The sequence below is a fragment of the Nicotiana tomentosiformis genome, chromosome 1 (assembly GCF_000390325.3).
Source record: "Nicotiana tomentosiformis chromosome 1, ASM39032v3, whole genome shotgun sequence".
In the NCBI taxonomy this organism is placed as follows: Eukaryota; Viridiplantae; Streptophyta; class Magnoliopsida; order Solanales; family Solanaceae; genus Nicotiana; species Nicotiana tomentosiformis.
The window spans coordinates 41,450,629-41,522,717 of NC_090812.1; the positions used below are offsets into that span (position 1 = coordinate 41,450,629).

Genomic DNA, 72,089 nt, shown 5'->3' on the forward strand with positions numbered 1-72,089 from the left:
GAGTGAATGATTCGAACTCGAAGTAATGTATCCCATAGGCATAATGGTCGAGTGAGTGCTTGCTCGAGCTCGAAATAAAAGTATCCTGTAGGCTTAGTAGTCGAGTGAATGATTCGAACTTGAAGTAATATAGCCCGTAGGCGTAATGGTCGAGTGAGTGCTTACTCGAACTCGAAATAAAAGTAGACCGTAAGCTTAGTAGTCAAGTGAATGATTCGAACTCAAAGTAATATAGCCCGTAGGCATAATGGTCGAGTGAGTGCTTGCTCGAACTCGAAATAAAAGTAGCCCGTAGGCTTAGTAGTCAAGTGAATGATTCGAACTCGAAGTAATGTAGCCCGTAGGCATAATGGTCGAGTGAATGCTTGGTCGAACGCGAAATAAAAGTAGCCCGTAGGCTTAGTAGTCGAGTGAATGATTCGAACTCGAAGTAATGTAGCCCATAGGCATAATGGTCGAGTGAGTGCTTGCTTGAACTCGATCCTGTTTGCATAATAAATCTTGGATATAAGATATCGGTAAAGAAGAGAGTTTTCTTTGCAAGTCATTATACATGTGTTCATGTTTTGCGTCAGGGCTCAGGCCAATTACATGAGCATGGTTCGTTTTGACCATTTGGCTCTTACAATGTTTCCTGTCGAGACACTGTTTGTCATCAAATAATGAAGTAACTTCCTTTGCATCGTACTTGATAATTGTCGTTGATATGTTTGATGACGATGGTATGCTCCCAAGTATTCGAGGTTGATTGTAAGGAGGCCTCGAATACTGTTGAATTGTTCCGAGTTAGCACGATTAATGGTTGCCTCATTAAAAACCTTACCGAAAAACCCATTTAGGACAAAACCGGTCTAAGGGAAAAAAGAGTGCAACGCGTGCTTTCAGACCTAAGGCTTTGTGTTGAATAATCCATCTATGTTCCTGATCGAGTTCATTAATCCTCATCTTTGGTCGAACACTTGTATTGGTTAGTTTGAAATATAATTGAACAGTAGGGGGGGTTGTACCTTAGCAGTAGTATCATTTTAGCCGTTTATCACACCGAGCTCGTAGGATTTCCATTATAGGGCCGGTATCGATTTTTGATCGGTCTCTGTTCTCGGTTGGCAACCCTTTTAATAATGGACCCAAAACCCAACTGATTGTTTTTGATTCTTATTTTGGATTGATACCGATTATGCGTATCGGCCCAAGTAATAACTGGGTATTCAATCAGGTTATGCTTCAGCCGTCGTGAAGCCGTCGAGCTTCGTTCGTTTAGTCCTTGAGTGAAAACTTGAACAACCCAATCGTCCGTGACTGGAGGTAGATCCATTTGTTCCATTTAGAAAAAAGATACGAATTCTCTTAGCATCTCGTTATCCTTTTGTCTTACCTTGAATAGGTCCGACTTTCTGGTCTCGACCTTTATGGCCCCAGCATGTACTTTTACGAAAGAATCTGCAAGCAAAGCAAAAAAACTATAGAGTTAGACGGTAAATTATGATATCATATCATTGCTCCCTTTGCCAGGGTTTCACCGAATTTTTTCAATAATACAGATTCGATCTCATCGTTCTCTAGATCATTCCCTTTGATGGCACATGTGTAAGAGGTGACATATTCGTTGGGATCGGTTGTTCTATTATATTTAGGAATATCATTGATTGTTCCCTTTCACGAATTTGTTTGAATCCAATCCTTTTATCATTGGTGGAGATCCCGGGATCTGATCGACCCTGGAGTTATATGTTTCTACTTTTTTATCGTTGACTTCGACTCGTTTTGTGAGTTCCTCGAGCAATTTAGCAATTTCGGGAGCAGTCCCCGATTCTTGCTCATTTGACTTCACTATGGCTGGCTCCGTTCTATGGGTGATTTCTAGAGATGGATTGGGCTCCGGCCTGCTTTGTAGTTAGGTTTGGCTCTACAACTGAGCTATTGCTGTCTATTGAGCTTGCAACATTTCGAAAATCATACGCAAGCTGACGCTGTTTTCCTCGACGTTATGGGTATCTCGAGCTGCAGATCGAGTGCCTCCATGAATGCTATTTTCGGGTTCAGAATGTAGGTTCGCCTCAATGGCCACATGCGAATTGATATCTATTGGTGCTTCGATTCGGGCTCCAAGGGCGTCGACAAATGGTCTTTCGGTGCCGGGTGTCAAGTTATTATTCTCATCTTGAAGATCAGTTTCTTGTCGATCGGCGTGGCCATTTGACTGGTAGTTAGTCGTTGCTATTCCGAAATCCAAGATATTTTTGGAAACAAGCGCAAAACACAACAGTGTATTTTTGCAGATTCGTATCAAATAACCACTGTTATCCTTAGCCCCACGGTGGGCGCCAAACTGTTTATCCGAAAAATTGGATAGAGTTAAATTTGTATATGGTTCTAAGGATACGTGATATAACTTGGTACAAATTATAGAGTGAAATAGAAATATATATATATATTCTTTGACAGGTGGAATGAAATATAAGGCAGAGAAAAAGGAAATATCGATGAACAAGGCAAAGTAAATGAGCCCAAAAGTGTTAATCTTTCTGAAGTTATCTTTTTTACCATCTGTCCTTTATGCTTACAAGGATTCCCCCTTTATAGTAGATAGATCCTACTTTATCGATATAAAAAATATATAGTGGAGAACCCATGATGAATTATCTTTTCCTTGATTCCTGCCAAGATTCTTTCCCCTAGTGCGGTTGCAACGGCTTTTGTCTGTAAGCTCGATACCGGCTCGAGCTCGGTATTGGATCGAGCCCTCGACCTTGGATCGAGCTCGACTCTGACTTGGAGTCTCGATATTCGGGGTGAGTGTTGGTCGGTCTATGCATCTTCGATAATCTCCGCTTTGCCTCGTAGTTCGATTTGGATATGAGCTCAATAATGATACCGAGCTTGTCGTTGATTGGTCTTAGAGCTCGAAGCTCGACGCCCTTACTTCGGACCTCGACCAGTTGTCACGCAGATACCCTTTGATCGAAGTATTATCACCTCGACCAGTCTGTACGACCGACTTAATCGATTTTGACCGTACACAATAATATTTTGAGAATATATATAATTAGACCACCTATGAGAAGGGAATATGTAGAAAAATAGATTAGTAATAATGAGTCAGAAAACAAACTAAAATTTGATATAATTTTAATAAGTTTTTACACATAAATTTATATTCCGCGACGAAAGTATTGAGTTTAGATGAACCGACGAGCATACTATACATCTGCCTATGTGAGTAAGAGTTTAATAATTGGGATAATGAGTTCTGAATATATCAAATGTTAAAAAAAGAACTTGAAAGAAAGGGCAGAAGAGAAAACTACAATATTTGTAAGTTGCCATTGTTTCAATTTGTACACGCATTGATGTACGTACGGGTAGAAATGAAAAGACAATGGGGAAGGGAGGGTCCAGATATTAGCAAATTTCTAGCGGTTTGTCCAGACAGATAAGGCCGCAAAATAGGTGGACAATTTGGGGGTTGATAGAGAATCCGACCAAACTATCACATCATTTCTTACCAATTGACTAACATTTCTCGCTCCCAATCATCAAATGCCAAAACAAGCAACCAAGCCACCGTTCTTGACACTAAAAATCTCTACTGAACTACTAGTAAAAACAATCTTCCATTGAATCGGTTCTACCACAAGTCTTACAATTCAAATTTCTATAACTCCTCGGTATTTCAAGCAAGAATGATGCGATGCGGAAAGTTTTACTTTTTTTACATCTATGCTGGTGTAATCGAGACACCTTCATTCCTGATTTCGATGCAAAACCTTTGATTTGGGCACTATGTATACCTTCTAGTTCTTTTATATAGTAACCATTTAGTCCATACTTCATTGAATAATCATGCAAAGGCTAAAAATTGAAACATATTAAACCCCCATTTTCAGAACTTTTCCTCTATGTGATAACGATGTAAAGGCGACAATAGAATAGGTGCAATGTATGAACTAGATATTTCGGGTGCAAGAAGTACTACTATTATTTTGGTATTTGGATCTATCAACGTCAAATTAGGGATGAAGACCAGCAGTTAACAAACGTTTATTATAATTTCATTTAAAAAATAATTCACATGAGATGTAAATAATGTTGCTTTACATTCAATTGGGATTCAAGAAATTGTTCTACAATAGTTGCAATTTTTTTTCCCTTTTCTGCATTTTAGATGCAGAATTCGTCACACCAATTAGTATTTAAAAAAAAATAAAAAAATTGTGTTGATTGGTGGACTGACAAGACTTAATAAGAAATAGAGCGGGGGGAAGTTTGAAAAGGACAAAATGAAAGAAAGTAAAATGTGGGCGGAAGATGGAGAATGGAGAAAGAAATAAGAGAGAGAGAGAATCAAGGGGGTTGTCTGTGTGGGCTTTTGATACAATCCCAGGTTAGGCGGATCTCCTGAGTCCTGCCCTTCCCATTCAGATTCTCATTCACTTCCCTTCCCTTCCCTTCCTTTCTTTCTTCTTTACACATAATAATAATAATAATTTCTGTTTGATTTCCTCTTCCGCTCTTTCATCCTCTGTGTAATCTGTTTCCGTTTCTCTACAAAATCTTCCTCAATCTGTATATAACTCAGCAATAGCACGCGCACACTCTATTTGTAAGACTTGGTACTCTCTCTCTCTCTTTCTGACTCTTGACTCTGACTACCCCTCTCATTTTCATTCTCTTTTTTTATCGTTTTCTCGCCGCAGATCCCTTCATCTTCTCTTTCTTTTGTCTTCTTTGTTCTTTTTCCCCTCTCTTCTCCCTCTGTAACGTCGACTTCCCTTTTCGATCTGGACCGTCCGATGCTTCGACCTTTCTCCCTTTGACTGACTTCAACTCTTCTAATTTTTGCTGGTGGGGACTTGGTGGCACTGAGCTTCTACCATGGGCCAGTGTTACGGCAAGACCATCCCCACCGTTCGGGACTCTGATGGAACAACCATCACCTCCGTCGCCGGCGACGCCGATCACCCGTTACCGGCCACTCCGGTCAACAACGTTCCCTCAGTCAAAAACACACCTGCTCGATCCTCTGCTAACAGTCCTTGGCCAAGCCCTTACCCTCACGGTGTAGTAGCAGGTGTGACTCCTTCTCCCGCCAGGTCCACGCCTAGAAGGTTCTTCAAACGACCTTTTCCTCCGCCGTCTCCGGCCAAGCACATTAAGGCATCGCTCGCCAGGCGATTTGGCCATGCGAAGCCCCCGACGGAGGGGCCAATTCCCGAGGATGGTACAACTGAGCCTGATCAGTCGCTTGATAAGAATTTTGGATACAACAAGAACTTCGGCGCTAAGTATGAATTGGGGAAAGAAATCGGCCGGGGGCATTTTGGTCATACCTGTCACGCCAAGGGCAAGAAAGGAGACCTTAAGGACCTCCCTCTTGCTGTCAAAATCATCTCCAAAGCTAAGGTAGCTTCTCCTTTTTTTGTTTGTTTTTGTTTTTGTCTTTTTTTTCCTCTTGAAAGCATTGGACTTGTCAGTTATGTCCAAGGAGACTGCTCCATTGTTTTTCTAATCATTTAGCTGCGCTCGGCTATTTTGAGCATACAAGATAACAAATTTGCAATAGGCAAACTCTTAGCAGCAAATTATCTAATTGTTACCTTTTCCTTTTGGATTTCTGTGTTTAGAGGGTAAAGTTCGAATTTTTTAAAGATGGATGAAACATGTAAAGGCCTAAAAGATCCATCAAACCTGTTGAAATCTGCAAATGGCAAATCTTCCAAATGTCGTTCTATATTTGGTTTCTAGTTTCAGATATTCTAAAAGCATTTATACTCTTCCTTGTGGACTACTCCTAAATGTATGAGGTTACGTGTTATGAAGGAAGGTGTTACAGAGAAACAGATGTGGAAATGATGAAGAAGATGGAGCATGTTCAATACTGATTTCATGTGGGGTTTTCGTTTTCACTGAAAACAATTGCCATCATCCGTTTGAGGAAATGCACCCTTGTAAATTCTGTGATCCACTGCTAAGCTCATTCTTCGGCTAAAGACCAAAGAATTATACTGTGTATGATCTGTTTAATCCAACCAAATCAGAACTGAGATCACTCTTTGGTTAAAGAATTTTTCATTTTCACTGAAAATTGAAGAATCTTACTGTGTATGTTTTGTTAATCAAACCTAAACAAAATTATATGGTTGGTTGGAGTTTCCTCCGAATGGCATATACTTTGTATACTCAGGACAGGCGTAAACTGATTTTAGTATCCAGAATCAGCAAGGTTTTGTGGTACAACCTGGAAATTGGAAAACAAAAATAAACGTTTTTCGAGAAATTGAAACTGAAAAAAGGTTTTGCAGTATTCATTTGGCCCTGGGATTCATATTAACTTTAGCTTGCTTGTGAATAAGGTCTTGTTTTGGGGTTGATCAAAGGTTAACCTGTAATAGTTTTCATTTGAAATGGTATTTCAAGTGAATCTAAAGATTAGTTGTTCTTTTTCCATTTTGGAAGCTCATATATTGCTGCTTTTCTTCATATTCGGTAGCCTAACATGAACTTTCCATTTTGGGCATATAATACATGCGCAGGCTATACTGATTTGAGCTGAAATATGCTCATAGGTTTTCACATCCTTGAATTTGGTATGGATTATTGGAGTATTTCTGTATCATCTAACACATGGAATGCGCGTTGCTTTGGTTTGTAAAGAAGAGCAGTGTATATGACAAGCTTCATTGAATCTTCTCTAAAATGAAATACTAACTCTGGGAGCTTAAGACCTGAAGGATATGCTTAAAATGTGTGAATTTCTCGCTAAAAGTCATCCCATCTTTCTAAGATTGTGTGCATCATGTTGAATTTCAAAGAAGGCAACTCCTTGTTAATGCTACTTCAAGTCGCGAGACCAGCGTCGCCCAAATGACATTATGCGTGTGAAGTTTGTGACATGTTTATGTCCTAAGAAGATGTTGGTGGAAACAATGATGTCGGGGTGGTCAAAACTATACTTACACATACCTTAATCTTGCAATCAAAAATATGGTTGAATGATTAGATTATCATATAGGTTCGAAGGAGCTTCCCAATTTCAGCTGTCAAAAGACTTAACAATTATGGAATTTATACCTTAAATTTTTGATGAATGAACAAAAATCGTTATTCTCTTTGGAGCGGTGAGGAGGGTAAATGTTGACTTATCGTAGAGATTTATATTAGCTCAATGTCTCTTTGGTGATGGTGGTGTTCGGGCAAGCTTTGCACCTCAACTATTCCACCGGTACTTACTGCCTCCCACCAGCACAAGTACCGGGTAACTTTTCCTACTAAGTTTAGGCAGATGGAAAGAAATCATCTAGTGTTATTTGTCTTTACGCGGATTTGACCCCTGGTCTCCAAGGTTTTCACCCCCTTCATTAACCACTAGGCCACATTTATCTTAGCTCAATATTGGTCAACACATCTTACGATTATTGTGCTGATGGTATGCTAGTGATTTTGAATGCCAAGTGGTCTTTTTAATACTCCCTTCATTTCAAAAACTACGAATGGTCTTGGAGTACAAGGATCGAACCTTCTAATTTGTATTTCAATTCAGAATTCAGACTCCCTCACATAAAATTTAGATATTTGTAATGCCATTAAAAAGATACTGTAATTAGATCTTTTTGCAATTGAAACTTTTTTGAGATATATATGAAAAGTTGTAGTCAAAGAAAAAGTCATTTGACTTCCCAAATAGTAAGTGTCATAGAAAGTGGATCAGAAGGAGCAAGTGCTTTAGAACACTTGAAGCGATTGCTCAAATATTATGCTCTATGTTTTGCCAGCTATATGCTAGGGAAAGAATGCTGACAAGGCATCTAGATAGAACTCATTCGTTTCTTTTTGTATTTCAAGTAACTCAACTCTATTAGATATAACATGTCTAGCAACTTGTTTTCAAACTTATTATGACTTGCAATAACCATTTTAGTTGAAACGGGTTTGTTGTTGTCGATGTTGCTTGAGGGAATAACTATCAGTATTTCAAGAACCTTTTTATGCATAGATAAATTTAATCCAGTCTGCAGCTTTACATTTTGGCAATCCTATCGTTGATTCATGGTGAAGTAAACATCATGTTTAATTTTTTCTATTTTCTCCCTTTAAATGCTAGACTAGGTGCAGAGTTTTATTCGCTTCCTTAAATATTCGTTGCATTTATGAATAAGAAGGTTTAGATTGGGAAATTTTTACAGATGGAATGCATCTAACCGTTGTGTTGAAGACTATTATCACGGGTTAAATCATAAAGATCGCAAATTATAGGTCGTGGATTACTGTAATTTATTAATCTAGTGAGGATGTAAATTAATGTGTATGTACACAATTTATGATGTTAAATTCGTGTATTACATGCATGTACTATTTACCTTTTTGCTGCATTTTCTACCTAGATCTACTCCTGTATTCACTGAATTATGTATCAAGTTTTCTTATCTATCATTTTAACGCGGCTGGCCTTTTTTTTTTTCTTGAAAAAGTTTAACGCAGCTGGTCTTGTTCTCTTTTTTGTTGGTATGTACACTATAATGGAATATAAAGTAAAGTTCGAAGTGGAGCATTCAATTTTGTTTTTTTGAATGGGTATGATGTCATTATTTGGTAAAAGACCTTGACTGTATTATCTTACGTGAATCATAAATGAACAAGATTTTAAAAATCTGTAGCTTGACTGTATTAACTTACGTGAAACATAAATTAACAAGATTTTAAAAATCTGTATGTTTCTTTTATGGTCTGAGTCTATCAGTTCTGATTCTCTTACTTCAGGATTTTGAGGGAAAGAACTCTTTTGCTTAGTTTCATTAGAACTCTAGTGGTTGATACCCAGTCATCATCACAGAATGCTGCTTGTTACCCAATGTTTATTGATTTGCTGAATGATGTTCAAATTTTATGTCCAGATGACAACAGCAATATCCATCGAAGATGTGCGCAGAGAAGTGAAGATTTTAAAGGCTCTTTCATGCCATAAACATCTTGTCAAATTTCACGATGCTTGTGAGGACGCAAATAATGTGTACATAGTAATGGAGTATGTACTTCATCTTCCATTAATGTATTGTTTTTCTTTTAACTTCTCATACACAGATTTCAGTAACCAATGCCAAGTCTGGAATTTTTCAAGATCGTCAGTATTTTGATTTAGTAATGAGCAGATAGTATTCTCCTCCCACTAGGAGAGCTTTGTGCCTTATGGTCGTTTTAACTTTTGAGTATGCAGATTGTGTGAAGGAGGGGAATTACTTGACAGAATATTGTCAAGGTAAATGAAATGCTTTACGTAAACTAAGTAATCTTATTTGGGTGCTTGTAGTTTGTATTTCAATGTTCTATATTTCTATTGCAGAGGTGGTAAATATTCAGAGGATGATGCCAAACTTATTGTTGTCCAAATTCTAAGTGTAGTTGCATTTTGTCATCTCCAAGGTGTGGTCCATCGTGACTTGAAGCCTGAGGTTTGTAGGCATTCTATCTGTGCAGACTAGTTGCTTTCTGTTTCCTTGTGGTATTGTGGTTAACCATGCCTTTTCTATTGCTGGCATCACAGAATTTCCTTTTCACCTCCAGAAATGAAGATGCTGACATGAAGCTTATCGATTTTGGGCTTTCTGACTTTATTAGACCAGGTAACTTTCTTAGAATCTGTATAAGTTACTGTACCGCCAGTCCGGAGCAGTCAGCTAGTTTAACACACAGTCTGTCCGTTAGAAGAATTCTGTTCCGTGTGTCACTTTAGCAATGGATTGCTGTTAGATGTGACTTATGCATGAAATTTCAACGTGCTAGCAGGAGTGAGACTGGACCCATAGTTGCCTCCATGCCCTCTGTATCAATTAGGTTTCTGTATTCTGTGTGTCTGGTGATTTAAACTAGTCTACTAGTAAAGTATACCATTGAAGTCAGTAAGAACTTGAGTACTTAACCTTAAGAAGTACTAGACTTGCTCCACGATATGATTGTCAAGTACCCCCGGGCAATGTCTTTTATGCTTGCTTCTGGACCTAATTAGGCTTCTTTAGAGCCATCCCAAACTGTTCTTATGAGCAGGATTCTGTTACTTTTTAAATTAGTTTTTCCTTCTCACATGAATGTGAGCTGGAAGGTGTGACACCATGAAGATTGAAGGTGTTACAAGTGGAGGTACACTTGAATTCATTTGGATAGAAGTAGTTGCGACGGACCAACAATCTCTTGGAATCGGTGTGGATTTGGTGGAGAACTGAACACAATGGAATTAGAGAATCCCCATAGATGATACCAACTAGTTGGAGTTAAGCTTTAGTTGTTACTGATGCAATTAGATTTGGTCTGGGTTTGACAAACGCATTTTTAGATTCGTTAGAGATTGTATGACAGCATAAGGGTAGTTGTGAGAACTAGAGAATTCGTAGTTTTAGGGGACTCATCATTTTTAGACAAATCGTTAAGTTGTAGATTGGAACAAGCTCCAAATTGCAGATGTATATAGGGGATTCAAACAGCCAACTGCAAGTAGTTTGGTATTGAGGCATATTTGTTGTAGTAGTTCTATACTTCTATCTCACATTAAGTTATTAGTGACGAGCTAGTAGTTCATTCTTTGGTATACATGGAGTAAAGCACCTTTAAGGTTTGTATTTGAATGTTTCATTGGCTTCATGATTCCTCGCAGTCACTTATTTCCATAACGACCGTTTGATTACCCACAAACTCTATGCTCCTACTATTGATATGTGGCCAATCTAGAAGTTTTGTTGGCGTGTATTATTTTCAAAGAACACTTAGATCAACTCAAGAGTTTATTTTTCTTTGACCTATTCCACATTTGCTGTTTCGCAGATGAAAGACTTAATGATATTGTGGGAAGTGCATATTATGTGGCACCAGAAGTCCTCCACAGATCTTACAGCTTGGAAGCAGATATCTGGAGTATTGGGGTGATTACCTACATTTTGTTATGTGGAAGCAGACCATTCTGGGCAAGGACAGAATCTGGAATTTTTCGTGCAGTATTGAGAGCTGACCCTAACTTTGAAGACTTGCCTTGGCCTTCTGTGTCCCCTGAGGCCAAGGACTTTGTAAAGAGGCTTTTAAATAAGGACTATCGTAAGAGGATGACTGCTGCTCAGGCTTTGAGTAAGTAATTAACCCCTTCCATAAATTCATTGGTCGATTCTCAGCCTGTTGTTTTTTCGTATGAGTTTCAAAAAATTAATGATGGGTTAGCTTGACTGAACTGAATTGTTGGAGCACAGTACAATGTGTTTAGAGGCGACCATTGTCCATATAGGGGATTGGATGAGATATTCTTATTCTCATCACACTATGTTCCCAGTTTATGGGGTACTTTTTAATTTCAATTCATGGGATGGTCATGATATATGGTGAAAAACGTCTCGTCAGGTGTACTTGCTGTGTGCTTTAAGCTTTTTCAAATTGGAGGTGTGGGTGGGAGTGGTGTTATTGTTGCTAAACATTTGTTATTTTTAGCTGAACCATATTCTATATTAACTTTTATTGGGTGTTTGATATGTCCATGCACACAGTTGTTAAAATATATAAAGTAATACATATTTTTCCAATTTCAGCGCATCCATGGTTGCGCAGCGAAAGCCATCCTATTCCTTTGGATATATTGGTCTATAAGTTGGTGAAGTCATATCTGCATGCTACACCTCTCAAACGTGCAGCACTAAAGGTATGGTGTTTTCTTTTTCTTTGTTTTTCCTTTTCCTCAGTTGACAATTATAATAGGGGATGAAAAACATCTATATTGTGCAAGCACATCTTCTAACTGAACTATATTCTCGTACTTAGAATATTTTGGCATTCATCTGATTTACATCCAGAATTATTGTTGAAGACCCTATGGCATGCCAAATAGTTTATAGAAGGTAACTAGGGCAGTTGGGTTTCGGAGACTAATTTACTATAAGTACTAAAACTTTTGGTAGTCCAGAAGAGAGCAAACTGATGGCTGATTGTTCTCGGTATCAAGCAACTAGGAAGAGGTAAAAAGAAAATAATTGAGTTGGAGAAGCAAATGGAAACTGGAAAACAAATACGTATTTAAAAATTTCTTAAAACAAATATTGAGTATGTAAATATGATCAATGCAGTTGGCAGGATATGTCAAATTCTACACAATCAACTTTTGGCTCTCATTCTAACTTTGCTATCTTTCCACCTCCAAGTCTAGATTTGGAATGCTTACTGGCATATATTTCAACACCATTCTGCTTTAAGTATCAAACTTTCCTCCTTGTATAGGCTCCTGCATTGTACGCCTCAGCTGGATAGTGAGTGCAGAGTCCTCCTGTCACCATATAATATATTACTAACGAGCCATTTCCTTGCTTTTGCTTTGGAGCTTTTCTTATTAACAATAATTTAGAAAATGGAAGACTCCATTGTAGCAATGTGGAAAGTCGATTAATAGAGAGTTCTCTTAGCGCCTTGCCCCTGAGAAAATGGTTATCTGGCATTGATTGTTTATTGTTATATATATATCGGATAAAAATGTCATTTACTTCTCACCTTAAATTAGTCTCATGATTTACCCTGTTATATTGGTCATCTTTTTGGTGATTGATACGGAATGTCTTTTATTTCATGAAATTCTTTGTTATGGTGCTGTTTTCATGGATGGGTTGCTCTTCTGATATGCAAATTTAACTTGGATCAAAATATGATCAGAATCTAGTCACGTAACAATATGCAGCAACAACAACAACAACAACCCAGTATAATTTCACTAGTAGGGTCTGGGGAGGATAGTTTGTACGCACCTTACCTCTACCCTGGGGTAGAGAGACTGTTTCCGATAGACCTTCGGCTCCCTCCCTCCAAGAACTCCCCACCTTGCTCTTGGGGTGACTCGAACTCACAACCTCTTGGTTGGAAGTGGAGGGTGCTTACCACTAGAGCAACCCACTCTTGTCAAAACGTAACAATATGCTAAGTTTTAAATGTTTTTGTGGCTGTATGTGTTCAGGCTCTTTCTAAAGCTTTAACGGAAGATGAACTGGTTTACCTTAGAGCGCAATTCATGCTTATGGAACCTAGCAAAGATGGACGTGTTTCTCTTGAAAACTTCAAAATGGTTAGTATCTTGACAACTTCTCTCCCTGTCTTTCTTAAAATAAATTAATACTCAATGATTTATGAGACTGAACTGTTCAAACATAATAACAGAGATGTCAGATTTCTCTTTAGCTATCTCTCTGTCAGTTGTGAAATCAGAAGTTACAAGCAGAATGTTTTGAAACTGCAGGCTCTTATAGGAAATGCTACTGATGCTATGAAGGAGTCAAGGGTGCCAGATATTCTGAATGCGGTGAGATGCATTTGATCTTTATAATTAGTTTTTAAACAATTTTTCACTGGTAGATAGCTGGTTAAGTTTCAGTGGAGAAATATGTAGCCTGCTTCCATCTCCGAATAATTTAGCAAGTGTAGCCAGCTATTTTACCACTGAAGGCTAGCTTCCATGCATATATTTTCTTGGACATTTGGGAGATCTGCTTGTGGACGTACATGGAGATCTGTCTTCTGACCTATCCAAAATGATTTTTCTTTTGAAAGGCTCAAATATGTAATTAGCATTTATGTCTTCAATCATTTTGATCATTGTGTGAAGCCTATTATCCTTTTACGTTTCAGATGGCAACACTGTCATATAGGAAGCTGGACTTTGAAGAATTTTGTGCTGCTGCAATCAGCACATATCAGTTGGAGGCCCTTGAGGGATGGGAGCAGATTGCATCAGTGGCATTTGAACATTTTGAGCGAGAGGGGAATCGGCCTATTTCAGTGGAGGAATTGGCTAGGGTATCTTTCTATTACTATAGCTGTTAAGTACTCTTCAATATTCAAAAAATTCTTGTTTGAGGAAATTCTGAGTTTGTTTTCACAACGATGCAGGAGTTGAATGTAGGCCCAACTGCTCATTCCATTCTCAGAGATTGGATAAGAAGTGATGGAAAACTTAGTTTACTTGGATATACCAAATTTTTGCATGGTGTGACTCTTCGTAGTGCACATATGAGACATCATTAGCATGTGTTTTTCTCCATTTCTTAACCTACTCATTTGGTTAGTGTTTGACAAAATGATAGAGATCAACTATTGATTCCAAAGAAAAAAAAAAGGTGTTGATGATATGAAAGAGATTTTTTCCTTCTTTCTTTCTATTTTCCTTTACAAGTGGGATTTTGGTGGCAGGCGAGATTTATACATATACGAGTTTAATAGAGTAGAGTGGCAAATTACTTGGAAGTTCTTGAGTGGCAGGAATTTGTTCATTGAGTTGTGTGTAGGTCAGGGATTTCTTTTATTTGAATTCAGTTCTTACTTGCACAGAAAATTTTAGAAACTAAGTTTGTCGTTGAGGGTTGTACTTTCATCGAGGCGTAGAGACTTCCAAAGTGCAGTAGCATATTTAATAGTTGTGCAAATGAGAATGGGATTTTACACAAATGCCGACCATATTTATTGTTTACTTTTTCTAGCTATATATAGATGCATTGATTATATACAACCATACACATATAATACATAAATTATACATATATTATATCTCCACTGGTTATTTTTAGTTTAAGTAGTGGTATAGCCGGCTATTAGGGATAATTCTTCAGATGGGGATATTGATGTTGAGTTTCTGACTTCCTGTTTCCTGTAATTTACTCTTCTTTATTCTTTCTAGTGATTAGTACAAAATAGAAATACTGTAGTCTGGTCCAAAATGTGAAAAACCAACTGATGAAGCCCCATAGAGTTATAGTAAGCGTTTGGACATAAAAATTATAATTTTTATAAAAAAGTAATATTTGGAGTTAAGTTAAAAAATGGTATTTGGAATTTAAAATTATGTTTTGATATGATTTCACTTGAAAAAATATTCAGTTGGAAAAAGTTTTTCTGAAGTTTTGAAAAAGTATTTTTTTGAAAAATTCATTTTTGATTTTTTTTTTTCAAAAATTTGAAAAATTTCATGGAGAAACTGGATCATAATCTCTCCAACATTTGGATTATATAATATTGTATACCAAGTGATTGTCAAATGCGGAGTCACCACCTAGATCATCTTGTACGTCGTCTGTACAATTAATGAACTTACGCGAGTCCGAATAAGAATTAGTTGGAACGCGAATTCCAAACAAAAAGGATAATTCTTTCTAATACTATCAACTATTGAAATAATATCTTTATATAGTTGTTATTTCTATTCTATAAAATATTTGGAGCTCTCTTTTCTACTATTCTTAGTATATGCCAATTTAGAATATATATGCTATAAGCCTGTAGGTACATATGTTCCGCTTTTACTTCTTCAAGTATGACAAAAGAATTATTTCGAATCTTTTGTACATATGTTGTACATTTATATACTTCGCACTTTGTTCTTTGTTTTTGTTCATAATATTTGAGCTAAGTTAATTTCTATGTTATTTTTGCATTTTTGTGATTTAAGCTAATTTTAATAATTTATAAAATATAAAAAATTAAAGTTTCAATGTACCCTTCTCTACCAATTCCGTCATTCTCATAACAAGTGTTACTTTACAATAAACTGTGGACATATCGTCCACATCTACAGCATAACAATCCCTAATATTCCACCACCCTTAATTAAATTTCAGTCTTGGGAATAGAAAAATCAAAATAAAGACTAAAACAATCAGAGTCGGTGCAAATTCACGTTAATCAGAGTCGCACCAGGTTAAAAACTAAAACAATCCCTAAAGAAACCGGTATTATCATGATTATTAAGAATGTATATTCTACAAGCAACATTTAAATGATGATGTGGGCTGCAAATTTAACAGAAAGAGAACAAGAATACAGAAAATAAAACGATAACAAATTCAGTACCATTACTTTAAGCTAACCCAATGACAAAGCATTGGAAACAAACAGAAGCATTTTTAGTCATTATCATTAACCATCTCCTATCCCTATCCATTCCTGGCCTCGATCTCTACCATTCTAAGAATCTAAAAAAAAAACAAAAAAAAAACTGAGAATTATAGATTCTCAAGCCCTAAAGCAGGGAACATAAAGATGGTGATGTTGGTGGTGTTTATCAATTTCTCCCTGAACGCAGCGGAAGTGTTCAACATGGCACGGAATAGTAATATTTCCCTTGTGATCAAAACCATAAACTTCCTCTGCCTCTTTGAGTAACTGAATGAAAAGTGGATGATTGAAGTAGGAAACAGGGACTACAAATCTTTGTTGCTCTTCTTCTGCTTGCCCTACTTTTATAGCCAGATACCCTTTGGGCAGTACATCTTTTTTCCCCTGTTTTTTCCCTTGATGATGATGAATAAGGAGGTGAGAAAAGTGCAGATGTTTGTTAAGAAGACTCAGACTCCTCTCTCCACCACCCATTTATTAGTTAATCCTAGAAAAGAAAGAAGAAAGAGGCTTTTAATTTTACTATTTAATGGAAGGAAGGAGGGCTAGAGATTAGAAAGGATGGCCTGTTTGAAAAGGGTTAAAGAAGAATATCGGAGAGACCTTGGGAAGTTAGTCATGGCTGAATTTGGAACATATAGGAAGATAGAGAAGAACAGAAGAATAATGTGGAATAAAAAGGTTTGATAGAGATTCCTAGACCTATTGCAAAACTCGTATACGGTTATACGGGCCCATCCGTTGAGGTGTATGTATTTGATTTGGTATAACGCTTTAATAAAACTAAAAGAAAATATAAAATTTTAAGTAATATTTGCGTGCGCTTCGAATCATAACCGGATCTTTACGCAAATAGTTTCATCGTTTACTTTTTTTTTTTAGTTATATACATAAATTATATATTAATTATATATAAGATATATATATATATATATATATATATATATATATATAAAATATATAAATTATGCATATATTATACTTTCGCCGGTTATTTTTAGTTTAAGTAGTTGTGTGGACTGCTATTTGAGTTAATTCTTCTTATTTTTTTCTTAAACATTAAGAACATGTTTGGTCATAGATTTTGACAGCTTGTTTTAAAAAAAAAAAAATTAAAAATTATATTTTTCATGAAATATGATCAATTTTTGAAAATAAATTTGAATTTGGTTTTTCAAGTTTCCAAAAATTGCCCTAGGTGAAAATTTTCTTTCAGCTAACAAAATTTTAACTTTTTTTTCCAAATAAAATACATGTTCAAACACAACTTTAACTTTCAATAATTATTTTTCAACACATCTTCAAAAACTTATCTTTTAAATTTCAAGTAAATCTATGTCCAAATACCTAGCTAAATATGTAACTCTATTGTCATTTTAGTTTTATTTAACCTTATTCTATACATAAAAAGACTTTTAATTTTTAATTTTCTAACTCTTAATGCTATATTTTCACAGCCGCATAGTATCACTATCACATATGTAGAATTCTAAATTTTAGTAGTCTATATTTCTCTTCTTAAAACTCTACACCGGATCAAGCATCACTACATAAGTCGAAAATGGAGTATATAAACTATAACTAAATATTCCCCAGATATTGATATTCTTCATTTGTTCCGTTAGAGCTACAATGCCGTCTGAGACTCGTGGAAGGACAACTTATTAGTGAAGTCAAAAGTCCTAAGAAAGATAGATACGTGGCAGAAGGTGAGACACGTGGGAAAACAAAGGTCTTCCCCCTCTCCTGAGATGAGATACTACCTATAATTTAGGTATCAAATTTCCACCATATATTGAGAATCTTATCAATTCTCTGGAATTTTATTGCTACCAATCAGAGGATTACACTTCCTAAATTGGAGCCCATGAATTTGAAAAAGACCTGACCATATTTGATTAGAAAATCTTGGTAATGAATGGTTATCACAATATATGAAGCAAGAAATTAAATAAGATCCCATGGTATATATAAATCGGACCTTATTTGGAAAAATCGCTTTTCTAATTAGGGATGCAATTCAGACTCATATTACCGGATGATACGCTGTATAGAGTGTTTACTGTATTTAGGGCCTGATTAATTGAACTTAAAAAAAATTCCTTATTTTAAGATGACTTTTTTTCATATGAAGTTTCAAAAGAAATGCTACTTCTTGAGTGTGTTTGTGTTATCGGAAAAATCGGATAACGTTAGATTTGTGTATGGTTCTAAGGATATGCGATACAATTCGATATAAATCGCGTAGAGAAATGGAAATATGTGTATTGTTGACTGTAAGAATGAAAATAATAAGCAAAAAGAATGAATAAGTAAAACAAGCACAAGGGGATAACTATCAATATAAGAAGTGATCTTTTTTTCCGGCCTCCCCTAACTTACAAGGATTCCCCCTTTATAGAAGAGGGTCATTACAAAAAACAATAAAATAAAACATATAGTGGAAGGCCGATGATGACTTGTCTCTTCCTTGATTCCCGCCAAGATTCTCTATCTTGGTATGGTTGCAACGGCTCTTGTCTGTGAGCTCGATACTAGCCCGAACTCGTTACTGGGTCGGGCCCCTTCGGTCTTGGATCGAGTTCGACCTTCGAGATGGGCGTCGCGCATTTCCGACCTTGAAGCAGTGCCTTGCGGATCGATTCAGTCACGGGCTCGATAGGATTATCGAGCCGCCTCCTCGAGCGACCTTCGGGCTCGAGGTTCGTTAGTACCGACCTCAGAGCTCACTCCCAAAATCTCATTCCGACTTCTTAACACTCGAACTCGATCGAACGTAGGCCGAAATCTATTTCGACCGTATACAGATAGTCCCCTCATTTCTCGGAAAAGGATGTGGCGAGAAACGATATGATTTCCCAGCAGCTCGATCAAATATACACTAGTGTTTTTATCGATCCCGACCATGACATATGTAGTGCTCGATCATCATATGCGTCTTCATAGTCCCCGACTTTATCGAGGATACCCGAATTTTTTCTTCCCCTGTGGGAATTGCTAGTTACCTTCGGTCTTTGGTGACTGGAGAAGATCATCAGTGATGAATGCGGAGGGGGTTCCTGTCTTTTCAACGAGGCCCAACATGCTTTGAATCGGGTAACTTCTGATGGCGTTTTCACCGCTTCTTTTACACAGAGTTGTAGGTAATTCTAATGTTTCTCCTTTTGTTTGCAGGCTTCGATGTTGCATCACGAGGCTTTTCTCCGAATCAGGGAGGAGCATGATGCCGAGGTTCGGAGCCTCACTGAGAAGAGTGACTCGTACAAGCTTCTTAGTGAAAAAAAACTTCAAGTAGATTTGACAGCGGTTCGGGAAGAGCATGAGGATATATTTGAGCAGGTATTCCGAATGTTCCATGATAGTGAAGATGAAAAAGAGATAACCACTAACGATCCGATTCTACAGGTTCGGCAGAGGATCGAGCAGATTGGACGGCTTAATTCACTGGTAGATGCGCTGCTGGCCGAGGCAGAAGAATTTAAAAGGTGTATGGATAACCTTGCTTCGAAAAAAGGAAGCCGTCGAAGCTCAGTTGGAGCACTCCGATGCCTAACTTCGATCTGCGAAAGAAAATGCTTTGGGTCTGATCGAAAATATGAAAGAGCTTCAGCATTTGTTAGATTTGGCCACTTTAGATAAAGCAGATTTTGCCAAAGAACTCGAAGTGGCCAGATCTGAAGTGGTCGAGGCCAACAAAAGAGCCGATGCCAAAGTGGCTCAGTTCAGGATCGATGTCGAAGTTAATCAAGCCAAAGCAGCGGGCATGGTCGAACATGCAAAGTGGCAGGCTCGGAGAGAGGCTCTCGAAGGGGTCAAAGCTCAGGGATTCGATATTAGGGCCGAGATTGAAGTTGCCAGGGCGGAGGAGAACAGAGCTCGGAGGTTGACCTTTCCTGAGGAGGACTCCGATGACTCGGGGGAGTCTGAAGACGAGGACGATACCGAGAATACAGCCTCCGATGAAGATTGAGTCATTTAGGGCCTTAGGTCGATCGCTGCGTTCTTGTGATACCGCTTTCGGTTTTTGTATAAAGAACTTCCTTTTGGAAGAGTAGCCGCCTATGTACAAAAATTTTGTAAATACAAATCTTTCTTCTTTTTTGAAGAGAAATGGCCTTTCAAACTAAATAGTTAGTTTGAATTTAAATCTCTGTTGCATTCGGGCCTCGTGGGTAGTCCCCTTTGCTTTATCAGGCTCGAGCGTCCTTCAGCTTAATTAGTCAAGTGTTTGTTTTAATTCGAAGAAATGAGTAGTTTTGCTCGAAATAATGTAGCCCGTAGGCGTAATAGTCGAGCGAGTGATTGCTCGAACTCGAAATAAAGGTAGCCCGTAGGCTTAGCAGTCGAGTGAATGATTAGAACTTGATGCAATATAGCCCGCAGGCGTAATAGTCAAAGTAGCCCATAGGCTTAATAGTCGAGTGAGTGATTGCTCGAACTCGAAATAAAGGTAGCCCGTAGGTTTGGCAGTCGAGTGAATGATTCGAACTCGATGCAATGTAGCCCGTAGGCTTAATGGTCGAGTGAGTGATTGCTCGAACACGAAATAAAGGTAGCCCGTAGGCTTGGCAGTCGAGCGAATGATTCGAACTCGATGCAATGTAACCCGTAGGCTTAATGGTCGAGTGAGTGATTGCTCTAACTAGAAATAAAGGTAGCCCGTAGGCTTGGTAGTCGAGCGAATGATTCGAACTCGATGCAATGTAGCCCGTAGGCGTAATAGTCAAAGTAGCCTGTAGGTTTAATGGTCGAGTGAGTGATTGCTCGAACTCGAAATAAAGGTAGCCCGTAGGCTTGACAGTCGAGCGAATGATTCGAACTCGATGCAATGTAGCCCGTAGGCTTAATGGTCGAGTGAGTGATTGCTCGAACTCGAAATAAAGGTAGCTCGTAGGCTTGGCAGTCGAGCGAATGATTCGAACTCGATGCAATGTAGCCAGTAGGCTTAATGGTCGAGTGAGTGATTGCTCGAACTCAAAATAAAGGTAGCCCGTAGGCTTGACAGTCGAGCGAATGATTCGAACTCGATGCAATGTAGCCCGTAGGCGCAATAGTCAAAGTAGCCTGTAGGTTTAATGGTCGAGTGAGTGATTGCTCGAACTCGAAATAAAGGTAGCCCGTAGGCTTGACAGTCGAGCGAATGATTCGAACTCGATGCAATGTAGCATGTAGGCTTAATGGTCGAGTGAGTGATTGCTCGAACTCGAAATAAAGGCAGCCCGTAGGCTTGGCAGTCGAGCGAATGATTCGAACTCGATGCAATGTAGCCCGTAGGTGTAATGGTCGAGTGAGTGATTGCTCGAACTTGAAATAAAAGTAGCCCGTAGGCTTGGCAGTCGAGCGAATGATTCAAACTCGATCCTGTTTGCATAATAAATCTTGAGCATAGAATATCGGTAAAGAAGAGAGCTTTCTTTGCAGGTCATTAGACATGGGTTCATGTTTTGCGTCAGGGCTCAGGCCAACTATATAAGCATGGTTCGTTTTGACCGTTTGGCCCTTATAACGTTTCTCGTTGAGACACTGTTTGTCATGAAATAACGAAGTAACTTCCTTTGCTATATGGATGGTATCGATCTCTGGTCGACTTTTGCTTTTTCGTAATGGACCTAGAAGTCAACTGGTCATCTTCAACTCTTATTTTGGATTGATATCGATTGTGCACATCAGTCCAAGTAATAGCTGGGTACTCGATCAGATTTTGCTTCAGCCGCCGCGAAGCCCTCGAGCTCCACTCATTTAGACTTTGAGTGAAAGCTTGAACAACCCAATCGTCTGTGACTGGTGGCAGATCCATTCGTTCCATTTAAAAGCGAGCTATGAACTCCCTTAGCATCTCGTTATCCTTTTGTATTACCTTGAACAGGTCCGACTTTCTGGTTTCGACCTTTATGGCTTCGGCATGAGCTTTTACGAAGCAAACTGCAAGCATAACAAAAGAATCAGTGGAGTTAGATGGTAAATTATGATACCATATCATTGCCCCCTTTGATAGGGTTTCACCGATTTTTTTTAATAATACAGATTCGATCTCATCATCTTCCAAATCATTGCCCTTGATGGCACACGTGTAAGAAGTGACGTGCTCGTTGGGGTCGGTCGTTCCATTATATTTGGGTATTTCGGGCATACGGAATTTTTTGGGATTGGTTTTGGGGATGCACTCGAGGGAAAAGGCTTTTGAATGAATTTTTTCGAATCTAGCCCTTTTATCATTGGTGGAGCCCCCGAGATCTGGTCGACCCTGGAATTATATGTTTCTACCTTTTTATCGTTGGTTTCGACTCGTTTTGTGAGTTCCTCGAGCAATTTAGTAATTTCGGGAGTAGTCCCCGATTCTTGCTCATTTGGCTTCTCTATGGCTGGTTCTGTTATGTGGGTGACTTCTCGAAGCGAATTGGGCTCCGTCCTGCTTTGTACATGAGTTTGGCTCTGCAACTGAGCTATCGCTATTTGCTGGGCTTGTAAAATCTCGAAGATCATCCGTAAGCTGACTCCGATCTCCTCCACGTTATCGAGTACCGCCCTGAATGCTTCTTTCCGGTTCGGAATGCTGATTCGCCTCTAGAGCTATTTGTGAATTGACATCCAATGATACTTCGGCTCGAATTTCGGGTGCTTCAATTCGAGCCTCGGCGCCTTCATCGAGTGGCCTTCCGGCCCCGAGTGCCAAGTTGTTGGTTTCATCTTGAAGGCCGTCTTCGTGGTCGATAAGTGAAGCCATTGCTGATTTGAAGTTGCAAACTGGCGTGTACTTTAGGTTTATATCAAACGATCACTGTTACCCTTAGCCCCACGGTGGGCGCCAAACTGTTTACCGGAAAAATCGGATAACGTTAGATTTGTGTATGGTTCTAAGGATATGTGATACAATTCAATATAAATCGCGTAGAGAAATGGAAATATGTGTATTGTTGACTGTAAGAATGAAAATAATAAGCAAAAAGAATGAATAAGTAAAACAAGCACAAGGGGATAACTATCAATATAAGAAGTGATCTTTTTTTCCGGCCTCCCCTAACTTACAAAGATTCCCCCTTTTATAGAAGAGGGTCATTACAAAAAACAATAAAATAAATCATATAGTGGAAGACCCATGATGACTTGTCTCTTCCTTGATTCCCGCCAAGATTCGCTATCTTGGTGTGGTTGCAACGACTCTTGTCTGTGAGCTCAATACTAGTCCGAACTCGTTACTGGGTCGGGCCCTTCGGTCTTGGATCGAGTTCGACCTTCGAGATGGGCGTCGCGCATTTTCGACCTCGAAGCAGTGCCTTGCGGATCGATTCGGTCACGGGCTCGATAGGATTATCGAGCCGCCTCCTCGAGCGACCTTCGGGCTCGAGGTTCGTTAGTACCGACCTAAGAGCTCACTCCCCAAATCTCATTCCGACTTCTTAATACTCGAACTCGATCGAACGTAGGCCGAAATCTATTTCGACCGTATACACATATTTGATTAGAAAATCTTGGTAATGAATGGTTATCACAATATATGAAGCAAGAAATTAAATAAGATCCCATGGTATATATAAATCGGAGCTTATTTGGAAAAATCGCTTTTCTACTTAGGGATGCAATTCAGACTCATATTACCGGATGATACGCTGTATAGAGTGTTTACTGTATTTAGGGCCTGATTAATTGAACTTAAAAACAATTCCTTATTTTAAGATGACTTTTTTTCATATGAAGTTTCAAAAGAAATGCTACTTCTTGAGTGTGTTTAACCAAATTATTTGAGAATGTCTATTTCAGTATCAAGGGAACAGTTCGTATTTAGTCGATCTCTTTGCAAAGTGATTAATTTTGTGTGTCACATTAAGAAAAAGAACATGTAAAAATGCACTTTACAATTAGCATCATTTAAATTAATAAATAACTTTAAATATTTTTTGTGAGAGATTTTAGTTATGTATCTAATTAGAGACGGGGTAAGAATTGAGAGATTTTGAAAGACATGTTTAAATTAAGGAGTAATAGTTTGGTTCAAAATTCTTTTTATAAGGTTGTCCCGAAAGAAATTATAGTCTTGTTTCCTCTCAAAACAGCAGGAAAATTGTTTCAGCACACAGTCACTTGGTATTTTTTTTTTCCCCAACAACCTTGACCAAGTAACTCAGTTTTTCTAAATAAGTACTTTTTCTTTGAAAAGTATGAAGTTTTATTTTCTAAGAAAGCTGATTAAACAGGCTATTAACGCTCTGGATGTAAGATACAGTCAAACCTTTCTATAACAGTTTTATTTGTTTCGAATATTTTTGGCTGCTATAATAAAGTATTGTTATAGAGGACATATATTATAACATAATATAATATTCGATTTCGAGAATAACTCGACTTTTATAGTGAATAACTATTATAGAGGGATAAAAATCTGACCGTATATATGAAAATGCTATATAAACAGCTCTACAATCTTGGCCACTCACTACCCAAAGTATCAAGAATTCACCAATTATGAACATTACTACTATATAGAAGAGCCTTGGAAGCAGCTGGGGGTCGTCATGCCAGCTTGCCGACCAAAGGATAATTTAGTCATTTTAGTTAAACTATTTCACATTATTTGCTTGTTCCGTGGGCTTTAATCTTTATTGTGGACCACAAATGTAACGACCCAGCCAGTCGTTACGAGTATTGTAACCCCGATCCCCTAAATTATATTTTCTCTATGCTATATTTGTGGTTATATAACTTGTGTGGATGTTTGGTTTGGAGCCCCGAGGGCTCGGGTAAGTTTCAGATGGGTTTGGATTGTACCGCGCTCTTATTTGATGTTTCGGTGTCGTTTCTTTTGGCATAAAGGGTACCACATGCAGACATCTAATTTTGACCCTCCCCAAAACCTTATACCTTTTTAGTTCTTGGATATTTCTTTAGTTCTAATTTTGTTATTTAGTGTTAGTTTTATTCTAATTTAGATGTACACAATATAAGAAATTAGCACGTAGTATCTTGCTTTTCTCTGAAATTTAGTTTTTTACTATTTTAATATGTACATATTATTTACTTTTTCCTTTAACAAAATTTGTGACCTCATGTCATTTTCACAAAATAAAAAAAAATCAGAGAGTAGAGAGATAGAGGACGGAGAAAGAGAACACAAACCTTTCGGACATCTCTCTTCTTTCAATTTCACGCCTCATCTTCAATCCATAGTCTATCGTCCTAACTCAAATTCTTTCATCTTAATATCTAAACCCAACACTCAACTTGTAACAAAACCACCGAAACAACATCACGTGATGACCTTGAGCCTCTATTTGTATCTCAAAATTTCCTCTGGTTCGAGGTTCTATTTGGTCAAGGTTTCGATCCAATCTCTGCTGTAAAGATCTATTTCTGGTCAAGCTATTCTTGGTCTTCTCATTAATCTGATATTGAAGTGTTGCTGCAAAATATTCGAGCCACTGGAGCTGGATAATCGAGGAAAAGACGTAATAGTGGATTGAATTAACGCAAGTCGAGGTAAGTGACTTGTTTAATCTTGTGTGGGAGAAATTTCCCTTAGGATTTATATTGTTAAGATAATTGTGATGTATTGAAAGTCGTGCACGCGAGGTGACGAGTGTGTACAAGGGCTAAATGTGAAAATTTCTAACTTTAAATTGTGTAGATCTCTGTCACATATTAATTAAATTATTCTATCATGTTATATTCATCATCGTTATTCTATTTTCATATGTCCTACTTGGCTCACCTTTTCCTACTAATTGCTTTACTTATTTAGTTGAAGTTTTGTTCCCTTTTATTTTGTGCTCATTATTTGAAGGTTGAATTCCTTAATTGAGTTGTTAAATTATGGGAATATCGATTATTGAAATTGGTATAAAAATATAAAAGCCGTAAATCATATTGAAATAAAAGTGTTAAATTATTAAATATTATTTTGTTGAGTTGTTCACTCTCGAATATTTTGTTCAGATTTTTGTATACATTGTGATTGAGCTGTGAGCTCCTTATTGTGAAAAATATTGTTATTGTTGATTTATTTGGCAAGTCGAAATATTTGGGCACTTGAGGTGCGAATTGTGATATTGATACACATGTGGTGGTATAAGGTCTGGGTGTTGAAACGCATGCGGTGAGATAAGGTGGGTTTGATATCCGTGGCTAGTAGGGGAACTACTAGAAGCCATGCAGTGTGATAAGGTGGGCTAAAACGAGGGATGCTATTTCGGAAAAAAATAATTTTTAAAACTAAATGTTAAGGCTCCCGCGGTGATATAATAAAAGATTGTGAAATTATTTATGATCTGGGACTACGATGCGGTACATCGGGAGTGACCCTGCTGATATTCCTCATTTGGGGTACTTGTCTTTGTTTGTTTTGTTTCCCTTAATATATAAATTCATCTTCCACTAACAAAAGATTACATGTCACTCTTGCATCGCCAAATAAAAAAAAAGTGATTCCTTAAAATACAATTAGCAATATTCAAATGTGACCACAACGCCATTATACTATGTTATGGATGCTTTGCTTTACACAACTTTAAAATATTGAGATATGGAGTGATAAAAAGGGGAAAAGACAAGGAATAAAAAAAACAGGCATAAACGAACAACTTTTTCAACATTAGCAGCGCATAATGGGCAGTTTAATAAAAAATCAAATAACTGGTCTTCTTAGTGGACATACTTTTAACTAAACATATAATTTTTCCACCTAAAAAAAACTATCAACCACCACTCCAATAGCATAAGACAATTAGAGAATACAATACTCTTTCCTCTAACAAATACACACAAGCACATATGTAGAACATACCAGTATGTGACCGCCAACTTTGTGGTACGGGCATAAACACACCGCCTCACTACCAAAACACCACTAGATACCTTTTATTATTATTATTATTATTATTATTATTATTATTATTATTATTATTATTATTATTATTATTATTATTATTATTATTATTATTATACATTGTTAAATCTTTTGCCATGTTCCTTATTATTTATTTCCAGTAGGGCCCTGACTTGACCTCGTCACTACTCTACCGAGGTTAGGCTTGGCACTTCCTAGGTACTATTGTGGTGTACTCATGCTATGCTTCTGCATATCTTTTTGTGCAGATCCAGGTACTTCCTACCAGATCAGGTATTAGTGAGTTAGCAGTACGCGGAGACTTCAAGGTATAAATGCCAGCGTCCGCAGACCTCGGAGTCCCTCTCTATCTTTATTATGTTGTTTCCCTTATCTTCATTAGACTCTGATAATAGAGATATTCAGAATAAATTCTTAGAGCTTGTGACTTGTATTTTCGCCGGGTTTTGGGAAAATTCTATATGTACTAAGTTATTGAGTTTTAATAGTATTTATGATTATTATTATTATTTCGCATGTTGATAGAGCCTTCACGACATCCTACGGAGAAAAAATTTGGGTCGTGACAAGTTGGTATCAGAGCATTAGGTTCATAGGTGTTATGAGTCACAAGCAGGTTTAGTAGAGTCTCGCGGATTGGTATGGAGACGTCTGTACTTATCTTCAGGAGGCTATGGAACTGTTAGGAAGCTTCATTTCTTTGGTCCCGTATCGTGCGAATTTATTGAACTCAAAATTCTAAATTTATATCTTTCTATTCTCTCACAGATGGTGAGGACACTCATAACTAGATCAGATGATCAGACTCCCGCACCTTATGTTAGAGCCGCGAGAGGCCGGGGCAGAGGCCTAGGACGACCACGTGGTGCAGCCAGAACATCTACACGAGCTGCTGCAGAGGAGCCACCAGTAGCTCCAGTTGGAGAGCAGGCACCTGAGATGCCTATTACTACCCCTGCACTTCAGGAGACTCTTGCCCAGTTTTTGAGCATGTTTGGCACTCTAACTCAGGCAGGGTTGATTCCACTTGCTCCTGCCACATCTCAGGCCGGGGGAGGAGCACAGACTCCCGCCGCCCGTACCCCAGAGCCATGAGTCCAGGTTGACCATGTTCCAGGGGTCACACCAGTGCAACCGGTTGTCCCGGTACAACCCGAGATTAGAGGAGCAGTTTCTGAGGGGGAGCAGCTCAGGCTCGATAGGTACAAGAGGTACCACCCTCCTACTTTCAGCGAATTGGCATCAGAGGATGCCCAAGGTTTTCTTGAGGAGTGCCAATGTATCCTTCGTACCATGGGTATTGTGGAGTCTGGTGGGGTTTCTTTCACTGCGTTCCAGCTTAGGGGAGCGGCTTATTAGTGGTGGCGTGCATATGAGTTGGGTAGTCCGGATGAGGCAGCGTCACTCACTTAGACTCAGTTCTCGGATATGTTCTTGAGGGGGTATGTTCCCTAGAGTCTCACAGATGCATGGCGCGCAAAGTTTGAGCAGTTGCGCCAAGGCTATATCACAATATCAAAGTATGTAGTCCGGTTCAGTGATTTATTCAGGCATGCACCAGCCTTAGTTGCTACTGTCAGAAAGTGTGTTCGTCGATTTATTGAGGGTCTCAACCCTAGTATCAAATTTAGCATGGCCCGAGATATGGAGATTGGCATCGTATACCAACAGGTAGTGGAGATCGCTAGGATATTGGAGGGTATGCGGACCCAGGAGAGAGAAGAGATGGAGGCTAAGAGGCCTTGAGATTCTGGCACATTTAACAATTTTTGTGCCCCAACTGCAGCTCATCATGGTAGAGGCTATGTGAGTTGTCCTATTCACTTAGCACTTCCAGCTTCCAGTGGTATTTCGGATACTCCCAAACCTCAGGTTCCCTATTATGCACCGCCATTGTCTACTGTACCTCTTGCACAGGGTGCTTTTAGCGGTCAGTCAAGCCGATCAGGCCCGAGCTAGTCTCAACAGCCACTTCTTCCGAGGGCTTGTTTTGAGTGTGGTGACACTCATCATAGAATGAGGGATTTCCCCAGACTTAGGAGGGGTGCACCTCCATAGCTTACTCAGTCCCCACGTATTCCACAGGGCCCTCAGGCTTCTCAGGCCATGGTTACCGCACCAGTTTTCACTCCAGTTGCACAGGCAGCTCGAGGTGGAGGCCGGGCAGGTAGAGGTCACCCTAGAGGGGGAGGCCAGGCCAAATATTATGCTCTTTCAGCTAGGACTGAGGTAGTTGCATCTGATTCAGTTATCACAGGTATTATTTCGGTTTGTCATAGAGAGGCTTCAACTTTGTTTGATCCAGGTTCCACCTATTCCTATGTGTCATCTTGTTTTGCTCCATATTTAGGGGTATTCTATGATTCTCTAAGTTCTCCCAGACATGTGTCTACACCCATGGGAGATTCCGTTATTGTTGGTCATGTGTATCGGTCATGTTTAATTGTTATTAATGGTTTTCAGACTAGAGCCGAACTCTTGCTGATTAGTATGGTAGATTTTGATATTATTTTGGGCATGGACTGGTTGTAGCCCTATCATGCTATTCACGATTATCACACTAAAAATGTGATGCTAGCTATGCCATGATTACTACGGATATAGTGAAGGGGTGCTTTAAATTATGTTCCTAGTAGGGTTATTTCTTTTTTAAAGGCTCAACGTATGGTTGAAAAAGGGTGTGATTCTTATCTAGCCTTCGTGTGAGATGTTAGTGTTGATACTCCTACTGTTGACTCTATTCCGGTAGTGCGAGACTTTTCAGATGTATTTCCTGCACATCTGCCGGGTATGCCACCCGACAGGGATATTGACTTTGGCATTGATTTGTTACCGGGCGCTCAGCCCATTTTTATTCCACCATATCGTATGGCCCCAGCAGAATTAAAGGTATTAAAAGAGCAGTTACAGAAGTTGCTTGATAAAGGTTTTGTTCGGCCTAGTGTATCGCCTTGAGGTGCTCCAGTCTTGTTTGTAAAGAAGAAATATGGTTCCATGCGCATGTGTATTGATTATCGGTAGTTAAATAAGGTTACAGTGAAAAACAGGTACCCATTGCCTCACATTGATGCCCTATTTGATCAACTACATGGTGCCATAGTGTTCTCGAAAATTGATTTGCGGTCAGGATATCATCAGAAGATTCGGGAGCCAGATATTCCAAAGACAGCTTTCAGGACTCGGTATGGTCATTACGAGTTCTTTGTAATGTCATTTGGGCTTACCAACGATCCAACATTATTTATGTACTTGATGAACATTGTATTTCAGCCTTATCTTGACTCATTCGTCATTGTATTTATTGACGACATTCTGGTGTACTCCCAGAGCCGGAAGGATCATGAGCATCACCTGAGGACTATACTTCATACTTTGAGGGAAAAGAGGTTGTATGCAAAATTTCCAAAGTGCGAATTCTGGCTTGATTCCGTGGGATTTTTGGGTCATGTAGTATCGAGTAAGGGGACCCAAGTAGATTCGAAGAAAATTAAAGTAGTGTAGAATTGGCCCAGACCATCATTACCTACTGAGATCCGGAGTTTCCTTGGTTTGGCAGGTTACTATCGCCGATTTGATGAAGGTTTCTCGTCTATTGCTGCACCTATGACCAGATTGACTTAGAAGAGTACTCCGTTTAGGTGGACCAAGGAATGTTAGAAGAGCTTTCAAATGCTCAAGACAACTTTGACTACAACCCAGTATTGGTGTTGCCTACAGGTTCAGGGTCTTATACTGTATACTGTGATGTGTCGCGTTTCGGTCACGGCGCAGTGTTAATGCAAGACGGTAGGGTTATTGCCTATGCGTCTAGACAGTTAAAGGTACATGAGAAGAATTATCTGGTCCACGACCTCGAGTTAGCAGTTATTGTTCATGCCTTGATGATTTGGCGGCATTATTTGTACGGTGTCCATTGTGAGGTCTTTACCGACCATCAGATCCTACAACATCTGTTCAAACAGAAAGATCTTAATTTGGGACAGCGGAGGTGGTTAGAGTTACTTAAGGATTATGATATCACCATCTTGTATTATCCAGGGAAGGCCAATGTGGTGGCCGATGTCTTGAGTCGAAAGGCGGGGAGTTTGGGCAGTTTAGCATATCTACCGGTAGCAGAGAGGCCATTAACAATAGAGGTTCGGGCCTTAGCCAGCCAGTTTGTTCGATTGGATGTCTCGGAGCCCAGTCGAGTTCTGGCATGTGTGGTTTTTCAGTCTTCTTTATATGATCGTATCAGAGAGCGTCAGTATGACGACCCCTATTTGCTTGTCCTCAAAGACACAGTTCAGCATGGTGATGCCAAAGAGGTCTCTATTGTGGATGACGGTGTGTTGCGAATGTAGGACCCGTTATGTGTGCCCAATGTAGATGGTTTGCGTGAGTTGATTCTCCAAGAAGCCCACAGTTCATGGTATTCCATTCATCCAGGTGTGATGACCCAAAAATGTCATCTTTAATTTAAACATTCATTTATGTGTTTATGAAGATGTTGGGAGCTTACATGCTATGAGTTATGTATCACATGAATAGTTGATGTTAATGTCGTTCATTTTCTAGAAATATATTGCTTATGAGGCCATTGTTAGTATTGTTTTCATGTTATGTTACGTTGATTGGATTATGTATGTGTTGTTAGGATTGGTTTCTAGGATTCTCTGGCAGGTGGATAGGCCCAGTTACAAAGGAAACTCTAGTGAAATTTTTGGAAATTTTGGGAGTTAGTAAAAATTCGAGAAATTAAAATGGGGAAAAGAAGAGATAAGTTATGTTATGTGTTTGGGGGCGGACTCTACTTCTCATTCGAGGACTATTAACATGATGGACACCTACTGGATATAATAATAAGTGTACGAGGTATATTATAAGTGATATGGGGTCTAACGAAAATCCTAAGTCTAAGCCAAATTGGAAAATTTCATAATAGACTAAAGTTCCAAATAAGTACGCACAAGACCGAACTTTGGATGCTTATATATACATATATATAAGAAGTTATATGATGTACTACCTATTAAATGAAAGATCTTCGAGTCTAGTTTCTAACTCTTTAAACTGTTCGTCATTTAGATATGTATAAAGAGAGTTATGGCTATTTTACTGGACGTGTGTCATATGCGCGCCCAGATGCGCGGCCGCGCATATTTGAGACTTTCTGCCTCAGGTGCGCGGCCACTTGCCCAGCTGTGCGGCTGCGCACGTAGGAGCTCATTTAATACTCCCAAGGCCGGGTAGGGAGAGGGTTTAGATCATTTTTGAGGTAAAACCTGATTTTTTTAGAGAGAAGTGAGAGTGTTCTAGAGAGATGAAGAAGCTCAAGTGTCTTATTCATCAAATCTTGCTCAAGCCTTGAAATCCAACAAGAAATCCCTCCAGTTCTTCATCTAAGAGGTAAGGTTTCATACCCTAGTTTTTTAATTTCGGTTTAGGAGAGAAGATGGTTGATTAGGAGTATAATTCTTTGGTGTAAGAGTATTGTTTATATATGCTTATACCAATAAGGTTTGTGGGAAGATTTTTGAGTTCAAATGGGTAAAGATTGGGTTGAAAATGGTAGAAATCTTCAAAGACTTTAATTTATGATTTGAAGGTTCATTTGACATTGGAATTTAATAATTTTTGTATATTTGGACTCGTCTCGAAACGAGTGTTCGGATTTCGTAATTTTTTCGAGATTCGAGACGTGGACCCCAATGATATTTTTTAGATGAATTTTGAATTTTAACCCGGAAAAATTAGTAAATTCATATGGAATTAATTTCTACGATTTGTATTGAGTATATTGAATTATTTATGATTAGATTTGAGGATTTCGGATACGAATTCGCGAGGCAAGGGTTTATTGGATTCTTGAATTTGGTTGCAAAGCGAGGTAAGTGTCGTGGTTAACCTTGACTTGATGGAATAGAACCCTTGAATTATTTGCTATGTGAATTTCATGTGTAGCGATGTATAGGCATGGTGACGAGTGCCTATACTTTGTCAAATTAATTATTTGCTTAATTATTTTAACATCTTAAATTGTTTAGGACACAAATTAATTATTATAATAATTATTTCTCTCATATTCCTTGTCAAATATCAATTCTTGAATTCCTGCAATAATTGCTACATGCTTATTTGATTTATGTGACTTAATTGCTACTTGACATTTAGCATAATGAATATTAAATTGCGTATTTTCTCCCTGATTTTTATAATTAATTGTTACTTATCATCACTTATTTCTAAATAGATTATAATTAATGTATGCCTTGATGCTTAATAGTTTCTCATTGAACGTAGTATTTATTAGAGTATTTTTATTACATTTAAGAGTTGTTAAAATATATTGGGGGAGCGGATTGCACGCCGCAACTAATTTATTAAAAGTTAATATTGGGGGATCGGGTTGCACGCCGCAATGGAAATGGAAATAATTATATTGCGGGAGCGGGTTGCACGCCGCAATAGATTCATTAAAATTTTATATTGGGGGATCGAGTTGCACGCCGCAACGAATTTATTCTAAGTTTATATTGTTGGAGCGGGTTGCACGCCGCAATGGAAAAAAGTTGAGGGATTGTGACTGCTGCGTTGACTTCAATTATTGATATTATTTACCGGTCTTACTACTATTCCCGTTATTATTATTATTATTATTATTATTATTATTATTATTATTATTATTATTATTATTATTATTATTATTATTATTATTATTATTATTATTATTATTATTATTATTATTATTGTGTACATGTTAATGTAAGCGACTTGCCTTAGCCTCGTCACTACTTCGTCGAGGTTAGGCTCGGCACTTACCAGTACATGGGATCGGTTGTATTGATACTACACTCTGCACTTCTTTTGCAGATTTCAAAGTTGGTCCTAGCAGTGTACCATAGCTTTGCTCGGATTTCAGCTACCTAGAGGAGACTTGAGGTATAACTGCACAGTGTCCGCAGTTTCGAAGTCCGTGTCTACTTTATTTTAGTTATGTGTTTCCTTTTAGACAACTCTATTTTATTCAGACCCTTATTTGTATTAATCTAGAAGCTCGTACACTTGTGACTCCAGTTCTGGAATGGTATTTAGACACCGCTATTATTATGAATTATTCACTTGATTTCAGATTTTATTTTCGCATTTGTTTCTTTGTTATTAATTTAAAATAGTTTTGAAATGGCTAATATTATTCTAACGTTGGCTTGCCTAGCAAGTGAAATGTTAGGCGCCATCACGGTCCCGAAGGTGGGAATTTCGGATCGTGACAAGTTGGTATCAGAGCACTAGGTTACTTAGGTCTCACGAGTCACGAGCAAGCTTAGTAAAGTCTGAAGGATCGGTTCAGAGACGTCTGTACTTATCTTCCAGAGGCTACAGAGTTTTGGAATAATTCTGCTTCTTTCATTAGTTATCATGCGGCATTGATTTAGCTTGAAACATATATCTCATATTCCTTTGTATCCACTCGTGTATGACATTGTGCACTCGGTATCAGTTATGCGTTGACGGTTCGTGATGCCGCAGATGGACTACGAGGGAGCCAGAGATGCTCGAACATTGCCTCAACGTGTGGTTCCGACTGAAGATGCTGACGTATTGAGAGATCACCCAGTGAATCATGTGGGGGGCGCAATGTACCTTGGCATCTGGTTGATTTATACGAGATGTGAAGGTTAATATTGTGGATCATCGGACGTTGTGACCTATGACTTCGCGCCGAGTGAGGGAGTCCACTATCAATGGATGGATTGCAGGGTCATGTGTTATATCAGTTTTGTCCTGAAATATATATATGTGGTACTGAAAGGTTCCTCAAAATTTACACATGTTTAAGGCCTGAGATTTTGTAGAGGATAAGGTTGGTACTTACGGTATGTCCGCCTCCTTAATAATCTTATACTTCAGTACCAAAGGAGTTAGAGAAACAACTTTAAATTTACAGAAGGTCTACTCAGCATGGACGTCACAGTTGCGGATTTTGGGGTGCTTCGGAGGAAGTACAGTGATTGACAAGATTCTGGACTATGTGGTTTGTGCCAAGATTTGTCTGTATGGAGCTCTACTTTTGTAATCGTCGTGTATAAATAGGGGTAAGGGTTACCCTAAAGAAGAATCGAAGAGTATGTTAAGAAATGGGTCAGCTCAACAGTGTTGAGTCAGCATAACAAAAGAAGAAATTGGCCTTGGGAGAGATAATTCTCCACCGGTGTTCGTGGCAAGCCTATGAAGAGGGCAGACCAGCCAATGCAACACCGCCCACTTGTCTCAGTTCTCAAAAATGCTTTTGAAAGAGTTTGTTTCCCGGACTCTCTATGATACGTGGCGTATAGGGTTTGAACGGTTGCGTCAGGTCACCATGACGGTGTCAGAATATGCCATCAGGTTCAATAAGTTAGCCCGACATACTCCTACTTTGCTTCCTACAGCTAGGGAGCGAGTCCACAAACTCATTCAAGGACTCAATTATGATCGTAAAATTTTGTACGACTAGGGAGCTACAGGCTGATACTTCATTTCCACTAGTGGTAGAAAATGCCAAGATATTAGAACGTGTTCGAGGTGAGGAAAAGAAAACTAAGGAGACCAAGAGGTCTCGAAGTTCTGGAGGATTCAGTGAATTCTTCTCTGCAAGTATAAATCATTATGGCGGAGGCTCGAGTAGTCGGCCAGCCCAGTTCGCACATCGGATTACTCGGGGTGCTCCTGTAAGTTCTTTTAATGCACCACTCACATAAGTTTTCTACAATGGTTATTCCAGTTATCTGGCACATACTCAGTATGAGCAGCCAAACTCGCAAAGGGGTTGTTATGAATATGGTGATACTAGGCACATCATGAGAAAATTGTCCTAGACTTGGGAGAGACTTATTTCATCAAAGCACTCAGGCTACGTGCCCATTGTAGTTACTACACTACTCATACGACCAGTTAGGGGTGGAGGACAGGTGGGTAGAAGGCGTCCTAGAGGTGGAGGCCCAGCCATTGATATATTTGTTTTATGATATGGCGGAGGTCGCTACATCAGATGGTGTTGTTACAGGTACGACCTCGATTTAATATAAAGGAATAATTTCCTTAACTTGATTCGGTTTTCAGTATCGAGACGAGTCCTCCTATTGTGCTCCACTTATGAGTGAGCTTCATAATTCTATAATCTACTTATGTGTTTACTCCTGTTGGGAGATTCTATGGAGATAACTACGCCTATCATTCCGTGTTGGTCACTAATAAGAGCTGTGAGGCTAAAGGTGGATTTCTATTACTCATTTCAGTAAGTTTTGATGTAATTTTTGGATAATTAATTACAAATTGTGAATTATATGCCCTACCAGTGTGGGGTTCATTATGTGTTGTGATTTTGTGTAACCAAAATTATTTAAAAGGAGAAAATGAAAATTTTCAATTGGCATGGTGTGCCCATTACTTGTGATTCAGAACTGAGGACGAGATCCTCGCATTTTAATATAAATTGATATGTTTAAACCGGGCTACGAGCTGCGGTGGAAGTTATATAAGGACGAGATCCTTGTGATAAAAAAATTTTGTGTTTAAATTCTCCCTTGTGAAATTAAATTTGTACTATAGTACTAATAGGGAGTCATGCCTGTTAGGCTTATTTAAAAAAATTTGTATGAAATTCTCTGTGCATACTTGCCAAATTCGTGTTGTAATATTGAGTTTTAACCTACGAGGTAGATGCCCGCCCAAGTGGCGTTAAATGTGACTCGTTAATTCGGGTAAATTATTACGAGGTCTTCATGCCTCGCATCTCGTTATCAGTATTGTAAAGGTTTGAAACGAGATTTTTGTTAACATGAAGTTAATTGACGATTCTGTAATTGATTATGAACAACTATTAAGACTAGATTGACCCGGAAGGGTGCTCTGTTAAGGTGGACCGAAGAGTGTGAGGAGAGCTTTCAAAATCTTAGGACCGCTTTGACTACAACTCCAGTATTGGTATTACCCACAAATTTAGGATCTTACACGGTGTATAGTGATGCATCTCATATTGGACTTGGTGCAGTATTAATTAAGATGGCAGAGTGATTTGCTTATGCATCACAGCAGTTGAAAGTCCATGAGAAGAATTATCCGGTTCATGACTGAGAATTGGCTGCCATTGATCATGCGCTGAAGATTTTGAGACACTACCTCTATGGCGTGTCATGTGAAGTATTCACAGATCATCGTAGTCTATAGTATCTATTCAGACAAAAAGATCTTAATTTGAGGTAGAGAAGATGGTTAGAGCTATTGAAAGACTATGATATCACCATTTTGTATCACCCCGAAAAGGCCAATGTGGTGGCCGATGCTTTGAGTAGAACGGCTGTGAGTATGGGCAACCTTGCGTATATTCCGATTGGTGAGAGGCCGTTAGCTGCAGATGTTCAGACTTTGGCCAATCAATTCATGAGGTTAGATGTTTCAGAACCCAGTCGGGTTCTAGCCTGCACAGTCGCTCGGTCTACGTTATATGAGCATATGAGAGAGCGACAATATGATGATCCTCATTTGCTTGTACTCAAGGACATGGTGTGACACGGTGGTTCCAAACATGTTGATGTGGGAGATGATGGAGTTCTGCGGATGCATGGTCGTATTTGTGTTCCTAATGTGGATGGGCTTTGTGAATTAATTCTTGAAGAGGCCCACAGTCCCGGGAATTCTATTCATGTGGGTGTCTCTAAAATGTATCAAGATTTGCGGCAACATTATTGGTGGAGGAGAATGACAGAGGATATAGTTGCATATATAGCTCGGTGTCTGAATTGTCAGCAAGTTAAGTACGAGCATTAGAGACCGGGTGGTTTGCGTCAGAAGTTTGAAATTTCTGAGTGGAAGTGGGAGTGTATCACTATGGATTTTGTTGTTGGACTCCCACGAACTCAGAGAAATTTTGATGCACTATGGGTCATCGTGGATAGGTTGACCAAGTCAGCACATTTCATTCCAGTAGCAGTTACCTAATCTTCAGAGTGGTTAGTGGAGATTTACATCCGCGAGATTGTCCGCCTTCACGGTGTGCCCGTGTCTATTATTTTAGATTGAGGTACACAGTTCACCTCACACTTTTGTAGGGTTATACAATGTGAGTTAGGCATGCGGGTTGAATTAAGTATAGCATTTCATCCACAGACAGACAGACAGTCAGAGTGCACTATTCAGATATTGGAATATATGCTTCGCGCTTGTGTTATAAACTTTAGAGGTTCTTGGGATCAGTTCTTGACACTTGCAGAGTTTGCCTTTAATAACAGCTACCAATCTAGCATTCGGATGGCTCCATATGAAGAATTATACGGGAGGCGATGTCGTTCGCCAGTTGGCTGGTTTGAACCGGGAGAGGCTCGGTTGTTGGGTGCTAATTTGGTACAGGATGCCTTGGATAAGGTCAAGATTATTCAGGATCGACTTTGCACAGCTCGGTGTAGGCAAAAGAGTTATGCCGACCGTAAAGTTCGTGGCGTTGCATTCATGGCAGGAGAAAGAGCATTGCTCCGGGTTTCATCTATGAAAGGTGTAGTGAGATTCGGAAAGAAGGGCAAGTTGAGCCCTAGGTATATCGAACCCTTTGAAATTCTTGAAAGGGTGGGTGAAGTAGCCTACATGCTTGCGCTACCACCTAGTTTATCAGCAGTTCATCAGTGTTTCATGTATCCATGCTTCAGAAATATCATGATGATCTGTCTCATGTGTTAGACTACAACTCAGTTCAATTAGACAAAGATTTGACTTATGAGGAGGAGCCGGTAGCTATTCTAGCTCAAAAGGTCCGTCAATTGAGGTCTAAGAGTTATCCTTTAGTTCGTGTATAATGGAGAGGTCAACCGATTGAGGCAGCTACCTGGGAGTCCGAGTCGGACATACGGAGCAAATATCCACATTTTTTCGCCAGCTCAGGTACTTCTCTAATTCCGTTCGAGGACAAATGTTGTTTTAGAGGTGGAGAATGTGATGACCCAAAAATATCATATTTAATAAAAACATTCATTTCTGTGTTTATGAAGATGTTGGGAGCTTACCTGCTATGAGTTATGTATCACATGAATAGTTGATGTTAATGTCGTTCATTTTCTAGAAATATATTGCTTATGAGGCCATTGATAGTATTATTTTCATGTTATGTTACGTTGTTTGGATTATGTATGTGTTGTTAGGATTGGTTTCTGGGATTCTCTGGTAGGTGGATAGGCCCAGTTACAAAGGAAACTCTGGCGAAATTTTTGGAAATTTTGGGAGTTAGTAAAAATTCGGGAAATTGAAATGGGAAAAAGAAGAGATAAGTTATGTTATGTATTTGGGGGCGGACTCTATTTCTCATTCGAGGACTATTAACATGATGGATACCTATTGGATATGATAATAAGTGTACGAGACATATTATAAGTGATATGGGGTCTAAGGAAAATCCTAAGTCTAAGCCAAGTTGGAAAATTTACTAAAGTTCCAAATGAGTACGCACAAGATCAAACTTTGGATGAGTATATCTATATACATATATTGAGTTATGTGATGGAAAGCCTATCAAATGAAATATCTTCGAGTCTAGTTTCTAACTCTTCAAACTGTTCGTCATTTGGATATGTATACAGAAAGTTATGGCCATTTTACTGGACATGTGTTATATGCGCGCCCAGATGCGCGGCCGCGCATATTTGAGACTTTCTGCCTCAGTTGCGCGGCCGCACACATAGGAGTTCATTTAATACCCCCAAGGCTGGGTAGGGAGATAGGTTAAGTCATTTTTGAGATAAAACTTGATATTTTTAGAGAGAAGTTAGAGTGTTCTAGAGAGAGGAAGAAGCTCAAGTGTCTTGTTCATCAAATCTTGCTCAAGCCTTGAAATCCAACAAGAAATCTCTCAAGTTCTTTATCTAAGAGGTAAGGTTTCATGCCCTAGTTTTTCAATTTCGGATTTGGAGTGAAGATGGTTGATTAGGAGTATGATTCTTGAGTGTAAGAGTATTATTTATATATGCTTATACCAATAAGGTTTGTGGGAAGATTTTTGAGTTCAAATGGGTAAAGATTGGGTTGAAAATGGTAGAAATTTTCAAAGACTTTAATTTAAGATTTGAAGGTCCATTTGACATCGGAATTTGATATTTTTTATATGTTTGGACTCGTCTCGAAACCGGTGTTCGAATTTTGTAAGTTTTTTTTGAGATTCGAGATGTGGGCCCCACTGAAGATTTTTTATATGAATTTCGAATTGTAATCTGAAAAATTAGTAAATTCATATGGAATTAATTCCTACGATTTGTATTGAGTATATTGAATTGTTTATGACTAGATTTGAGGATTCCGAACACGAATTCGTGAGGCAAGGGTTTATTGGATTCTTGAATTTGGTTGCAAAGCGAGGTAAGTGTCGTGGTTAATCTTGACTTGAGGGAATATAACCCTTGAATTATTTGCTATGTGAATTTCATGTGTAACGATGTATAGGCAAGGTGACGAGTGCCTATACTTTGTCAAATTAATTGTTTGCTTAATTATTTTAACATCTTAAATTGTTTAGGACACAAATTAATTGTTATAATAATTATTTCTCTCATATTTATCAAATATCAATTCTTAAATTTCTGCAATAATTGCTATATGCTTATTTGATTTATGTGACTTAATTGCTACTTGACATTTAGCATACTGAATATTAAATTGCCTATTTCTCCTTGATTTCCATAATTAATTGTTACTTGTCATCACTTATTTCTAAATAGATTATAATTAATATATGCCTTGATGCTTAATAGTTTCTCATTGAACGTGGTATTTATTAGAGTATTTTTATTAAATTTAAGAGTTGTTAAAATATATTGGGGGAGCGGGTTGCACGCCGCAACAGATTTATTAAAAGTTTATATTGGGGGATCAGGTTGCATGCCGCAACGGAAATGAAAATAATTATATTGGGGGAGCGGGTTGCACGCCACAACAGATTTATTAAAAGTTTATATTGGGGGACCAGGTTGCACGCCGCAACGGATTTATTCTAAGTTTATATTGTTGGAGCGGGTTGCACACCGCAATGGAAAAAAGTTGAGGGATTGTGACTGTTGAGTTGGCTTCAATTATTGATATTATTTACCTGTCTTACTACTATTCCCATTATTATTATTATTATTATTATTATTATTATTATTATTATTATTATTATTATTATTATTATTATTATTATTATTATTATTATTATTATTATTATTATTATTATTATTATTATTGTGTACATGTTAATTTAAGCAACATGCCTTAGCCTCGTCACTACTTTGTCGAGATTAGGCTCGGCACTTACCAGTACATGGGGTCGGTTGTACTGATATTACACTTTGCACTTCTTGTGTAGATTTCGGAGTTGGTCCCAGCAGCGTACCATTGATTTGCTCGGATTTCAGCTACCCAGAGAAGACTTGACGTATAACTGCACAGTGTCCGCAGTTCCGAAGTCCCCGTCTACTTTATTTTAGTTGTGTGTTTCCTTTCAGACAACTCCATTTTATTCAGACCCTTATTTGTATTATTCTAGATGCTCATGCACTTGTAGCTCTAGTTTTGGGATGGTATTTAGACACCGCTATTATTATGGATTATTCACTTGATTTCATATTTTATTTCCGCATTTGTTTCTTTGTTATTAATTAATTTAAAATAGTTTTAAAATAGCTAATATCATCCTAACATTGGCTTACCTAGCAAGTGAAATGTTAGGCGCCATCACGGTCCTGAAGGTGGGAATTTTGGGTCGTGACACCAGGCACCGCGAAGATGTATTAGGACTTAAAGCATCAATACTAGTGGAGGAGAATAAAGAAGGACATAGTGGAGTGTGTAACTCGTTGTCTAAATTGTCAACAGGTGAAGTATGAGCACCAACGTCTAGCTAGATTGCTTCAGAAGTTAGAGATTCCAGAGTGTAAATGGGAGCAGATTACTATGGATTTTGTTGTTGGGCTTCCCCGGACGCAGAAAAAGTTCGATGCAGTTTGGGTAACTGTTGATAGGTTGACCAAGTCTGCTCATTTCATTCCAGTGATCACTACTTATTCTTTTGAGCAGTTGGCTCGAGTTTATATCCGCGAGATTATCAGGCTTCATAGCGTGCCGGTATCTATCATCTCTGACCGGGGTACGCAATTTACATCACAGTTTTGGAGGACTATACAACATGAGTTAGGCATACGGGTTGAGATAAGTACAACATTTCACCCTCAGAAGGATGGACAGTCTGAGCGCACTATTCAAATATTGGAGGATATGCTTTGTGCTTGTGTTATGTATTTCAGAGGTTCTTGGGATCAGCTTTTGCCGCTAGTAGAGTTTGCATATAACAACAACTACCAATCGAGCATTCATATGACTCTGTATGAGAGTTTGTATGGGAGACAGTGTCGGTCTCCGGTAGGTTAGTTTGAGTCGGGAGAGGCTAGGATATTGGGTATTGACTTAGTTCAGGATGCTTTGGAAAAGGTTAAATTGATTCAGGATTGACTTCGTACAGCCCAATCAAGACAGAAGAGTTACGCGAATCGGAAGGTTCGTGATGTGGTATTCATGGTTTGGGAGCGGGTCTTACTCTGGGTTTCGCCCATAAAGGGTGTTATGAGGTTTAGGAAGAAGGGCAAGCTAAGCCCTATGTATATCGAACCTTTTGAGATACTTGAAAGGATTGGTGAGGTGGCTTACAAGCTTGCATTGCCACCTAGCCTAGCTACAGTTCATCCGGTATTCCATGTTTCTATGCTCTGGAAGTATCACAGTGATTCGTCTTATGTGTTAGATTTTAGATCAGTCCAGTTGGACAAGGATTTATCTTAGGTTGAGGAGCCGGTAGCAATTTTGGACATGCAGGTTCAAAAGCTGAGATCAAAGAAGAATGCTTCAGTAAAGGTCTGATGGAGGGGTCAACCGGTCGAGGAGGCGACTTGGGAGACCGAGCATGATATGCGCATCCATTATCAACATCTTTTCACCACTTCAGGTATGTCTCTATACTCGTTCGAGGACGAACGTTTGTTTAAGAGGGGGAGAATGTAACGACCCGGCCAGTCGCTATGAGTATTTTAACCCTGATCCCCTAAATTATTTTTTCTCTATGCTATATTGCTGTTATGTAACTTGTGTGGATGTTTGGTTTGGAGCCCCGAGGGCACGGGTAAGTTTTGGATGGGTTTGGATTGTACCAAGCTCATATTTGATGTTTCAGCATCGTTTCTTTTGGCATAAAGGGTACCACATGTAGACATCTAATTTTGACTATCCCTGAAACCTTATACCTTTGTGGTGCTTGGATATTTCTTTAGTTCTAATATTGTTATTTAGTTTTAGTTTTATTCTAATTTAGATGTACACAGTATAAGCAATTAGCACGTAGTATCTTGCTTTTCTCTGAAATTTAGTCTTTTACTATTTTAATATGTACATATTATTTACTTTTTCCTTTAACAAAATTTGTGACCTAACGTCATTTTCACAAAAAAAAAAAAATCATAGAGTAGAGAGATAGAGGACGGAGGAAGAGAACACAAACCTTTCGGTCTCTTCTTTCAATTTCACGCCTCATCTTCAATCCACAATCCATCGTCCTAACTCAAATTTTGTCAACTTAATATCTAAACCCAACACTCATCCTGTAGCAAAATCACCGAAACAACATCACGTGATAACCTTGAGCCTCTATTTGTATCTCAAAATTTCCTCTGGTTCGAGGTTCTATTTGGTCAAGGTTTCGATCCAATCTCTGCTGTAAAGATCTATTTCTGGTCAAGCTGTTCTTGGTCTTCTCATTGATCTGATATTGAAGTGTTGCTGCAAAATATTCGAGCCACTAGGAGTTAGATAATCGAGTAAAAGGTGTAATATTGGATTGAATTAACACAAGTCGAGGTAAGTGACTTGTCTAACCTTGTGTGGGGGAAATTTCCCTTAGGATTGGTATTGTTATGATAATTGTGATGTATTGAAAGCCGTGTACGTGAGGTGACGAGTATGTACAAGGGCTAAATGTGAAAATTTCTGACTTTAAATTGTGTAGATCTCTGTCACATATTAATTAAATTATTCTATCATGTTATATTCATCATTTTTATTCTATTTTCATATGTCCTACTTGGCTCACCTTTTCCTGCTAATTGCTTTACTTGTTTAGTTGAAGTTTTGTTCCCTTTTATTTTGTGCTCATTATTTGAAGGTTGAATTCCTTGATTGAGTTGTTAAATTATGGGAATATCGATTATTGAAATTGGTATTAAAATATAAAAGTCGTAAATCATATTGAAATAAAAGTGTTAAATTATTAAATATTATTCTGTTGAGTTGTTCACTCTCGAATATTTTGTTGAGATTTTCGTATACATTGTGATTGAGCTGTGAGCTCCTTATTGCGAAAAATATTATTATTGTTGATTTATTTGGCAAGTCAAAATATTTGGGCACTTGATATGCAAATTGTGATATTGATACGCATACGGTGGTATACGACCTGAGTGTTGAAACGCATGCGGTAAGATAAGGTGGGTTTGATATGCGTGGCTAGTAGGGTAACTATTAGAAGCCATGCGGTGTGATAAGGTGAGCTAAAACATGGGATGCTATTTCGAAAAAAAATTGTCATGACCCAAAATCCATTAAAGGTCGTGATGGCGCCGGACACCGCTGTCAGGCAAGCTAAAAATAAATACTTAATTTGGTTCTCATTTTAATATTTTTGAAATCATATTTCCTTCAATTAAATAGTAAAATATGAAATTTAGAGAGTAAATAATAATATTTTTAACAATTTCAATACAGGACAACCCATAATCACCCCAAAACCCGATGTCACAAGTGCATGAGCCTCAACTAGGAATGTAAAATAAAATACAACATTTGTCCAGAATATAAATTTGGACAGGAGAAATATAAATACTCTGAAGGAGACTCTGTTGGTTGTGGATGGTAGTATAGAATGCAGCTCACCTAAGTCCTAGCCATAACCGCGCCTTTGCGCCCACAAGGTCACTAGACATATATGCACCTGCACAAAAATGTACAGCAAGTGTAGTATGAGTACGTAAATTAATGCGTACCTAGTAAGTATCCCGCCTAACCTCGAAAAAGTAGTGACGAGGGGTCGACTTTGACACTTACTAAGGGCTAACAATAAAATACTGATATTATAATTAAGCGTGGATTGTATAGAACGACCTTAAACTCAATAACATGAAGTAAGTAAACAATTCTTTTGTTAATAGGAACTTTCCAAATTTATTTTCGTCATTTAAAATTTTTATATCTCAGGCCAGTGAAAGCAATATCAATTTTTATCAATTCCAAAGATATATCATGCGCAAATCATACCGAGGTCGTACAGCCCGATCCAACATAAATATTTAAATTGTGCACTGTCGAGGGTCGAACAACGCAAACCATAGATACATCTATCTGCTACTGAGGCGTTCGGCCCGCTCCTCAAAAGAGAAAACACATTAAATAACCAATTCAAGATTTATTAAGGGAAAAATATTCCAAGAATTTCAAATTCTCATTTAACGGTCAAGTAAATGAATTTTAACCTTTTTACAATTCCTTTATCGAGTTTCTAAATGTTTTAAACAATTAAATTAACAAGTAGGGCGCAAACATCGCAAGTACAACATGATATGGGTCCTAGACTACCCGGACATAAGCATAATAGTAGCTATGCACGGACTCTCGTCACCTTATGTGTACATAGCCCCCACAAATAGAAACACATAATGATTTGATTTACCTATGGGGTTAGTTGTCTCTTACAAGGTTAGAAAGGAGACTTACCTCGCTCCGAAATTCCAATAGGCTCCAAAGCCTTTCCAACAACTCAACCAATGCTCTTCGCTCGAAAACTAGTCAATAAAGGTGAAAATCCATAAATATATACTCTAATACTCATAATAATTCAATTTACAACAATTTCTAACTCCGCTCGAAAAGTCTATAAAAATCACCCTTAGGCCCACGTGCCCGGATTTCGAAATTTTTTAAAGATAAACTTTACCCATAATACCACGAACTCGAATATATAATTTATTCTAAATTTCAAGTCCAATTTCGTGGTCAAAATTCAAAAATACCAATTTCTAGGTTTTTTTTAAAAATCCCAAATTTCCACAAATTTTCAAGTCTAAATCCTTATATAATCCAAGTATTTACTTGCAATAGGTGGGAATCACTTACCTTGACATAGATGACGAAAATCTCCCTTCCAAGAGCTCCAAAAATCGCCCAACCAAATGAAAAAAAGAAGAAGGAAAATGGCCAAATCCCGTCTTTTAAAAACCTCATTGCCGAGGCAACCCTTCTTCGCGAACGCGGCACATCCCTCGATTTCGCGAGGCTCAATAACCTCACGTCCATGAATTCTTTCTTCGCGTTCGTGACACTCTAATCGCGTTCGCGAAGGCCAGCTGCCCATACCCCTCGCGTTCGCGTTCGCGTTCCCTTCTACGCGTTTGCGTAGGCCAAATGGCCTTAGGCCCATCTCCCCCTTTCTTTTTCGTGTTTGCGTCGCCTTGGCCGCGTTCGCAAAGGCTTGCCCAGCTACTGCCTCACGTTCACATCCACTGCGTCGCGTTCGCGATGGCCAAATCCCCGCAACCTCAAAGTTCCTCTTCGCGAACGCGGGACTCCCTTCGCGTTCGCGAAGAAGGAAACCAGATACCAGCAACACCAGTTCCAAAACAGCTCAAATTGATATGAAACCACCCTGAAACACACCCGAGGTCCTCGGGACCCCGTCCAATCACACCAACCAGTCCCATAACATAGCAAGGACCTGCTCGAGGCCTCAAATCACGTCAAACATCACCAAAATCATGAATCACACCATAATTCAAGGTTAATGAACTTTAGAACTTCAAACTTCTTCATTCGATGCCGAAACTTAACAAATCACGTCCGATTGGTCTCAAAATTAGCATGCAAGACATAATTGACATTACGTACCTACTCCAACTTTCGAAATCGGAATCTGACCTCGATATCAAAAAGTCCACTCCCGGTCAAACTTTCCAAAAACCTTCAAATTTCTATTTTTCGCCAAATGACTCAGAAATGACCTACGGACCTCTAAATCCACTTCTGGACGCGTTCCTAAGTCCAGAATCACCATACGAAGCTATTCCCAGGCTCGGAATCCCAATCCGACATCGATAACATTAAAATGCACTTCAACCCAAATTTATGAAATCCTTCCAAAATGCCAACTTTCCACAATAGGCGCCGAAACGCTCCCGACTCATTCAAAACCTGATCTGGACATACGCCCAAGTACAAAATTATCATACGAACCTATTGGAACCTTCAAATCCCAATTCTGAGGTCATTTACTCAAAATCTCACCTTAGAAATTTCTTCCAACTTAAAGCTTCCGAAATGAGAAGTTTCTTTCTAAATCAACTTCGGATTTTCCGAAATTCAATTCTGACCACACGTACAAGTCATAATTCCTGAAGTGAAACTACTCAAGGCCTCAAATCACCGAACGACACGCTAGAGCTCAAAACGACCGGTTGGGTCGTTACATTCTCTCCCACTTAAATATACGTTCGTCCTCGAACGTGCTAAGAATTGCTCTAGAGTTGTCCGAAATCATTGTTTAATACCTCATACACTTACTCGTGCTACCACAACCTAGTTGAGAACATTAGCTCGAGCAAACCTGAAAATCCTCCCTTTTATCTAGTCAAATAAGCCTTAGAGCCAAATTCCAATATCTGAAATCCTCTACCAGGTCTGTTTCCAACAAATGAACACAGTATCCATCACTACACGATGCACCAATACATGATTGCATACCTGTACTGAATTCATACCATGCACTGTGTAACTCACATGACCATAATAACATCCTCTGACAACGATAGTCAAAATCCCATGAATTTGATGCCCACACTTACCTCACGAAGCATATAAGTCCCGTTTCAAATTTCACAATACTGCCACAACAGAAAGGATGTGTAGAAATTCATAACCAACTTCTGAGTCGATAAATCATTGAGTCCCTCCTCCTGACAAGGACCATTACCCCATTATGAACCAAATAACGATATTTGCTTTTTAATATACCTCATATAATCTGATCGCACTGATCCCAGGTCCAATTATCTCGTCTCACCAGGTATAAGTTATTCTGGCAATAAGCCACCACAAACACTACCAAAGGTCTCATATGATTCCACCATGTGCCAACAATCCACAAACACGTATGTGATACATAAGGAAAAATAAACTCCGGAAAGAACTGCTCAACCCACGTGACTAATTAAACAACCAAAAAGATGTTATGCTGAAACCACCGGAATGACGGGGCCTCTTATCTGATACCGGCCCTCGCTCCTGAGCACGAACCAACTCGATATGTCTGGCAATATCAACGGCCGTCTGGAAGGAAATATCACTCTCTGTCTCCTTGGCCATCTGAAGTGTAAGTGATCCCATCAATAAATCTCCTCACTCGCTATTTCTTATTAGGAAGAAAGATAATGGCATGGCGAGCTAAGTCCACAAATTGAGTCTCGTACTGGGTGACAGTCATACCACCCTGCTGAAGTCGCTCAAACTGCCTGCAATACACCTCTCTCAAGGTGACTGGGATGAACTTCTCCAAAAATAGATGTGAGAACTAATCCCAGGTAAGTGCAGGTGACCCAGCTGGTCTAGTCAACATATAATCCCTCCATCATCTCCGAGCGGAACCAGTTGTCTGAAATACGAAAAAATCGACCCCATCGGTCTCAACTATATCCATGTTCCGCAGCATCTCATGGCAACGGTCCAGAAAATGATGTGGGTCCTCAGAAGATGCGCCACTGAAATGAACAGGAAAGAGTTTGGTGAACTTATCCAACCTCAACATAGCCTCAGAAGATAAAGCGGGCCTATCACCAGCCTGTACCACAACAACCGGCTGAACTACCCCAACTGGCGGGGCTGGTGGAGTCTGAAACTGGGGAACCACATGATCCGGGGTGTGAGTAGCGGGAGTCTATGCTCCTCCCGCAGCCCGAGGATGGCTGGTGCCAGCAGAAAGGTACCGGTCTGGGCCACACTCTCCATAAGGCCCAGCAAACGGACTAGAGCGTCCTTAAGCACTGAGTGGCTATGAACCCCTTCAGGACTTGAGCTGGTCCAACAGGTACAGTCTGAGCTGGAACCTCCTCATCAAAATCTACCCGAGGCTCCACTGCCAGTGTTGTTGCTCGAGCTCTAGGCTGAGCTCTGCCTCGGCCTCTAGCGTGACCTCGGCCTCGACTTTTGCCCTTAGTTGTAGCTGCCACAGGGGGCTCTGGCTCATGTACGATAGTAGATGCAGTGCGTGTTCACTCCATATGCGAGAGAACAAGAATAGAAGGGTTCAATCAACAATGATAGAATAAAAATCGCACGACAGAGTAAGGAAGAAGTGACATTTTTCCTAAACTCCATAGCCTATGAAAGATAAGTACAGACGTCTCCATACCAATCCTCCAGACTCTACTAAGCTTGCTCGTGACTCGTCCGACCTAGGCAACCTAGTTCTATGATACCAACTTGGCACGACCGAAGTCAACTTAAATGAGTTTTAAGGCACAGTTTTGCATTTTTGTCAAGTTTTCACATAAAAATCTTTCGGGAAAAAGACACGGACCACTCACGCAAATGGAGGAAGGCTAAACGGAGCTAATCGAGATTTTGAAACACAGAATTTAATGTTAAAATTGTAAATGACCTATCGGGTCATCACAAGATCGAGGAGAAAAGGTGCTCGGCGGGAAGAGGAGTGTCATCTTAGTTAGTCGAACTCTCGGGAATCTCCTAAAAACTTTAAATCTCAGTTCCAAGAAATCATATCTTCTACCAAGATATTTACCGAGAAAGCAAAAGCCCTTTAACAACTAATCAATTCATTTTTCCGCTTTCTATCGCATCATGTAAGACAACTAAATTCACCTCGAGGTGCAGCGGGACTGACGTCTCTTCTGCATTTAACCTAAGACTGGAGTTGAACTCGCGGTGGAAGGAAAGAAGCATGTAAGCCCGTAACTAAAGTCAAAAAGCAGCTGACTTAGACCACTTACGGGGAACACCAGAAAAAGGCCTTTTCGCGGCTCGTCTCGCCGTGATCTTCTCTTGAATTCTCAAAAAAAAAATTGTCGCTCCATCCCCGCAGGGACAGAGAACCCGCCGTTGTCTCTACTGGGGCTTCGCTTTTCGATCGCTCTTGACTCTAGCAATTGCGCTCCCTAGACCACTACCATGTACCTTGGGAATTGTTTTAGGGTTCATACATGTATTGATCCAGTCGCATTCTGTGAATGGAGGGATTGACACAAATCTGATCTGAAGTAATGTGTTGTCGCAAATCGGCATTTCTAATTCGTGAATTTATAATGATCGACGTGTTCTGCATCAAATCTTAAATAATGCACACACGTAAAAAGGCTTACCCCGCAGGTTGACTCTTCCAATCCAACTCTATCGAATTGTTAACGATAATTGAATTAACACTTTTTACTTGATTGAGTTTGCCAATTAGAGTATTCTTTTACTTATACAGTTTTTCTTAGCACTTTTAATTCTAAATATAAGTTGAAACAAATAATATTGTAGTTACTACTTTGTTTCAAGAGTCATTCAAAATTAAGGAAGAAATTAAATAGTTACTTATCAGAGTAGCTTGCAAAATGTCTACAAAGGCACTTAAAGAATTAAAAAAAAAATTGTTCTAAGCTAACATTGTAAGAAGATTTAAGTGGGGTTGAATTAAAGACACGAAACAACTAGTAACTACAATTTAAGATGTGTAAATATTTTTAGCTATAACTAATTTAACCAAATAATTTAACGATTCTATCAATAGTGCACAATTATATTATATATATATATATATATATATATATATATATATATATATATATATATATATATATATATATATATATATATTGATAGATAGATTATAGGGCCTAACTATTTTGGGGGCCTAAGGCCATCTCCAGCCGGCCCTGTATTCAGGTATTCTAAAAACACAAAGGCCAAGGAATTTCTCGGGTCTTTTATTTTAACTCGTTATCATTCACAAGGAAAAAAAATGAACAAAAGCTAACTTGATTTTGGTCTTACTATATATAGAGAGAAAGGAAAAGAATCGTCAACAATGCTTTGGTTGTTAAAAGAGAACTGCTTGAAAGTTAAAGCATAACCATTCAGGACGAAAATTTTGGACCCCGAATACAATGGAAGAGCATGGTGGATCTAAGACAATCAAACGGCGATGCAGCCGCTTATTAATCAATTTTGTATTCGTATTAAATATGGATCGGATCGAATAATTTATCCGTTTATATATTATCCTTTTCGAGCCGACCGTCCGTTTGCCACACCTACATATTGGCATCCTCTGCTCTAATTATGCTGGTTCACACCGCATAGGGGTAATTAATGAAGAATGCACTTTTTACTCTGAATTTTTTTTCTACTTCTAACTAAGGAGGAAAGAATCTCGCTCATCCCACCATATCATTTGGTGGTAAAAGAATACAGGTTAAAAGAGAATGATAAAGAAAGGCATCTTTTGAGCGTTCAGTGCATTAGTTACAAGGGGAATTTTCAGAACACTCCAAGCAGGAAGAAATATTTACATTCGGAGACCCATTAATGCGCATTCAAAAGATAATTTCAATCGGTGTGCAAAAATATTTAAACAACAGAGATTATTTTAGTTAACTCTGTTAAAGCTGAATGACTTTTATGTGACCAAAAAAAAAAATTTGTAAGATAAACTTTGAGTTAGATGACTTTTTTATTACAAAAAAAAAAAAAGTAATTTTTTTGTTATAAACTTTAGGTTGAATGACCACCGGTAAATTAAACTTGACATTTGATTCATTGAAGGACGTTACTTCAACAATATACTTCACATGATGATCAAAATGACATAAATTGTACTTACTGTATTCAATTAGTCCTAGCTCTGAAATTGTGAGGGTAACTTGCACAAAATATTTAAAGAAACGCAATTTGCGAGGGGAAGAGCAAGTCAAACTAAAGCTTTTCAGGGGAAAAGAGAGTTCCAACAGACAAATAGGAGGCTGAGGGGGTTCGAAAGTTTTTGAGTTTCAAATAGGTACTTTGGTACTTTCTGCTTTTCAATTTATGTGAACTTGTTTTTTTTTTAGTTCGTGTCAAAAAAAATGACTCATTGACTTATTTGAAAATAATTTACCTTTATACAATCATTTATACTCATACAAAATATATGTGCCTCATTTTACACCATAATTTCAAAAAAAAAAATTCTTTTTAAACTCCGTACATAATCAAATAGGTTCAATAAAACATATCTTTAGTTTAATATCAGTAATATTCAAAACTCAAATTAAGGCTTATAAAAAGAAAAGGAGTGAATAATAGTAGCAGTATGTTTTTATATCGTAAGTTGGTTCCGAAGTAACGAGTCATATAAGGAAATAGTCAACGAGGCAGTAACATTATTTTATTAATAATTGAGTGGGACTAACAGAGAATTTATCAAAACCATGCAAACTTTTGTATGTTTGTTTGTGGAAAATGAGGAAAGCAAAAGCAAAAGCAAACGCCAACGTACAGCCTCCACTTTATTGATTTGCTAAGTCAAAAAGATTCCATCTCCACAAACAGTATTCCGTATCAATCACTGTTCTTACGATTTCTTAACACTGCCATTATTAGTTTTCCAAGGTGAACATTATAAATGACTTCACAGGTTGAGTTTTGCATAGACAAGATGAATGACCATTTTACTGTAAAGATATAAAGATCCCAATTCTTTCTTTCTTTCTTTCACTAAATCCAGGTCCACAGAATAGTAGAATCTACCACCACAAACTTGAAATTACTGCGTTTCTCTATTTCGCAAAATCTAACTTATTGGAGTATATAAAATGAAATTGAAATATAGATAAAGTCTAGAGATCATACGCAATACCCTCTTTTTTCAATAACTATATACTTGCTGTGGGTTTCTCATGACGTTCAACATTAAATTAAACACATACATGAGAAAAATTATTAATATCTGACAACTATTTTTGATCTCATAATTTTAAAAGCTTTTTGCTAACTTTTCTTCTAATATAGGTTTGTCAATGATGCTCAACATTAAACACATTATTTGTAGGAAAAATTATTAATATTCTCACAACTAACAAAATTTTCAACCTATTATTGTTGTGTATTCACTTTCAGGACCAAAGGTATCCATTATCCATGCAAAAACGGATCCATGATTTATTAATTTGATATATATATATATATATATATATATATATATATATATATATATATATATATATATATTAGATTGGAATAAACCTGTCGCGAGCTACATCCGCTCCTGGGTCTATATGTTCTCTCTAGCAGGAGACATGTGGTGTCAAATATGGTGGGGGAAAGGTAAAAAAGTTTAGGTGTTCCTCTTTTTCTGTGTTTTCCGTGAAGATAGAATGGGCAAAAGCATTGAATTCTCAACAGGCAACTTTGTTTTTATCTTTTGTTTTTTCCCTAATAAGCAAGAGGAAGTAAGTTCACAAAACCTACATTCACGTGTAAGACATCACATCTCATTTAGCTCCAAGAGGTCAACATATATTTTCTTTTCTCTTTTGAAGTGTATCTATCTAACCCTCAATATCTTTAATATGCTGTTTTTCCAGTCATTTTTTTTAAATCGTAGTATTTATGAAGGAATTAACCTTTCATGCATGAACTGAGATTCAACGTCAAAAAAGAGTTTAGATTGATGCTGGATATGTATCAGTAATGAGCTCCAGTTACTTGTTAAAGCCAAGACACTTCAAACCAAAAGTAATCTTCAAAATGCACCATCTATTTATAATATCCCATTACAGCAAAAGACTCCTTTCTGTTTCCATCTTCTGGTAAACTCAGCCTGTTAGTCATTTGAAGATTATACCTGGATAAAAACATATTAAAGTCTGGTTTTCTTAATTTTAAATATGTGAAAAAGATCTTTGGAAAACACGGTCTAATTTTGAGCTATATATACGAAATTGATCTCTGTGATTGAAGTTATATACCCTATAATATAGAACATATCCACACAAGTAACAAGAATATACAAACTTTGAAATATTATTTTCAAGCACTAGCTAGAACGAAATCCATCACACCTAGCTTCCAATATCGACATGTCTCAAGTTCACAACGTGCGTTCGATCATCTTTTACTAACATATCTTTTTTTTTTTTCTTTCGTCTTCTTTTACTCAAGTATCTACTTATCAAATTTATTTGTAAAAAAAAGGTTACAATAACAAAATTAACTTGCACGATAGTAGGAGTTACTATAAAACCATGCTTCAAAAACTGTGCATCTTAAAAATTAAGCTGTACACTACTCATCTTTTATAACTGTGCTACATTTTTTCAAAGTTGTATATAGGCTACCCAGTTGCAAAATATGTGTCTGGACTGTACTTATGTATCAGACAGAAATGCAATGGATACAAATATTAGTTTCAGCCTAATATGAATGTATTAACTCATATATATAGAAAGAATAAAGCTCGATTTTTAGCAAAGGTACGTTCTTGACAAGATAAACCCCAATCTATGAAAAACACCTGCTAATTAAGAAAGAGAGAGACAAGTATTTGTGGAGAAAATAAAAAAGGGAGAAAGGAATTCGGAGAAAATTGAAAGGCAGAATCCAGATCTGAATGTTTGCAGAAAGAGATACTACCAAAAAAGCCATCATCATGACCACAATCATAAGACCATGACTATTTACTGACAATTGAAACACACAAAGCATGGCCAAAAAGGGGCTGTAATGATGAAACTTTTTTCAGGTTGGGATTTGAAACAAAAATGCAAAACCTAAATTAAAAGTCAAGATGTTTCATCATTACACCAAAAAAAGGATTGATTTACAACGGACAAACAAAAGCTTCAAAAATTCAACGGAAACAAATAAAACAAAACAATACTTAGGAGATGAGACTTACCCCTGAATACACAACAATATTAGAAATCGCGAAAATTAGGGTCTAGTCTGAATGTCTGATGAGTGAGCAAGGATTACGGTAGCAATCTTTGAGGGGAATGAAGCCTGGTCCGACGACACCAAAATCATGATTCAATATTATAGATCTATATTAATATGCAGATCTATTAAAAATAGAAAGAATTTGATCAAGATTGAAGAATCCTCGAGCCAAACAACATTCCCCACAATAGAAAAGCTTCCTTTTTCCTTTGATAATAATCTCCTTAGATTTGTTGTGTTTGTGATACTTATCTCTCTCAAAATTTGTGGTACTTTACCCCTCCAAAAGTCTCGCCTTTCTTTAAGGGAGATAGGAGAGAAATATGAAAGGGACAGAGAGTGTGAGTGAGTGATGATGAAGAAAATGATTTGTTCTGGGGAGACTATAACAAAGGGGTAAAAATAGAGTTGAAGAGGCCAACTTTAAAAAGGACAAAAGCTAGGGGCAGAGTCTGACCTTACCAGCTGGGGTTTCTTAAATGACCTAACCATTTACTCACTAAATGTTTGTTTATTTTGAATTCTAAAAATTCCTTCTTTACAAATATCTTCACTTCTAAGCTTGCGTTTGATTAATACTTTATAATCATTTCACCATCGTAATAATGCTAACAGAGTGAACGGACGGTGCAGCTTGTCAATTATAGATATCAACTGCTACAAAAATGAATACTAAATGATTAATAATTGTATCTAGATGTGTACATAAGTCGGGTTGATTAGGATTTTTTAATTATCAAACCAAATCAATGGTGTCGGGTTTTTAAATTTGTAAACCAAACCAACAAAGTCGGGTTTTCAATCTCGAATTTTTCTCGGATTTTTCGGGGGGTTTCGGGTTTTCGTTTTTTTTTCCGATAAAACCTTCATAGCATAAAATATGTAACTTGTGCTCCAAATATTTCTTAAGTCCTAGTAAAATACAACTATATAATGTATTTTCTAAAAAACTAACACAATAATATGAGACAAGTCATAGCAATATACTGAAATATTCAATAACAAAGATAAAATAATAAAATTATATAAAATAAATATTGCTAATTAATAAGCCATAATAAAAATTAACAAAATCTAAAAATACTATATAGGTCATGCTAAAATAAGTATAGCTAATGAGTACTAATATTAATTACATAACTAAACACTAAAGAAAAAGATAAACTAAGTTATGCACTTTCATTATAAACCAATATAAAACTAAAATAATTATCCAACACTATTGTCATTCATAGTATTGAATTGAATTTCTTTTGTTAGCATTAGTATTGATTTAAACTTTGTTTGAGTTACTACATTTATGAGCTATAAAATTTATGTATCATTCAAGAATGTTAAGTCTAAACTTGAAATAATACGTTAAAAGATAAAACTGTGAAAAAGTTTAAGAAATATTTATAAATTACATTACAATAAATATTTATATGTATAAATATTTTTAAAAATTATATAAATGTAATATCGGGTTGATTTGGTTTGGTTTCAGTTTGACTTTTTTTAATTAAAACCAAACCAAACCAATTATAGTCGAGTTTTATTTTTCAATACTAAACTAAATCATATTGAGTTTTTTTTTTTTATTTGACTCGGATTATCGATTTGATTCGATTTAACAATTTTTTTGGTACGCCCCTAATTGTGTCACCTTTCTGAACCCTACAGTAAAACCCGGTTCTTCTATCAAAGTAGCACATGAATCCAAGAAGGCATGTAAACTAGCTAGCTATATGTAGCTGATTTTGCTTGGTCAACAAAGACTAAACTAAAAGACCTCGTGTTTAGAGGAAGCTAAGAGATGACAACTATACTAACGCTCGTTTGATAAGGGTATATAACAATCGTGTTGAATAAGGTGTATTAATAATGCATGAGTTAGTAATGCAAGCACTAATTATGCAGAGATTATTTTTATTCATTTGGTACAACGTATTACTATAAATTAAAATGTATTGCATAATTTTAAAAAAAATTAGTTGTTTATAAAATGCCCTTCATATTCTTTAGCTCTAAGGGATTTTAAGGAAAATTTTGTCTCTAACCATGCTAATGCATGCATTAATATCCTTGGTATTGCTAATATTATGGTTTGCTATCTATTAGTTATACATAGGATAGTATCAAATAGGTTGTGTAAGCAGAGGCGGACCCAGAATTTGAGCGCAACGGGGGCATCGTTATCTTTGACATAGATATGTCAGCTAATAACGATAAAATTTGGTGCACTAACTCCTTGAAAACTTAATGAATATGAGTCAGTGACCAAAAGGATGTTCAAAAATATAAAAAAACTTAATCAAATAAGATCAAGATTAAATATCTATTAAGCAATCCAAGCAGAGTCTCAGTCACTATCGTTGAATCGATAGTTGTTCGCTACTTGCTGAAGTGATCCTTGAAAGCAAAAGGATTTTTAGAGTTTTTAATTACTGTTTTGGGGAAATTTTTGATGAATTACTTAATTTTATACATGTCAAGAAAGTGATAATGCAAACAGAACTGGTGTTGGGCCTCGAACCCAAGTCTTCCGGTGAAGGAGGACATAATGCAACTTATTAAACCAACGGAGCAGTTCAACTTTTCTGTTTGAGGGGCACATTAAAATTATTTGAGGGATTCTTAATGTATATACAAATATATATACATGGTTTTTGTCGAGGCTAACGGATCCTGGTGACCCCTCTTATCTCCATGTAGGTCCGCCTCTGTGTGTAAGTAATAATATAGGATGAAAAAGTGCACCAACAAAAAATTAATAATAACAAAAATTAATACATGCATTATTTTCTGGAAGACATCTTAACAAACGACCCTTAATATGTTCGATAATGATGAGAGAGTGAGAAAGAAAGAAAGGGAAAAAGGTACAGGCAGAAATTAATGAGGCCACACAGTTAAGTCAGAAGAGTAGTTGAGTTGTTGAGATACCCGATAATGGAGAAAATATTAGTATAACATTAAACTTCATATGTTTATTATGAGTTGTCGTGTTGTTAGTTCTCCTTATATGACCATGGGTTTATATCACATAACAGTGTGATTGCATCTACTATATAAGACAATTATTATATACTTAAATCGGTTTGAGATAAATTTCAGAACACATACATTTTTATATTATTAAAACTTGTGTTACAAAGAGGAGTATTGAGTGTGGAGAAGTGATTTAAGGACAACACAACTAGGTAGAATCTTAAATTCTCCAAAGCATATGAGCTTTTGAATTTAAACGACTCCAAAAGAAAATGAAAAGGAAACTATTTGACTAGAGAAAACACAAAGGAAAACGGAACATGGACCCTCGTTTGGCGCGTCCTTTTTGCATAGGCGAAGAAACCGAGGAGGAGGACCGACAGATTGGGTCAGGGCTCCATCTCTTTCTCTCTGTCTCTTTCTCTCCTTTACTCTCATTTTCTCACTCTTCACAAATTGAATGCATTTTTCCATTTATTATTGTATTTATAAATGCGTACTCATTTGTTTCAATTTAGATGAATTAGTTTGATTCGTTACGGAATTAAAGAAAACAAAAAAAATTAATTTTGAAATTTGAGATTTTAAAATCTTAAGGGGTAAAGATTTTGTAAGACCATGACATTTGTGTGATTATAAAAGCTTCTCATTAAGGATAAAATGAGTAAAATGAAGAATTTAAAGTTAAATTATTTCTAATTGTAGAAATATATCATTCTTTTTTAAAAGACTAATAAGAAAAATGTGTCATCTAATTTAAAACAAAGGGAACATATTTTGGAATCTGATTAAGATTTTGAAGTTTGCCTGATGCTTCTTATATTCCTCCCGTGTTTTCGACGGACTTTTGGTAGTAAATATGTATTCACTAAGTTTACTTTATGCTGCTTAAAATATATTGAAGCGACAAATATGTGTACGAAAAATACATTTTGTATTTATTAGTTTGTTATAAATTTTAAATACTGGATAAATTTTTACCGACCCGTCTTCCTACTCCTTTTGCAAAGCCAACGCATAAGTGCGCACTCATATATTCTCCTTCTCAACCCTATTACTATCACAATTCGTAGGCGCAGATCCTTATATCTCTACATTTCATAGAGTTGCTTCATCACTTTTAAGAACTCTTTTTCTTTGAATCTTTTTTCCTTCAAAAGCAGATATCACTTGGCATAAATAGTAGATTGCAGAATCCTACAATTATCTATAAATACAGAAGGAAAGCCATCAGTAGGAATTGCATGTTTGTATAACTTACTTATTAGTACTTCAGTTCAACTCATAAAATTCAATAACGAGAATAGCGAGTACGCACAACAGACTCATTGTTTACCGGAAAAATTGGATAACGTTAGATTTGTGAATGGTTCTAAGAATATGCAATACAATTTGATATAAATCGCATGGAGAAATGGAAATATGTGTATTGTTGACTATAAGAACGAAAATAATAAGCAAAAAGAATGAATAAGTAAAACAAGCACAAGGGGATTACTATCAATATCTAGAGGAAGTGATCTTTTTTTTATCTTCCCTCCTAGCTTACAAGGATTCTACCTTTTATAGAAGAGGGTCATTACCAAAAAACAATAAAATAAAACATGTAGTGGAAGACCCATGATGACTTGTCTCTTCCTTAATTCCCGCCAAGATTCTCTTTGTTGGTGTGGTTGCAACGGCTCTTGTCTGTGAGCTCGATACTAGCTCGAACTAGTTACTGGGTCGGGCCCTTCGATCTTGGATCGAGTTCGACCTTCGAGATGGGTATCGCGCATTTTCGACCTCGAAGCAGTGCCTTGCGGATCGATTCGGTCACGGGCTCGATAGAATTATCGAGCTGCCTCCTCGAGCGACCTTCGGGCTCGAGGTTCGTTAGTACCGACCTCAGAACTCACTCCCAAAATCTCATTCCGACTTCTTAACACTCGAACTCGATCGAACGTAGGAAGGTCGAAATCTATTTCGACCGTATATAGATAGTCCCCTCGTTTCTCGAAAAAGGATGTGGCGAGAAACGATATGATTTCCCAGCAGCTCGATCAGATATACACTGATGTTTTTATCGATCCCGACTATGACGTATGTAATGCTCGATCATCTTATGTGTCTTTATAATCCCCGACTTTATCGAGGATACTCGAATTTTTTCTTCCCCGGTGGGAATTGTTAGTTACCTTCGGTCTTTGGTGACCGGAGAAGATCAATCAGTGATGAATGCGGAGGGGCTTCCTGTCTTTTCAACGAGGCCCAACATGCTTTGAATCGGATAACTTCTGATGGCGTTTTCGCCGCTTCTGTACAAAACATTTTGTAAATACAAATCTTTCTTCTTCTTTTTGAAGAAAAATGGCCTTTCAAACTAAATAGACAGTTTGAATTTAAATCTCTGTTGCCTTCGGGCCTCGTGGGTAGTCCCATTTGCTTTATCGGGCCCGGGCATCCTTCAGCTTAAATAGTCAAGTGTTTGTTTTAATTCGAAGAAATGAGCAGTTTTGCTCGAAATAATGTAGCCCGTAGGCGTAATAGTCAAGGAGTGATGGCTCGAACTCAAAATAAAGGTAGCCCGTAGATTTAGTAGTCGAGTGAATGATTCGAACTTGATGCAATGTAGCCCGCAGACGTAATAGTTAAAGTAGCCCGTAGGCTTAATGGTCGAGTGAGTGATTGCTCGAACTCGAAATAAAGGTGGCCCGTAGGCTTGGCAATCGAGCGAATGATTCGAACTCGATGCAATATAGCCCGTAGGCATAATAGTTAAAGTAGCTCGTAGGCTTAATGGTCGAGTGAGTGATTGTTCGAACTCGAAATAAAGGTAGCCCGTAGGCTTGGCAATCGAGTGAATGATTCGAACTCGATGCAATGTAGCCCGTAGGCGTAATAGTTAAAGTAGCCCGTAAGCCTTAATGGTCGAGTGAGTGATTGCTCGAACTCGAAATAAAGGTAGCTCGTAGGCTTGGCAATCGAGTGAATGATTCAAACTCGATGCAATGTAGCCCGTAGGTGTAATAGTTAAAGTAGCACGCAGGCTTAATGATCAAGTGAGTGATTGCTCGAACTCGAAATAAAGGTAGCTCGTAGGCTTGGCAATCGAGTGAATGATTCGAACTCGATGCAATGTAGCCCGTAGGCGTAATAGTTAAAGTAGCCCGTAGGCTTAATGGTCGAGTGAGTGATTGCTCGAACTCGAAATAAAGGTAGCCCGTAGGCTTGGCAATCGAGTGAATGATTCGAACTCGATGTAATGTAGCCCGTAGGCAAAATAGTTAAAGTAGCCCGTAGGCTTAATGATCGAGTGAGTGATTGCTCAAACTCGAAATAAAGGTAGCCCGTAGGCGTGGCAATCGAGTGAATGATTCGAACTCGATGCAATGTAGCCCGTAGGCATAATAGTTAAAGTAGCCCGTATGCTTAATGGTCGAGTGAGTGATTGCTCGAACTCGAAATAAAGGTAGCCCGTAGGCTTGGCAATCGAGTGAATGATTCGAACTCGATACAATGCAGCCTGTAGGCGTAATAGTCAAAGTAGCCCGTATGCTTAATGGTCGAGTGAGTGATTGCTTGAACTCGAAATAAAGGTAGCCCGTAGTCTTGGCAATCGAGTGAATGATTCTAACTCGATCTTGTTTGCATAATAAATCTTGAACATAGAATATCGATAAGGAGGAGAGCTTTCTTTGCATGTCATTATACATGGGTTCATATTTTGCGTCAGGGCTCGGGCCAACTATATAAGCATGGTTCGTTTTGACCGTTTGGCCCTTACAGCGTTTTCCGTTAAGACACTGTTTGTCATGAAATAACGAAGTAATTTCCTTTGCACCAAACTTGATAATCATCACAGATACGTTCAATGATAAAGCCTCCCTGTGTACGAGGTTTATTTTAAAGAGGCCACGGATACTCAACAGTAGTATCGTTTCCGCTATATGGCTGGTATCGATCTCTGGTCGACTTTTGCTTTTTCGTAATGGTCCTAGAAGTTAACTGGTCATCTTCGACTCTTATTTTGGATTGATATCGATTGTGCACATCGGTCCAAGTAATAGCTGGGTACTCGATTAGATTTTGCCTCAGCCGCCGCGAAGCCCTCGAGCTCCGCTCATTTAGACCTTGAGTGAAAGCTTGAACAACCCAATCGTCTGTGACTAGTGGCAGATCCATTCGTTCCATTTAAAAACGAGCTACGAACTCCCTTAGCATCTTGTTATCCTTTTGCATTACCTTGAACAGGTCCGACTTTCTGGTTTCGGCCTTTATGGCTCCGGCATGAGCTTTTACGAAGCAATCTACAAGCATAGCAAAAGAATCAATGGAGTTGGATGGTAAATTATGATACCATATCATTACCCCTTTTGACAAGGTTTCACCGAATTTTTTTAATAATACAGATTCGATCTCATCATCTTCCAAATCATTGCCCTTGATGGCACATGTGTAAGAAGTGATGTGCTCGTTGGGGTCGGTCGTTCCGTTATATTTGGGTATTTCGGGCATACGAAATATTTTGGGGATTGGTTTTGGGGTTGCACTCAAGGGAAAAGGCTTTTGAATGAATTTTTTCGAATCTAGCCCTTTTATCATTGGTGGAGCCCCCGGGGTATGGTCGACCCTGGAATTATATGTTTCTACTTTTTTAGCGTTGGCTTCGACTCGTTTTGTGAGTTCCTCGAGCAATTAGTAATTTCGGGAGTAGTCCCCGATTCTTGCTCATTTGGCTTCTCTATGGCTGGTTCCGTTCTGTGGGTGACTTCTCGAAGCTGACTCCGATCTCCTCCACGTTATGGGTGTCTCGAGCTACGGATCGAGTACCACCCTGAATGCTCCTTTCCGGTTCGGAACGCTGATTCGCCTCTAGAGCTATTTGTGAATTGACATCCAATGATACTTCGGCTCGAATTTCGGGTGCTTCGATTCGAGCCTCAGCGCCTTCATCGAGTGGCCTTCCGGTCCCGAGTGCCAAATTGTTGGTTTCATCTTGAAGGCCGGCTTCGTGGTCGATAGGTGAAGCCATTGCTAATTTGAAGTTGCAAACTGGCTTGTACTTTAGGTTTATATCAAACGATCACTGTTACCCTTAGCCCCACGGTGGGCGCCAAACTGTTTACCGAAAAAATCGGATAACGTTAGATTTGTTGGTGGTTCTAAGGATATGCGATACAATTTGATATAAAATCGCGTGGATAAATGGAAATATGTGTATTGTTGACTATAAGAACGAAAATAATAAGCAAAAAGAATGAATAAGTAAAACAAGCAAAAGGGGATTACTATCAATATTTAGAGGAAGTGATCCTTTTTTTATCTTCCCTCCTAGCTTACAAGGATTTCCCTTTTTATAGAAGAGGGTCATTACCAAAAAATAATAAAATAAAACATGTAGTGGAAGACCCATGATTGACTTGTCTTTTCCTTGATTCCCGCTAAGATTCTCTTTGTTGGTGTGATTGCAACGGCTCTTGTGTGTGAGCTCGATACTAGCTCGATCTCGTTACTGGGTCGGGCCCTTCGGTCTTGGATCGAGTTCAACCTTGGAGATGGGTGTCGCGCATTTCCGACCTCGAAGCAGTGCCTTGCGGATCTATTCGGTCACGGGCTCGATAGGATTATTGAGCCGCCTCCTCGAGCGACCTTCGGGCTCGAGGTTCGTTAGTACCGACCTCAGAGCTCACTCCCAAAATCTCATTCCGACTTCTTAACACTCGAGCTCGATCGAATGTAGGAAGGCCGAAATCTATTTCGACCGTATACACTCATATTTATGAAATTACAATCAGAATTGGTGAGCGGAGTAGTTGATAGATAATCATTATAGTACCTTTTTTTCAGTTAGGCTGAAACTGCAAATAATGGCGTAATTATGAAAATTTCCCTAGAAGAAAAGGAAGAGATTCTCGGTAAAATAGAAGCCGGGAGAATGATAGAAATATGACATTTTCGGTATCAGCATTGATTTTTTGATCTAAGTGATAGAAGTGTAACAAAAAAGTCTCATGCCAGAATTTTAAAGTTTGCTCGCCGGGATTTTTTTTGATCGCCAGAATTTAAAATATGTTGGTAGAATTTTAAAGCATACAATAATTGTGGTAATCGTCAGGATTTAACGGATCATCAAAAGTTTTTAGCATTGTCACTAAAAATTCTTGTGATCGTCATAATTTCTGGTGCTTCAAAATTCCAACGCTGAAAATTATGGTGATATTCAGAATTTCTGATGCTTCAAAATTCTTGTGGGTACTTTAAAATTTTGGCGAGCGTGTTTTAAATTTTGATACAAAGCTATTTTCTCAAAATTTTCTTAATGAGATAAAAATATAAACAGTAGTTTAATAAAAGTCCATTTTTCCGTAGAAGCCCTGATTTCTCCGTAGTTTAATACTTAATAGATAATGGTTGGATTCGTAAGTCCTTGCTCACCCAATTGGATTCCCTTCTTGCTTGGCCCATAAGTCTTACATCCAATTGTTGGGATGGGCTTATCTTAGTCAACTGTGGAAACGAAACAAATTACTCCTATCTCATGATCTATTCGTATTACATTTACTGGGATTTTTATAGGTTTTTGAGAAAAATTATGTGATGACATGGCCTAGTTATTTTGATTATTTATCGTGTCTTTATCTTTCAATATTGATTATCACTTACCAGACAGAAAACAGGTTTACCGATTTAATTAAACATTAAAAACCATACATTTTTGAGAGTTATTTGTAAAGGCCAAAATCGGTCTTCAAAATATTTAACGAAATATGGCATTAAAGAAAGTTATCGGTCGAGCTCGCCCAAAACGTAGCGAGGTCAATGGCCGAGGTTCCGACATAAGCTGTGGTCAAGACATCGGCGGAGATCGTAGTTAAGACGTCAACAAGGGTCGAGGTTGGGATTGATTACCAGTGATAAGACTTGTAACGGCTAATTTGCCAGAATAGGGTACTAAAATGGAATATTCTAGTGAATATTCCCTACATTTGTACTATTAGGGATTCCTAGGAAAATGACCCCATATATGTAGAAAGAAGAGACAATGATATGTGTATGTATTATTGATTCTGATAAGAACACTTTGAATAAGAAGACTTTCCCTCTTGAAAAAATATAAAGATTACCTTTTTACAAAGATTCTTATTCATATTATTCCCCACTTTTCTATCAGATCCGAGGACTGGTCATGCGAATCTTGGATCTATCTGTCATTCGTCATTGTCAGGCAAAATATTCGTCCAACTCATCCATTATTGGGTGAACCATTCTCTTCATTTACTTAAATGCCATTTATTGACATTTATTGTGAGTTATATCTCCCTGAATGTTCTTGCTTTAAGAGTATTCTATATTTTTTGCCACCAACCATATATGAAATATGTCCCATCTGATATATGTCTTTTTGCTTAATATAAAGAGTGATTATCCTTAGTTAGATCTAACCCCTCATTATATAAATTAATTAGTTTAACCGGAAATTATATTTTTTGGTCAAATAATTTGGCGTCGTCTGTGGGGATCTTCCAGCTAAGTCTTTTAGTTTCTTCTAGTTGTTGAGGTAAAGAAAAAAAAAACAACAAAAAGAAAAATCTCCTTCTCTCTCCATGCATAGATCTAACATGGCAGGTAACAGAGAATGAAAGAATGAGAATAATGAGTGACCTCCCAACCAACCTCATAGACGTCATCCATGAAAGCTCTGAAGCAGTGGACGAGGGCACTACGCTCAGTGCCTCCCTTAGGCGAGGTGGATCGCCTCCCCCCTACTGCAACATCACAAAATCCCTTGGCAAGACAGCCTCCACGTCCGTGGGAGAGGAGACACTCCCAGCAATAAAGAAACTCCTTGAGGCCTGGCTGACTGATACACTGACCAGCGTCCTCCATAAGCCCATTAAGGATACGACCGCAACAAATGTGAGAACATGTGCTGCACCACTAGCGAACGGGCAACATGATCAACTCCCCCCCACCCGCTACGACATGCATCACTCACAATGTTGTAAACAATGCAAGCAATAACGCTCTCATAACCATTCTGAAAAGGATGGAGGAAATGGAAAATGAGAACAAGGCACTTCGGGACCAAATGAGAGAGCACCAAGAAAGGGTCGATAAAATACCGGGTGCTCCTAAGTTATTGCTAAAGAAAGATGTCGGTCGGTTCGTCGAGCAGCCGTACAGTGATAGTGCTACCCTACATGCCATACCGAAGACTTTCAAAATACTGCCTTACCTGAAAATATACGATGGCACGACCGACCCCGAGGATCATATGGCTCACTACGTCACTGCTGTGAAAGGCAATGACCTCGCCAAAGAACAAGTATCCTCCATTCTGCTGAATAAATTCGGCGAAACCCTCACGGGAGGGGCACTAACCTGGTACTCGCAACTACCAGCTCGTTCCATCGAAACCTTCGAGGAAATGGCCGATAAGTTCGTGATGGCCCATGCCGATGCCAAGAAGGTCGAGGCAAGAGTGAATGATATCTTTGCTATCAAACTGTCCCCGGGAGAAGGACTGAGGGACTTCCTCGCCCATTTCAATCGAGGAAGAATGACTTTGCCCAATGTATCAGAAGGAATAGCGGTAGCCGCTTTTCAAAATAGACTGAATAGAAATGGTTCAAGAGCGACGAGAAAATTATTAAGTCGGCTTATGAAATACCCCCTAACAACTTGGGATGAAATACATAATACATATTGTGTCGATGTATGAGCAGACAAAGACGACCTCAATGGGCCGACTCATTGACTAACCTCAGTACAAGCAGAATCCAGAAAAGATCGAAGAAGCGATATCAGAAGAGATCCATCGACTTCACAGCCAAACCGGGAACGACATCTCCCATACGTCAGAACTACCGCTATATCCTCACCTCGCCATGAAGAAGGCCCACCCCGATCAAGAACAGGGACTCACCGAATTGAAAGAGGTATGCTCCATTTATTATTCGCTCACAATTTTTGCGTGTTACCTACGTAGGAACCATAAACCTAATTTGGGACCGACGCAATTGTATTATTATATATTTGCAGGACAGCATACTCCCCAATGATAAAAAAGAGGCCAAGAAGCTGCGAATGCAAGTGGCCAGGTACAACATCATTGATAACGATCTGTACAAAAGGACATATGGCGGCCCCCTAGCGAAATGCTTGGGCCTAAATCAGACGTGGCGCATCCTTGAAGAAGTGCACAAGGGCCATTGTGGAGCTCACTCCGGCAATCGAGCTTTGGTCAGGTGCCTCATACGAGCAAGATACTACTGGTCCACCAAAAAAAGGAGGCCGCAAACTTTGCGAAAAAATGTGAGCAATTCCAGAAGTATGCCTCAATGATCCACCAAGCAGGCGAACACCTACACTCAGTAATTTCCCCTTCGCCGTTCATCAAATGGGGAATGAATATTGTGGGCCCCCTCCCGACCGGACGAGGTAATGTACGATTTCTCTTTGTTTTAACGGATTATTTCTCTAATGGGTGGAAGCAGGAGCATTCGCCCAAATACGTGAACAGGAAGTAATCGCCTTCATATGGAAGAATATCATATGCCGTTTTGGTCTCCCCAAAGAAATCAGCCGTGACAACAAATCCCAATTTGCAGGAAAGAAGGTCGCCAACCTTTTTGAAAAATGGCACATCAAAAGATTATTGTCAACGCCTTACCACCCCGCAGGTAACAGGCAAGTGGATTCCTCCAACAAGTCAATACTGAACATCATGAAAAAGAAGCACGAAGACGCCAAGGGACTATGGCCGGAGATATTATCAGAAGTACTCTAGGCCTACTGAACTATGCCAAAAACAAACACAGGGGAAACACCATACCCGTTAGTCTATGGGACTGATGCAGTAATATCGGTCTAGGTCGGAGAGCCCAGCCTAAGATACTTTCGCAAAAGCGGACCCCAGAACGATGACAGTAGAAGGCAGGAACTCGACGAAGCCGGGGAATGAAGAGATATGGCCTACGTAAGAATGGTCACCCAAAAATAATAAGCAAAACGCTATTATAACAAGAGGGCAAAGATCAGGCCACTTAAAGTCGAGGACTACGTGCTTAAAACTAAAACACATGCAAGCAAAGACCCACGGGAAGGCAAACTAGGAACAAATTAGGACGGCCCCTACAAAATCACGGCAGTAGCAAACAAAGGGTCATTCACACTAGAAACAATGGAAGGAAAGCGACTACCAAATAACTGGAATATTACACACCTCAAGTACTTCAACTTTTAAAGGACGAGGTCCCCAAAGTTGCACTCTTTTTCCCTCACTCGAGTTTTGTCCCAAGTGGATTTTCTCGAGGAGGTTTTTAATGAGGCGATGATGGGGATACTGCATGATTGAAGTGCGCACAGACGAAGACACTGGGCGACCAATTCATTGCTCGATCTCTCACTAATTTTCCAGCTCGACCAATGAAGGGACTAGATAGATGGACTGGGACTGAACTACCAGCCGGAGAGCCCGAAAAATATGTAAATCTCTCCAAGAATATGAACAAAGCACAAATGCATGAAGTTTATTTCTGCTCTCCTCAATTAATTAAAGGTTACATTCGACCTTGTTCGAATTAACACCTACTCGGCCTACGACCTCAATTAATTAAAGGTTACACTCGACCTCGTTCGAATTAACATCTATTTAGCCCATAACCTCAATTAATCAAAGGTTATGTTCGACCTCCTTTGAATTAACACCTACTCGACCCGTGACCTTAACTATATGAAGGCTACTTTCAACCGCTTTCAGCCTACTCAAACAAATTGGTTACGACAAAGGCAATCAAGCAAAAAAATCAGAAAAACGCACAAACCCGAACAAAGAAAAGAAATTAGGTACGATTAGCAAAACACTTCACACTTAGAATATTTGTTCTTTACAAAGGCTCGAATCCACGCCTACAAAAAGTATACACAAATCTGTGGCTAAACAAAAAAGAAGAAGAACTAATCCCACCAGCTTTATCGCCCAGACCGTCTCCACCTACCTCTGTGCGGTCGCCATCGTCAGCGGGATATTCATTCTCGTACCAGGCATCATGTTCAATCCGATCTACGCCCGTATTCTCCTCCTCGTCGCCGGCTTCCGGTGTAGCGGGATTATATCCACAAGCAAACCGAGCCTCACGTGCCTTAGCATGAGCATCCTCGAGGTCGGCTTCTGAAACGGCCCCTGCCCCCATCAGATCCCTAAATATGTCCAGCTGGGCCTCAACATGAATCCATACCTCGTACAAATCCCGCGGAACATCAGGAAAAGCAAAAGTCCCGGAAGAGGACGGTTGAGCCAACAACTACGCCTTCTCGTCCATGAGAGTAGCAACTCGATCACTAAGGATCGAAGCCTCTTTTTCTAGCTCCCCTACCCGCTCATCAAGCCCCTCCTCTCTGAGCCTGGCCATCTCCAGGGAACCCTCCCTCTCAAAACATAGAACGCGGATCACAATTGTAAAAGCCTCCGCTCTTATCACAACCGACGACTGAGCCGACTCCGCCTTCTCTAAGCTCGTCACCTTCTCGTCAACCTCACCACTTAGAGCGACCACTTTGAGTTGGCACTCCTCGATCTCGGCGCGTAGTGAAACCACCAGAGCCTGAAGATCGGCTCATTGGGCCTCAACTCGTCATCCTTTTCCTTCAGCTCATCTCTGAGAGCTCAAAAATTACTGCTCCCACCAAGCCGCCTGCAAAGCTCGCGGTGTTTATCATGATATTCGCGATACTTCCGGTCCATCTTCTGAAAAATGGCCTTAAGACTCTCCTCCAGCTGGGCACTCTCGATCTCCAAAATCACGGTCTGAAAAAAAGACAGAAAACAAGGAATAAGAATAAAAACTGAGCTCAACAAAAAAAAAGTCAATCAAAATGCTTACCCTGAGAGCGAGGCCGGCTATACTCCTCGACAAAGTAGCATCCTTCAACTTCTCAAGGGTTTTACCCTCCACATCAGAACAGAGGGGACCAAGAGAAGGGACCATGCCCTCGGTATTCACCAGCAAATCTCGGTCCAAGGAATCGCAATGGTCCGCGTGGTCGACTCTAATCTCATCGCAAGTTGAGTAAGCCCTTCCCCCATCATCCTCACCTCCTCGGCATCCATGTCAGATCCCATCTCAGAACCTTCTTCGGCTATGCATTTACCCTTTGTGTCAACCCGGGAAGAAGGATCCTCGGCTGATAGTGAGGCCGATGGCTCATCCTGCCATAAAGTGTCAAGGACTCTTGCCGACGGTCCTTCAAAATTCATCACAGCCTCAGGGAGAGACGTACCCTCCTCGGCCCCCGACGACAACGGAATCATGGGTGGCAACTTGACATCAACTCAAAAATTTATGGTCGCCATTTCTCGAACGATGAAGTCACCCATCGCCGAACTCCCCACCCGAACGACATCATCGTTGACATCTACAGATCGCCTCTTATGGGGGAGAAAGTTATCATTATTTGGTGATAACTCCTCTTCATCGTCCTTGTTTAGTAGATGGCGTAGAGGGGAGGTCGGGATCCTTTCCACGGGCGTGGTCGACAAACGCGCAGACCTCACCGCAGCAAAAGGAATAGAAGTTGCCTTCCTTTTACAGAACGACGGAGCTGGAGCCCTCGACCTCCTCGAAGACCCTCGAGCTGAAAAAGAAAAGCCAAAAACTTTTTAAGAAGACTATCACCTATTGTGAAAAATCATGAAGAATAGACGCGACAGAGATAAAGGATAACAAGTGCCTATGTATAAATAAACACATATAGATGAACTCACCGGTCACGGAAGGCGCGGGCCTGAATTTCTTGATAAAGGCCGGGCATTCATGAATTCGCACTGTATGAGGTAAAACTTGGCTGACCCAGTCGTGGATGTCCCCAACCAAAGGAGAGGGAGAAGTCTCAGCTGCACAAAGAAAGGATGGAATGTCACATCATGACTAAAATGGACAAAACAAATGCTAAATGAAATAATTACGGGCGTAATTCCAAGCCTCGGGAAACCTGCTCACATTGGCTACCACGTCCTCGGTCTTGACAAAGAAATAGTAGAGGCAGAACTGACGATTTGCCTTATCGTCCATCTTCACCACCAAACTTTTACTTTCTCGATGGCGAAGATGCAGCATCGTCCCCCTATAGAAACTGGGGGCGAAGAGATGCATCAGGTGGCGAAGAGAGCCCCACGTCCAGCCAACTCCGCATATTTCGTCAAGATACGGATAAACTTATAGACGGGGAAAGTTGAGCTGGGCAGACGCCGTAGTAACGGCAAAACTCTTCCGCTAATGAGAGAAGAGGAAAGGAATAACGTGCATAGAACGGGTATGCGTAGAACGCGCAATATCTCAGGTGATGTATCTGAACCACATCATGCCCCGCTGAAATCAGATTGATGTGAGCCGGGATTTTGAACTTTGCCCTAAACTCAGCAAGGTCGACCTCGTTCATCATCGACTCTGAGGCCTCAAAATTGTATTCAGGCAATTTTGAAAAATCAGATCTATTCTCACTACAAGGAATTATTTCCTCTACTGTAGGAAACCTCCCGTTTTCAAGGGCAACAAAAACATCATCGCCGTAAGGAGGCATACGCACTGCCAAAGGGGTGGGACCAGCCTGTAACGACCCGGTCGGTCGTTACGAATACTTTAACCCCCGATCCCCTAAATTATGTTTCCTCTATGCTATATCGTGGTGTTGTAACTTACGAGGGCGTTTGATTTTTGGATTCGGAGTGAAATGGGACACATAGTGCCTAAGTTAAAGGCTTAAGTTAAATAGGTTGACCGAATATTGACTTATGTGTAAACAACCATGTAATAGAGTTTTGATGATTTCAATAGCTTCGTATGGTGATTTTGGACTTTGAAGCATGTCCGGAAAATTATTTGGAAATGGCTAAAATAGAAATTTAAGTTTGGAAGTTTGATCGGGGAGTTGACTTTTTGATATCGGGGTCGGAATCCGATTCTAAAAATTTGAATAGGTCTGTTATGTTATTTATGACTTGTGTGCAAAATTTGAGGTCAATCGGACTTGATTTGATAGGTTTCGGCATCAAATGTAGAAGTTGAAATTTCTTAGTTTCATTACGAAACTATTCACGCGGGTGCGCTGCCGCAGGTGCATCTGGAACGCAGAAATGGAAAGAGCTTGGCCTGGGGCTAGGTCACAGGTGCGTGAAGGTCTCTGCATCTGCGAGCCCGCAGGTGAGAACCATGCTCCGCAGATGCGAAGTGAAGGGGCAATTGGAGACCGCAGAAGTGGCTTGGACGACTGCAGAAGCGAGGCCGCAGAAGCGGATTTCTTGTCCGTAGAAACGAACGAAACCGAAGAAGAGGGTTGGACCTCGCATCTACGAGACCACAGAAGCGGTTAAGTTTCT

At 38.8% G+C, this 72,089-nt stretch overlaps 2 protein-coding genes and 1 long non-coding RNA gene across 3 annotated transcripts; 1 reads left to right on the forward strand and 2 right to left on the reverse strand.

The window, feature by feature from the left end:
- Positions 1-4,262: 4,262 nt before the first annotated feature.
- On the forward strand, positions 4,263-14,152 carry LOC104086185 (CDPK-related kinase 3). The gene is made up of 11 exons (XM_009590382.4): positions 4,263-5,403; positions 8,892-9,022; positions 9,212-9,253; positions 9,338-9,446; positions 9,539-9,617; positions 10,810-11,106; positions 11,559-11,668; positions 12,965-13,072; positions 13,244-13,306; positions 13,633-13,800; positions 13,894-14,152. Exons 1-11 carry the CDS (start codon positions 4,876-4,878, stop codon positions 14,026-14,028), a joined length of 1,770 nt encoding a protein of 589 aa, XP_009588677.1. The 5' UTR covers positions 4,263-4,875; the 3' UTR covers positions 14,029-14,152.
- A 1,671-nt stretch (positions 14,153-15,823) lies between these two features.
- Positions 15,824-16,570, reverse strand: LOC104086184 (auxin-responsive protein SAUR32-like). Its single transcript, XM_009590381.4, has one exon. The coding sequence runs from the start codon at positions 16,363-16,365 to the stop codon at positions 16,009-16,011; it is 357 nt and encodes a 118-aa protein (XP_009588676.1). The 5' UTR covers positions 16,366-16,570; the 3' UTR covers positions 15,824-16,008.
- A 36,895-nt stretch (positions 16,571-53,465) lies between these two features.
- LOC104087325 (uncharacterized) lies at positions 53,466-55,264 on the reverse strand. The gene is made up of 2 exons (XR_684276.4): positions 54,720-55,264; positions 53,466-53,666 (listed from the first exon to the last, which is right to left on the reverse strand). It is a non-coding gene; the product is annotated as an uncharacterized lncRNA (long non-coding RNA).
- Positions 55,265-72,089: the final 16,825 nt, after the last annotated feature.

What these genes read in the sequence shown, in the direction of transcription:
- LOC104086184 (XM_009590381.4), bottom strand. Translation starts at nt 16,365, where the DNA reads ATGGGTGGTGGAGAGAGGAGTCTGAGTCTTCTTAACAAACATCTGCAC.
- LOC104086185 (XM_009590382.4), top strand. Translation starts at nt 4,876, where the DNA reads ATGGGCCAGTGTTACGGCAAGACCATCCCCACCGTTCGGGACTCTGAT. An exon ending in ATCGTGACTTGAAGCCTGAG is followed by an intron (nt 9,447 to 9,538) that starts GTTTGTAGGCAT and finishes CTGGCATCACAG; the next exon opens with AATTTCCTTTTCACCTCCAG. An exon ending in TCAAACGTGCAGCACTAAAG is followed by an intron (nt 11,669 to 12,964) that starts GTATGGTGTTTT and finishes GTATGTGTTCAG; the next exon opens with GCTCTTTCTAAAGCTTTAAC.